At 32.9% G+C, this 61,928-nt stretch overlaps 10 protein-coding genes, 1 long non-coding RNA gene and 1 pseudogene across 20 annotated transcripts; 6 read left to right on the top strand and 6 right to left on the bottom strand.

Annotated features, from left to right (window-relative positions):
- Positions 1-2,500: 2,500 nt before the first annotated feature.
- Positions 2,501-4,602, top strand: LOC107010789 (cytochrome P450 724B1). Its single transcript, XM_015210067.2, has 9 exons — positions 2,501-2,592; positions 2,678-3,005; positions 3,075-3,227; positions 3,302-3,544; positions 3,619-3,705; positions 3,817-3,895; positions 4,002-4,108; positions 4,206-4,324; positions 4,485-4,602. Exons 1-9 carry the CDS (start codon positions 2,501-2,503, stop codon positions 4,585-4,587), a joined length of 1,311 nt encoding a protein of 436 aa, XP_015065553.2. The 3' UTR covers positions 4,588-4,602.
- A 1,462-nt stretch (positions 4,603-6,064) lies between these two features.
- On the top strand, positions 6,065-10,870 carry LOC107012001 (ras-related protein RABB1b). Its single transcript, XM_015211704.1, has 6 exons — positions 6,065-6,319; positions 6,425-6,564; positions 8,454-8,536; positions 9,836-10,040; positions 10,143-10,211; positions 10,558-10,870. Exons 1-6 carry the CDS (start codon positions 6,274-6,276, stop codon positions 10,648-10,650), a joined length of 636 nt encoding a protein of 211 aa, XP_015067190.1. The 5' UTR covers positions 6,065-6,273; the 3' UTR covers positions 10,651-10,870.
- A 472-nt stretch (positions 10,871-11,342) lies between these two features.
- LOC114076032 lies at positions 11,343-11,832 on the top strand. Its single transcript, XR_003576298.1, has 2 exons — positions 11,343-11,502; positions 11,607-11,832. It is a non-coding gene; the product is annotated as an uncharacterized LOC114076032 (long non-coding RNA).
- A 1,116-nt stretch (positions 11,833-12,948) lies between these two features.
- LOC107009395 lies at positions 12,949-14,022 on the bottom strand. Its single transcript, XM_015208726.2, has one exon. It carries the CDS (start codon positions 13,514-13,516, stop codon positions 13,034-13,036), a length of 483 nt encoding a protein of 160 aa, XP_015064212.1. The 5' UTR covers positions 13,517-14,022; the 3' UTR covers positions 12,949-13,033.
- A 1,158-nt stretch (positions 14,023-15,180) lies between these two features.
- Positions 15,181-19,692, bottom strand: LOC107011625 (E3 ubiquitin-protein ligase RGLG2-like). Of its 4 annotated transcripts, none has more exons than XM_027914640.1 (12): positions 19,471-19,692; positions 18,581-18,918; positions 17,620-17,704; positions 17,392-17,532; positions 17,177-17,290; positions 16,993-17,090; positions 16,724-16,803; positions 16,512-16,641; positions 16,291-16,418; positions 15,910-16,174; positions 15,728-15,784; positions 15,181-15,635 (listed from the first exon to the last, which is right to left on the bottom strand). In XM_027914640.1, the coding sequence occupies exons 2-12, from the start codon at positions 18,902-18,904 to the stop codon at positions 15,555-15,557; spliced, it is 1,503 nt and encodes a 500-aa protein (XP_027770441.1). In that variant the 5' UTR covers positions 18,905-18,918; positions 19,471-19,692; the 3' UTR covers positions 15,181-15,554. The 4 variants fall into 4 exon arrangements, with proteins under 4 accessions (XP_027770441.1, XP_027770440.1, XP_015066695.1 ...); XM_027914639.1 differs by having other exon boundaries at positions 18,581-18,999; positions 19,471-19,691; XM_015211209.2 differs by having other exon boundaries at positions 16,512-16,617; positions 18,581-18,999; positions 19,471-19,690.
- A 4,585-nt stretch (positions 19,693-24,277) lies between these two features.
- Positions 24,278-27,273, bottom strand: LOC107011515 (surfeit locus protein 2). Its single transcript, XM_015211046.2, has 5 exons — positions 26,850-27,273; positions 26,135-26,232; positions 25,709-26,017; positions 24,703-24,751; positions 24,278-24,562 (listed from the first exon to the last, which is right to left on the bottom strand). Exons 1-5 carry the CDS (start codon positions 27,104-27,106, stop codon positions 24,484-24,486), a joined length of 792 nt encoding a protein of 263 aa, XP_015066532.1. The 5' UTR covers positions 27,107-27,273; the 3' UTR covers positions 24,278-24,483.
- A 2,938-nt stretch (positions 27,274-30,211) lies between these two features.
- On the bottom strand, positions 30,212-33,284 carry LOC107010207 (annotated as a pseudogene).
- LOC107011513 (GDSL esterase/lipase At5g14450) lies at positions 33,194-34,854 on the top strand. The gene is made up of 5 exons (XM_015211040.2): positions 33,194-33,532; positions 33,620-33,829; positions 33,898-34,055; positions 34,125-34,398; positions 34,519-34,854. The coding sequence occupies exons 1-5, from the start codon at positions 33,295-33,297 to the stop codon at positions 34,773-34,775; spliced, it is 1,137 nt and encodes a 378-aa protein (XP_015066526.1). The 5' UTR covers positions 33,194-33,294; the 3' UTR covers positions 34,776-34,854.
- A 75-nt stretch (positions 34,855-34,929) lies between these two features.
- On the bottom strand, positions 34,930-39,247 carry LOC107011514 (SAGA-associated factor 29 homolog A). 4 transcript variants are annotated; one of them, XM_015211045.2, is made up of 9 exons: positions 38,888-39,247; positions 38,058-38,151; positions 37,728-37,804; positions 37,052-37,158; positions 36,880-36,965; positions 36,732-36,785; positions 35,709-35,859; positions 35,553-35,566; positions 34,930-35,307 (listed from the first exon to the last, which is right to left on the bottom strand). In XM_015211045.2, the coding sequence occupies exons 1-9, from the start codon at positions 39,003-39,005 to the stop codon at positions 35,205-35,207; spliced, it is 804 nt and encodes a 267-aa protein (XP_015066531.1). In that variant the 5' UTR covers positions 39,006-39,247; the 3' UTR covers positions 34,930-35,204. The 4 variants fall into 4 exon arrangements, with proteins under 4 accessions (XP_015066531.1, XP_015066530.1, XP_015066528.1 ...); XM_015211044.2 differs by having other exon boundaries at positions 37,052-37,161; XM_015211042.2 differs by having other exon boundaries at positions 38,013-38,151; positions 38,888-39,224.
- Positions 39,248-42,696: 3,449 nt separating this feature from the next.
- On the top strand, positions 42,697-48,466 carry LOC107011512. 3 transcript variants are annotated; one of them, XM_015211039.2, is made up of 16 exons: positions 42,697-42,862; positions 43,018-43,159; positions 43,251-43,365; positions 43,618-43,770; positions 43,968-44,072; positions 44,824-44,907; positions 45,695-45,810; positions 45,895-45,996; positions 46,083-46,196; positions 46,296-46,352; positions 46,442-46,508; positions 46,717-46,770; positions 46,859-46,933; positions 47,010-47,045; positions 47,383-47,499; positions 48,209-48,466. In XM_015211039.2, the coding sequence occupies exons 2-15, from the start codon at positions 43,140-43,142 to the stop codon at positions 47,497-47,499; spliced, it is 1,215 nt and encodes a 404-aa protein (XP_015066525.1). In that variant the 5' UTR covers positions 42,697-42,862; positions 43,018-43,139; the 3' UTR covers positions 48,209-48,466. The 3 variants fall into 3 exon arrangements, with proteins under 3 accessions (XP_015066525.1, XP_027770681.1, XP_027770682.1); XM_027914880.1 differs by having other exon boundaries at positions 43,254-43,365; XM_027914881.1 differs by lacking the exon at positions 48,209-48,466 and having other exon boundaries at positions 47,325-47,454.
- Positions 48,467-49,463: 997 nt separating this feature from the next.
- On the top strand, positions 49,464-53,893 carry LOC107011180. Of its 2 annotated transcripts, none has more exons than XM_015210570.2 (15): positions 49,464-49,571; positions 49,964-50,066; positions 50,175-50,286; positions 50,402-50,542; positions 50,707-50,811; positions 51,320-51,403; positions 51,978-52,093; positions 52,182-52,283; positions 52,364-52,477; positions 52,558-52,614; positions 52,738-52,804; positions 52,958-53,011; positions 53,095-53,169; positions 53,259-53,294; positions 53,626-53,893. In XM_015210570.2, the coding sequence occupies exons 2-15, from the start codon at positions 50,044-50,046 to the stop codon at positions 53,737-53,739; spliced, it is 1,200 nt and encodes a 399-aa protein (XP_015066056.1). In that variant the 5' UTR covers positions 49,464-49,571; positions 49,964-50,043; the 3' UTR covers positions 53,740-53,893. The 2 variants fall into 2 exon arrangements, with proteins under 2 accessions (XP_015066056.1, XP_027770200.1); XM_027914399.1 differs by having other exon boundaries at positions 49,478-49,700.
- Positions 53,894-53,942: 49 nt separating this feature from the next.
- Positions 53,943-59,605, bottom strand: LOC107011179. The gene is made up of 9 exons (XM_015210568.2): positions 58,343-59,605; positions 57,668-57,723; positions 56,786-56,868; positions 56,553-56,631; positions 56,190-56,300; positions 55,547-55,656; positions 54,958-55,041; positions 54,763-54,800; positions 53,943-54,437 (listed from the first exon to the last, which is right to left on the bottom strand). The coding sequence occupies exons 1-9, from the start codon at positions 59,328-59,330 to the stop codon at positions 54,367-54,369; spliced, it is 1,620 nt and encodes a 539-aa protein (XP_015066054.1). The 5' UTR covers positions 59,331-59,605; the 3' UTR covers positions 53,943-54,366.
- Positions 59,606-61,928: the final 2,323 nt, after the last annotated feature.

The following is a 61,928-nucleotide window of genomic DNA, read 5'->3' on the forward strand; positions in this document are numbered from 1 at the left end:
TGTGGTGAGTAGAGGCTCGTAGCAGGATCGCATCCACAATGAAACAAATACTAAAAAAAATAACTGTTTTAATGAGGTAATGTTATTGAAAGGAAAATTAAGTGATGTGGAGAAACTGAGCATTGTACTAGACCTTCTTTTTGCAGGTTTTGAAACAACCTCTGGACTTTTGTTCGATGCATCTCTAATATACATATGTATGTGTATGTATATTAGATGGAAAATACTGCCTATATTTTCTTCGATGCATCTCGATCGATCGTTGCATGAAAATCAATCGGAATTTAACCCTTGGAGATGAACCATAAGTTTACCTTTTTCTGGTGATGCATATTAATTTCCGATATATAAATTAAGGGTGAATTTTTTTTGAAAAAAATATATTCTTTACTAACACAATTTATTTTTCTGAAATTCAGGATGCAGCCACAAGCAAAAAGGTAATCCCATTTGGTGGTGGAGTGAGGATGTGTCGTGGATCGGAGCTTGCCAAATTAGAAGCAGCTTTTTTTCTACGCCATCTTGTCCTCAATTATAGGTAGTATATATTTAAAGATAGTTATATAGAATGACAAATTAATAATATAAAATAATTTTTTTTTATGTCATCTTGTCCTCAATTATAGATAGTATATATTAAAAGATAATTGTATAGAATGACAAATTAATAATATAAAATAAATATAGTAATTGCTTTTGATTTATTTGTGTTTCATAACAAATTGTTTGTCAGTCCCTCTCTCCGTCATATTCTTGCTCGCCACTCTTCCTCTCTCGCTCGCCTCTCTCGCTTTATACAATTGTGTTTCTAATTGTATAAAGTGAGAGAAAATTGTATAAACGCATGCAAATACATATCTTCGTCCTATACACTTATAATTATACAATACAAATATTTTCCTGCCCAAGTCTCTTTTGCCTTTCTCGTTTTATACAAATTCAAATTGTATATAATTTCTCTATTTCTCGTTTTATACAATTCAATTCAATTGTATATTCTTTGCATAAGTGTCTGTTTGCCTTTCTCTCTTTCTCGTTTTATACAAATTCAAATTGTATATAATTTCTCTCTTTCTCGTTTTATACAATTCATTTCTGCCTTTCTCACTTTCTCGTTTTATACGATTCAAATTGTATATAATTTCTCTCTTTCTCTCATTTTATACAATTTGCTTCAATTGTATATGTACAATGAATTATACATATACAAGTTTGTTATGGAGCGCAATTATGCAGATTTTGATATAACATACAAATATTAATTTCATGTTTGCTTTATATGAAAGCTGCCCTATTTAATACGTAAAAGACTCAAATGTATCTATTTATTGTTTAAATATATACAACTCGTTATACTATCATTTTCGTTTGCCTTTTATCTTTTTGTAAATTCTGATAATTTTTTAATTATACATTAAATCTTATGATAAAAACATTTAATTGTGTAGGTGGACAATGAAAGAAGATGAATATCCAGTGTTGTGCCCATACATTGACTTCCCGAAAGGACTGATAATAGCTTTGGAGGCAGAAACAACTGATCTTTAAGAACTGATGAATTTGTATAAATGTAAAGTTGTTGAATAGGAATTAATATTGATAACTAATCTTTTAATCTTATAAATTAAATAAAACAAATGTTGCAATGCTAATTTGAACTTTTGATTTTTATTCGCCTTTCCTACTTTTTTTTCAAAAAGTCATGAGCATACTATGTGTACATTTTTAAAAATGACATTTTGTATGATGATAATCAACTAATTGTGAGATATTCAATTAAAATGACATTTTGTACTAAGTAATCAATTTTCTATTTTTATTTTATTATTTTATTAAAATTATAAAAAATTTTCATGAGAATCATCACTAAAGGGTGTAATAATAGCATTTAATCATTTTTAGGAGGGTATTATAATTCTTGCAAAGGTTAAATAAATGTATGTGACAGAAAAATTTAATCAAAGTTGAAAGATTTTTTAAAATGTGAATAGGAGATTATGTGTATAAATATGAATCTTGAATATTCTACAACTATAAAATAAAATGTCATAATTATTTAGAGTATAGGATTAAAAAGGGAAAAAAATAATTATATTAAATTAAATGATTATAAAAGGTCTATATTTAATGATGTATATTATAATGTGAATATATAATAATATTCCAAGCTTTTTTGGTAAAACGATAATTGTTTCCATAGATAGAGTTAAGTCAATGTATTTTTGTAACTAAAAAAAGTCAAGATGTATTACAATTTTGGCAATATAATCATATAATTTATTCTCCAACTATATATATAAATGATTTAGAGGGCATGATAACTCCACATTCTAAAATAAATTGGTAGTACTAAATATTTCTTGTTTATCATATCATCATGATTTTACTCCTTCCCGTGATGTTATCTTTCTTATTTGGTACTGTAATTTTTGTATTCATGTTTCACCATTTATTTTTCCGTGTTTATAAACATGATACTAAAATTTTACCTGGTGGGAACATGGGGTTTCCCTTCGTTGGAGAGGCATTTGGCTTTTTTACCCCTCATAAATCGTTCTCCATTGGTAACTTCTTGCAACAACGTTGGTCTAGGTATATTTACTTTTGCCCTAAATTTTCACTTTGATTCGTACTTGACATGTTTTGACCCATATGTTTTTTCTTGTTTGCATTTCAGATATGGAAAAGTGTTTAAATCGTATATATTTGGGTCTCCAACTATAATTTCGTGTGACTTAGAGCTCAACAAATTTATCCTTCAAAAAGAAGGAAAATTGTTCCAAAGCAGCTACCCTAAACCAATTAGAGACATTCTTGGTAATCACTCTTTGATGATTGTCACTGATGTTGAACGTCACAAAAAGTTGCGACGTATTGAAGTTGGCCTCATCAACAAATTCAGTTCCACATCCAATTTTCTCTGTGAAATTGATAAATTATGTGTCTCGTTAATGGAATCGTGGAGAGGAAATCAACTTATTCTCTTCTCAAAACAAGCTAAACAGGTCTGTATAATCAAAAATATAACTTTCGTCTGGATAACATTATTATTAATGTGTAATTTGTATTTGCAGTTTAGCTTTAATTTGATGTTGATGAATTTGTTGGACATGCAACCGGGAGAGCCACTTGGTTTGCAGTTATTACAAGATTTCCTCACATTTATGGAAGGATTTGTCTCTATTCCAATTAACCTTCCCTGGACACCCTATGCCAAGGCGGTCAAGGTAACCATCGTTAATCAGAGATTTCGAAAAAAATCCTTGATAATAATTGTTTAACGATTCTTTTTGGGTAGCAGGCTCGTAGGAGGATTTCATCGACGTTGAAACAAATACTAAATGAAAGGAAAAATAGAAAAGACGTGCAAGGAAAAGGAGACCCTTTTGATGATATTTTAATGAAAGAGGACTTAATTAGTGATGTGGAGAAAGTAAGCATTTTACTGGACCTTTTATTGGCAGGTTATGAAACAACCTCAGGACTTTTATCCCTACTCGTCTATTTTCTTGCCCAATCACCACAAGCTCTTCAAACTTTGAAGGTAAAAACAAATACTACTCTTTTTATAATTCTCTTCTACATTATATAAAACTTCTATTTATCATATGATATCAGGATGAACATCTCGCAATAAGGAGAAAGAAAAAGGAAGGGGAACCCCTAAATTGGGAAGATTATAAGCAAATGGAATTCACCACTATGGTAAATTCTTCAATCTTCTATTCTTTTCAGTTCAACCTACATTTTCATTTGATTAACCAATTAACTTCCTCTTATCTATGGTTTCTAATATCGTCTATCATTATAATTCAGGTAATAAATGAAACTCTACGTTGTGGCAACTTGGTGAAGTTTGTTCATAGAGAAGCTATCAAGGATGTAAAATTCAAAGGTTTGCAAACAAGAAAGCATTAAAGAGAATATATTATTCTTTAGTGTAGATTCAACATACATAAATACAAAATTTTCTTTTTTTAATCATTGTGCTTGGGTTCCAGGATATCATATTCCAGCAGGCTGGAAAGTGCTTCCTATTTTGTCTGCAGTACATCTTGAACCGTCGCTGCATGAAAATCCATCGGAGTTTAATCCTTGGAGATGGACGGTAAGTTTTCCTCATTTTGTTCACAGGTAAATTTTTCTAAAGCAATATAATATAGACTTTCAGTAACGTCTACTAAGCCAAGTAAAAAGAATTTCAGGATCCAGCTACAAGCAAAAATGTGGTCCCATTCGGAGGTGGATCCCGATTGTGTCCTGGATCCGAGCTTGGTAAATTAGAAGCATCTTTCTTCCTACACTATCTTCTCCTCAATTACAGGTATTTACTATGGCAATCAGTTAGAAATAAATAAATACCATTTTACTAATTTTAAGTGTTATTTAAATGTATTTCTTGTTATACTATTCATCTTCATTTTTTGCCTTTTCAAAAAAATATATTAAATCATCTGATAAAATAATCATCATCTATTTTGTAGGTGGACAATGAAAGAAGAAGAATATCCAATGTTATACCCATATATGGACTTCCCAAAAGGATTGCTAATAGCTTTGGAGACGGAAACAAAAAATGTTATTTAAGTATATTGTTTGTTTAAGGAAAAAGTTGTTGAATTAGTTACATTATTTAAATTTAACTAAAACATTTATGATATTCATTTCATCAATTGTTTGACAACTCTATGGAATCCTTTTCTAGCATAACGTTTGGTTACCATATTACTCTCTCTCTCTCTCTCCATATATTTAATTGTCAAATTGTATTTTTTCAAAAGTTAATTTGACTAATTTTCAAAGTTAAACTAGATTACAGTAATTTGATATTTTAAAATTATATGAAAAGTACTATAAATTTTAATTATTTTATATCATAAAATGTTAGTCAAATTTATTATCGTTTAACTCGAAAAAAAACTATAAAAATTAAAAGTAGACGAAAATGATAAATGATATACATACTCTATCGCCCCACGCTTTTTCTTACCTTAAAAGTAATAGTAGAAAGATGAGACATAAATATCTTTATAGGTGTATTTGTTCTTTTTTACAAAGTCTGTAGGCCATACAACATCAATTTCCAATGTGCGTTACTAGCAATTAAATTAGAATTTTAATTCATAAGAAAAATAATTACAAGGTGAGAAATCAAATTTTAATAAAAATGAAGGTTTAAATAGTTAACTAATTGATTTACGATAATTCTCTTTGTTAAAAGAGTGTGTGAGTCGCCGAGGAAGGAACAAAACAAAAGAAGACATGGCCCTAGCGCTATGATCACTGATAGAAAACATAATTACAATTAGTATTTCCACTATTATAAGAGAAATTATATAGTATTGCATAATATATCCAGGGTAGAAATGAATTTGTAAGTTACTTGCAAAATTATTTAGATGTTAAAAATGATAATAATATAAATAAGTTTCTCATGTACGAAATATTTTAATTTTTATCATACTTTATACTTTAGTCATTCACCCTTATGACTGATATTATTTTAAATTTATCTTTAATTTGAAAAATTTCTAACCGCAATAAAATAGATGATAATTATAAAGTCATAAATCATAGTACATTTAAACTTTTTCTGCAAAATACTTTTACACAGATCTACTTACTTTAACATTAGAAATAAATACAAAAGAATTTACTAAACGTAATAAAAGTATGAATAAAATGTTGAATAGACTATATTTAAATATTCAAACATTTGATCTTACAAAAATGTTATACAAAGAGTAAATCAATTACTCCCTTCGTTTCAAAAAAGAAAGAAGTCTTTCAAATTTTGTGATTCTAAATTAAAATTATGTTAAATATACTAATATGCCTTTTAATCTTATGGTCTTAAACTGAAAATTAAAGTTAAATTGATGACAAAAAATTTTTTTTTGAAAAGAAATAAAAATGAAATATGATTATTATTTTTAAAATGAAAATAATATAATTAATCATTAAATTTCATATAAATAGGTATATTTACTTATTTAATGTAAATATCAAGTGTCAATTTTATGCGAGGAAAAGGGAACGGGGATGTTCCGGAAAGATGCTTTGCTTATATACGTCTCCTTATAAAATCTCTATACAAAATTTGGACGTCACCTCTTACATTACATTACATTACTTTATTTTAGTGTTATCCGTTTCCCCCTCTCTGTAGTCTTTGCTTTCTTCATACTTACGTTGCTCATCTTTGACTCTTTTCCAACTGTCTTAACTTCTCCGACTGCATAAATCTGCTCCGGCGCTTCTCTTCATCGGAAAATGTCTTATGACTATCTCTTCAAGTACATAATCATCGGAGATACAGGTTAAACTCTCTTTCATCTCTTCATTTTCTTTTTTGTGTAGTTTACTCTGCTTTTTGTCTATTTTGAAACCCTAATTGACCGTACGGATTACTTTATTTTAACAGGAGTCGGAAAATCGTGTCTGCTGCTGCAATTCACAGACAAGAGGTTTCAGCCAGTGCATGATCTCACCATTGGAGTCGAGTTTGGGGCTCGTATGGTCACCATTGACGGCAAGCCTATTAAACTTCAAATTTGGGACACTGTAATAGATTTTTCCGCTTGTTCTCTCACCAGTTAGCTTTAAATTTTGACTGTTTGATCTCGCATTGAATACTTGGTCGCCGTACTCGTATCTATAATTAGAAATCATACGTCATTAAGTACGGTAACATTTGAGAAAAGTACACACTCATCAGAAGTCTCTATTTAACTTGCTGCTGCTCTGGTTACTGTTCTTCGGCTCTTGTTCTCCTCTGTGATCTCCACAGATCGGATTGCTATCAGTTTTCCTATTTTTTGCCTCAAAGTAAATAGACAAAGGGAAAACTAAGTATATATTAAACGTCAATGCTTTTAGGAAAATCCTATAGCTGTGTAAAGTGAACTAGGTACAGTCTTTTTGAGTCCTCTAACAATAGGATTAGCAAACTTGCTGACCATGTCTCTTGGTCTCTATGAGTAGAACTTTGACATCAACTCTCTCTGTCTTTGCTCCCGGTCAAACTTAGTGAAAACTGCACCATCATTGACACTTTAATGCCAAAGTTTTAAGGATAAAAAATTTGAACTATCATACATATCTGAAGAAATGGAACGGTAGGTGCTAGGTGATGCAGGATTGCACGAGTGCCGGTCTCTGCACTCAACTGGGACATGATGCTGGTACAAACATTTTAAGGTTGAATGGTAAATTTGCAATTGAGTATTATTTTTAAGAAAAATTGGAGTTTAAGTTTTTAATTTCCTACGTTTAATTTGTGTTCATCAATGAATAGTTGTTGGATCATCTTATGTAGAGTTAATTACATTTCCTTGATTCAATCCAAACTTGAGTACCTATGGCCTAGTCCTGCATAGTTTTAGGGGGAAGTGCTAGGTAAAGTTCTCAGGCTGTTTGGTCGCTTTTCATTACGAGTAGAAAGACATGTTCCGAGATGGTTGTTTGTTTGTGACCTAGTTTTTATTTCACATGTCCATAGCATTTTTTTGATAAGGACGTGGCCATAGTGTTTCATGCATTCTGTATAGGTGATATACAGTTAGAAGCCATACAACTTACTCATGATCTTAAATAAGTTGCACAGTCAGACCAAGGAGGGGGGACTCTCCATCTGCGAATATTGGGTTGGGGTTTGAGTCACCAAGGGTACAAAGTGGCATTGGTACTCGCGGGTTGGAATTTATTTTTTGGAGTAGGGGAGAGTTGGGGGTAGGGGTGTGGGCGTTTTTACCATGTCAACTATGTGTGCGTGATCAAATTTAAGTATGATGCTACACATTTCCTGTCTAACCCTTGGTTGTTCGTTCTTCAAACAATCAACTTAACATAAACTGATGTTAAACTGACGGCTATCTCTATGTTAAAAGACAACCTATTTGATGCTTGAACTTCTATCCTTTTTCACTTTTTGATGGTCAAGTTGATGACCCAAGGGTCTACGGGGAACAACCTCTCTACCCCCACAAAGGTTGTGAATTATGATAAGGGTTAGGTCTACATACACTCCACCCTACTTGTGAGATGACACCGGGTTGTTGATGGTCAAGTTGATCAACATTTGGACTTAAATTGTATATAAGCTAATCTTCACTTAATTTGGATTTGAAGAAACTACATGCATGTGTTATGAGGTGTTTTGCTTTAAACTGCTGTCATATTACATTAAATCTAAGAAACTACATGTATGTATTATGAGGTGTTTCGCTTTAAACTGCTGTCATATTACATTAACTCTTGGTCAAATATTGCATTTTCCAACCCTTGGATTGTGGAAGAAGGGACAAAAGCTATGCAATGAGGGGATATACATGTACTTAATAATTGTGGATCACTCAGTATCTTTTTTATTCAAATTAATTTCTTATTCTATCAGCATTTCAATTACAGTGATATATAACTCTCCATCCCTCCATGGACCTTTCTTTCTCTAGGCTGGGCAGGAATCTTTCAGATCCATCACCAGGTCATATTACAGAGGAGCAGCTGGCGCACTTCTGGTTTATGACATCACCAGGTATAATCCCAGTGCTGTTTGTTGTACACATAAACCTATGATAGCTCACACGTAAACTTGCATTTGCTTCTTTGAAAAATCTGATTATTGTCAGCGGAGAATCTTGTTGTAGGAGAAGATTTTACTTTTTCCCTTTTTATATTTTCTTTTGGGGGGCTTTTGCCTTTTCAATTGACAAATCCTCTTGCACAGAAGCCCTGCTTTACGGTAGAGACAAAAATTCTTGAGATGTCAAGCATATCTCTGATCGTATGAAACACTAATTGAGGATTCCTGTAGACATTCCACTTCCCTTCAAGTCATTAATATGCAGAAATAAGATATTTAAAACTTTAACTTGGGATGTGTTTGGTATGGAGGAAAATATTTTCTATTTAGGGAACTTTTTTTCCTAGAGACGTGTTATCTAAAAACATTGACCAACCCTCCATTGCAAACGCAGCGAAAATGTTTTTTTTGTTTCAATTTTCCATGTTTGGTTGGTCGAAGTTTTGGAAAATTTTCTCTAGGAAACAAATTCTTCAAAAATGAGGAAAATGACTTCCATGATGGAAGTGGCATACCACACTTATTGCATCCTCCCACCCTCCAACAGGCCCCACCCCCATAGTCCCTCATCCCCTGCCCCTCTACCCCAACCTCCTTTAGTATTTTCCTAGATAATATACCAAATGCTTTTGGATAATATTTTTTTTGCATATATACCAAATGGAAGATAATAAGTATAGAACCTCACGTATTTTCTATGGAAAACATCCCCTCCCTACCAAACACACCATCTTGTGGACTAAATGGACAATACTTTTGTTGTTGCAACATTGATTTGATGAACTTTACTAATCATTCCAATTGCTGTAGTTCACCGTAAGTGACACAAGTAACTTTAAAATTTTTGGCTGGACATGGAAATTATAAGTAGGTAGCATATTAATTGTATGAACTAATGAAGTGTGTGCATTATTGGTGTATCATGTACATATTCTAGCAGATTGTAATTGTAATAAGAGAAGTATGTTCGGGATTTCACATACTGAATATTGGATTCTTGGAGTAAAATTATACCGACAAGTTGAATAAATGGAAACTGGTAACTTGACAGGGATATTTTCCATCAGATTAGTTAAGTCCGTGTGATGATTCTAGCAGAGCACTAGCTCAGTTGTATCAGTACTTATATGATCACATTTACACATCTTGCGGAATGATTGTCTCCGATGGTTCTAGTATTTAATTCTGATTTTCATTTCTTGCATGATTTTTCATCACTTTGTTAAAGCTAGTAATTGTTCTGTTGTCTAGGAGAGAGACATTTAATCACCTAGCCAGCTGGCTTGAAGATGCTAGGCAGCATGCAAATCCAAATATGACTATAATGCTGGTAGGAAATAAGAGTGATCTGTCTCATCGAAGAGCTGTCAGTAAAGAGGAGGGAGAACAATTTGCAAAAGAAAATGGGCTTTTGTTTCTTGAGGCGTCTGCTAGAACTGCTCAAAGTGTTGAGGAGGTATACATATTAGCCAGTGCCCATGGCATCTCTTATCTACAATGTCACTTTTATCAAATTCCATTGAAGCTAATTTCTTAAACTAATGCAATGTTATCACAGGCCTTTATACAGACTGCTGCCAAGATACTTCAAAAGATCCAAGAAGGTGTTTTTGATGTCTCCAACGAGGTAAACAGTTAGTTTTCCGCGTAAATGTATGACGAGGCATTTTCATCATTGCTAATTGTACTGCTTGCATGAGCATCTCGTTTTAGAATCTGTATGAGTAACTAAAATAGGATAAGATCTTTTGTTTGCAAGCTCTGGATATGGGCAACTTAGATGGGTGAAATCGTTGTTTAGTTGGTTGTTAACTTCCTATAAATGGAGGGGTAAGTTTTAGTGGGCCTGAAATTGGGGTGTCCCAACCAAGGAGTTGTTTCGGATCTGTACAAAGTTATACTTTTTTTATCCCCTTGGAATGAACGTTATCATTGATAAATTTTCTGACATACCTCACTTGCTACTGTTGTAGTCATCTGGAATCAAGGTTGGTTATGGGCGTACGCAAGGTCCAGCTGGTCCAAGGGATGGAACAGTTGCTCAAAGAGGTGGATGCTGCAGCTAGTGTATAGGGTTCCAAATTGTAATGATACTCATGAACTTACTTGCTTTGGTCCCTCACTAGACTTGTACAGCTCAAATTCAGTTGACTCAATTTACTCATATTATTCAGAGTAAAATAGGTTCTTAAGGAGCTGTTAATTCCAGTACATGTGGTGTTTGAGTTGCATTCAATGTTAATATAGTACATGGATTGTTGTTTTGATAAGAGCCTCTTATCTCCATTTCACATTGCTATTAACTTATTGACAACTTCTCTTCTACAAATTTATCATTTGTAGAGTTAAAGATTAATGTTACCAAACACCAGAAGATTAAATGCAGAGTGTAATGATCTTGCTATTTATTACTCGTATCTGAGAGGGAGGCAGAGCTTATAATATGGTTATTTCATAAGGATGGTAGAAATAATTCCGTCTGGTAGTCTCGACAACTCGTGGCCAACAATTCCTTTTTATTGTTTAATTCTGATCCTCTGATATCATAAAATTTATTGACTTAACTAATTCAAATTTGCATCATAAAAAATCACTATAGGTGCTCAGAGGAAGAAAAAGATAAACATAAAAATATCTATAAATTTATATTTTGAAAATGACTTTTTTTTTTTTCGCGAGAGAGTATTAAATGCATGATGCATACATGTAGACTGTGATTTATTTTGTTATTATAATTATTTGTTTATTCTGGCTTTAGTTTGCTGCTTATTCAAAACTATGTTTTCCACTCATTTTTTTTGTGGTTTGACACATTCAGATTATCACTTCATATTGAAGTTGACCTATATGCCTATTTGCTAAGTTCGATGACAACAAATGAAAATGATCAAAGAATAATGAAGTTAGTACGTTTTGAGGTATGAAAGATCACTATCTTTCAAATTGAGTACGTCTCTTATAAGTTATTCTTGTATCTTTCAAACTGAATATTTCTTCTTTTGAGTTATTCTCATATTTATAGATTTTCCGAAAAGGAGCAAGTTAGGCAGTCTGATATTCAAGTCATCAGAGTTTTATTGATGTCACAGCAGTTTGCAAATCTTAAATCCTTGTCTGTACACAGTACTGCACGTAATTACTTTTGCCAACCCCCAACACCTACCTATCTGTGGTCTGTAATCATCAAATCCAAAAACTTGTAATCACCATTAACATTTGGCATGTCATAATCGTTTAGTATCTGCTTTCGATTTATCCTAATTAATTTGAAATCAAGTATTTTGACACGTGGAGTTCACCCAATTTATGATGAAGTTCCATTAAAATCAATAACAAATACAAAACCATTACCTAACAATGAGAATGTAAATGACTTCAAATTGTAACAGAGGGTGAAAATTTATATTTTTGTGTAGTAGAGATCGAAAACAATACCTTAAGGGGTCGTTTGGTACAAACATTGATAGTGCAGGGATTAGTAATGCAGGGATTATTTTTTGTCAAGTGTTTGGTTCACTACTTTCCACTTAATTTTATGTTTAATTTATAATTCTACAAAAAAATTCTTTCCTATTATACCCTTGTGTTATTATGAGTGTTTATTTCATGTAACTAAGTCAAGGTAGATAACTACCGGACCGGATAATTTTTTTTTAAAATTATTTATTCTATTTAATTAGTTAAATTAAATACATATATATAAAATTGTTATTAATTTTAAGGTATGATGTACCACTAAGAAGATCAGTGATGGCACAATGTATTTCTAATTTTTTATGGGTTAAGTATATATCTTAAACTTAACATAGATTTAAGACTACTTAAATTGTTAATACCTAAAGCTTATTTTTATTTTTAAAACAATAGTTCAAGTGGGTAATTGACAAATTATCTTGAATATAAAAAAAAATCAAGAAAAAATGGAGAAAAAAATATTAGTAAAATCATTAAATTACACCAAATAAATTTGGAGGATTAAAAAAGAACATTTATAACCACTCTAATATAAATAAAAAGGAAATTAAGTTACAAAAGAAATTTTTTTTAAAAAAAGAATAAAGGGTTAGTTTAGTCATTTAGGGATCTTATCCAAGGTTTAACAAACCTTGGATTAGTTATCCCTCCATTTTCAAGGGATAAGATAATACCACCTATGATGGATAAGCAATCCATGGATTAAATTAAATTAAGTAACTAAACAATGTATTAGCTGGATTAAATTTTAATCCATGGATTATTCTACCTAATACCGCCTACCAAACAGGTCCTAAGAGTTAAAAAGATTTCAGCATACATACTATCTTCTCAGACTCCACGTATCAGATTCTTTAAATTACACTGGGTTTGTTTGTTATTGTAGTAGAGATCAGGCAAATGCGAAGCTTTTATCATAAACTTCAAATATTCAAAGATACTTATAGAACACAATGAAATTAATGGATGCTAAAACTAATCATAATACCTAGCGGAACCTACTGATGAGAATCTATTAAGCAGGTAATCAGCTCTCAAATGGGGAGATTTGGGATTTTGGGCACAAATTTTCAATGGAGTGGGAGAGACGTGCATAAACATGTAATTTCCAGCAAAAAGATCCCCAAAATGTGACTGGCTTTCCTTCAACCTCTTCAAAATTTTATCCAGTGCGGCCACGATTATTCTAGATTTTCTCCTTAAGAATTTCTTCAAGCTGGGTACCTTAATCCTCAATCGCTTCCTCAGATGCACTTTTCTGAACGAAGAGGGCTTTCTCCTAAGTTGCCCAATTACCTTTTCTCTCAGGTTTATTAAATCAATATCTTCATCTTCCAAGTAGCTGCTATCTTCTTTGAGTTTCTGGTACGGAATTCGATGGACAGCGGTGTATGGCATTTCCGATTGATGAGCTGAAACAAACAGAGTACTGAAAAGGTTAGAAGAAAGTGTATCCATCAACTCATTCTCTTTAATAACAAGTTAAAATATACTCACATACTTAACTAGAAATCTCAAATTGAGCTTCTTCCAAGAGAGATTGTTTCGAGTCTTGCTTGACGCAAAGCTCTGTAAATGGAAAAAACTCAAGCGATTTTCCTTTCACTATGCGCTTGTGAGCAATTATATGGAGAAAAATGTTAACGATAGTAAAAGAAAATTATTTACGCTGTCAATGTCATTGGTGATTGAGTAAATATATGGTGTATGTATGTCATTAACGCACAACTACATTGTGGGGTTGTAGGCATGCAGTTTGTTGCGTGCATTAAATGCAATTGAAACACCACCTAAAACGGAGCTTGTGGATAAGTAAGTGGCACTGGAAGATAACTGTTCACGTCATTAGAGAGGCACAATCAAAATTTGAACGCAATATATTGTTTAATTTATAGTATCTTTTTTGAGTTAGCACTTGTGGGGCTAACATTCTTTTGTTTGTTTTACAACTATAAATGTATGATTATTCGTCTTTTTAAGTCACATTATGGTTGGGTTTGATTGCATCATCCTTCAGAAACGGTGAGTAGTAATTCTTTTAATATCAATCATAAAATGTGACGCAAATCACAAACCTACGAAAAGAATCAAGAAAATCTAATCTAATTTAAATTTTGAAAAGAAGTTGTGGGAAGAGATTTAAGTAATGGAAGAATTGTTGAAAGGGAAATTTTCTTTCTTAAAATCTATACCAGAAAAAACAGATGATATACAGTTGTTAGTTTGTAGTACTTGTGAATATAATATAAGTATTTTTTATATGGACCATGCTCCATTTTTCTTGTTACCCACTACCATTTAGTGCAAATTAAATATTTATTGTGCAGTGCACACACAAAGAATCTGTATATATTTTACCTTTCAAATTTTACTTATACAATCAAATATGTTGTAGTGAATCGTGATGCACACACATATAGGGCCACATTTGTAATAAAAAGCAAAAGAGTCGACTTCATAGATTATTCTAATCATTCAACTGTATTTAATTGCTTCTGTTCCAAATTGTGAATTTCATTATTTTATTTTATAATAGCAGCTTTTAGCCTCTAGACGTTGTTGTAGCAAGGAGAGTGCCTACACTTTGTTTAGGCATGTGGGGATGTAAATAATTGAGATGGTACGGAAGGGTAAAGCTATCAAATAGTCATATTCACAGAGTAATTTGAAAACTGATAATTTAAGTGAATAAAATGCGTCAAAATTAAATAAGAAGCCTTGTAATATTCTATCTATTTCGACAACAAAAGAAATTCTACTTGAACAACATCCAAATCATTTGGTTAATATTAGACTTATTTCCAATTTCATTTCTCTTTCTTATATCTTTCTATATATATCATATAGTGTCTGACCAACTTGCTTGCTAATGATATATCCACTTAAACTAGAACAAAATGAGAAAAAAATCAATACATACTACTTTTGTTTCCGCTGAGGTGTAAACCTCAAAACTCGCTATTCTCCTCACTTCATCGATCACTAGACCCTCCCTTATATGCGGATAATTCCACTGAATATATGCTTACCACTCATAAGCAACATATACCAAATAATCGTATCCACCAAAACTTAAACAGGTGGAAAGATATCACCTTCTCGCTCGCTCTTATTATATATTCTTGTTCCTGAATCACATTCTTCTTTGTTTGCACATTCTCTGGTGGGAAATAGTCGATACATATTGACAAATGACAATGTATTAGGTCTAGTAGCAGCACAACTCTCTTAAGGACACTGCACAATAAACAGTTGATTTACAGACAATTTGAATCTAGGGATCTTATGCTTCTATAGTTGGAAGTAAAGTAATTTGGCAAAAGCAAAACACAAACAAGAACCAAGCCATGTACAGAAGGAAATTTGCATTAGCACAAGGCCAAAGCCATATCCAACAAATAAAAAAATCAGCTTCATCACCATGGTTTCACATCCAAACTGATCAAAAAGCATTGCAGGTTGGAATAGCAAAAGGAATCAGGGCAAAACAAGTAGCTCAATAGAGCTTTATTCTGGTTTGAATTGAACTTCGACATATTGGGCAATTCTCAAGCGCTCTCCCACACTCACAACATGTCTGCATCAGCAACACGACAGTGTTAAGTCACAACAAGGTTTAATTTCCTCAAAACATCAGGCCTGCTTAATGGGAGGGGGGAAAAAAGGTACCTGATGCCCACAGCCAAAGGCCATGTCTTTTGGGTTAGTAAGACAAATGGGGCAAACCTGCACAATGATGGAAAACATTCATTCCAGAGAACACGCACAGTTTATTTGTAAAACCAGCAACAGAAGATTAAAAGAAATTGAAAAATGCAGCATTATAAAGCAAATGTGAGTTTATGGTTTACCTGATTGTCATAGGTAGAACTGGGAGCAGTGTAGGGAGAACTCGGAGCAGATGGAGCATTGTCAACTGGGCGAGCACTGTCGTAGTAAGAACTTGAAGTCGGCTGAAAATGTGGTGCTGCATCTGCAGGGCTTCCATAACCATAATACGAGCTTGCAGGCTGCTGAAAACTTGGTGCACGTGAGGTCTTTGAACCACCGACAGAACTTGCCCCATACATAGGAGGAGGAAGAGCTACCCTATTGACAGATTTTCCACTTTGTCCACTGCAATTAAGAAATTAGAATGTCATCACCTATAACTTGACAGGGGAGGTCAGGAGAGACGTATAGCAGAATGAAAACAAAGAATACATGCATAAATAGGCAGAGTGGAATCTGACCCCAGTAAGTTAAGTTCCATCGTCGCTTTGTATTGTGAAGGGATTTCCATCAATGCTGAAAGCGCAAACTCCGTCTCCTTTCGAGATTGAGGCACATTTTTGGCCATTATCTCCGTGAAATTGACGAACTAGCAAAATAAATTAGCAATTAAACCACATAAAAGGAAAATGTTCCTAGACAAGCAATAAGAGACACCACAATCTAGACCACCACCACCAACCTGGAAATTATCGAAGTCCCTAGCAGGAATATTATCATCAAATTCCTTCATCATATCCCACGGTCCATCGCCAACCCCAACCAGTATAATTGACAAGGGAAACTTGCTGCACGAAATAAGACAATGCACTCTGGAATTTGAGCATAAGTATGAAAAAGCAGCATGTAACAGAACTAAAAGATTTTACAAATACGAATGCCAGTGGCAAGTACCTTGCTTGTACGATTGCATCCACCGTTTTCTGCTCCTGCGGACTTAATTGTCCACGGCCAGTATCAACACTTCTAGTTACCTGAACAGATACAGAAATGCCAGTTATAATATACAGTTGTAACACACTCGAATATGACAACCAAAAAGAAAATCCAACTAACTCATGCACTATGCAACTAAAGTTAAAGTTGATCTGTGCCAGTGTGCTATTCGTTATTGTTCTTGTCTTGAATTCGGACAGAGATGTAGATTGATAAAAACATATTACCTGCCCATCTGCAATGATTAATAGAACATGGTACTGGCCTCCACTCTGCTCAACTATTGTCATGGCCATTTCAATGACCGGGGCGAATGATGTTGGTCCTGTAACAAAAATGAGAAGGAATCTAAGTAAACTGGACCAATTACTGAGTCTAAAGCAGTAGAATTGGTTGTAGTAGAATTTAAACCTGCAAGCTTCAGCTGGGGGACAATTTCTCTGTAACGAGACAGAACTTCCTCAAAACCATTACAAAATCTTTCATCGGGAAAGAAACTGAATACATCTTGATCATGAGTTGATGCTGTCAAAAAATTATCCACATGAACAAAACATTAATCTCGTACTGAGCATATCCGAAGAAAAGTTCTATTTGGATTAAAAAGAGAAGGCTCATAGAGTTACCATCTCCGAATCCAAAACAAGGAATCAAGTTATCCTCATCAAATGCCGCTAAGGTTTTTCCAATTATGGAAATGGCTTGCTCATATGGGTTCAAATTCTGCCCAATGTGATGTAGACTCCGATTGCCAAAAGACCTCTTACCTAAAAAGCATATGCCCACTTTAGACTATTGAAAAACATAGCATGCAACTAATCAAAGAGGCACGAAACAGAAGAACAAAACTTAACCTGTCCATTCATTACTCTTGGTGAAATCAATACCCACAATAAGATTCGAAGACTCCAAACCAGCTCGTGCAAGGGCTTCAGTCACCTGATTAAAAATAAAATTGCATCTTTGTCATACATAGTGTTTTCATTATAAAAAATTATCATATATAAAAGGTGAAAAATCATGAGCCAATGTCCTTAAAAGGGGGTCATTACAATTTAAAAATTCTATGGTTCTTATAGCGTCCACTTCTCTTGATCTGTTAAGTAAAGCATCTGATATTAAGATCAACAATAATCAAAATTACACCTCTATGGAAGTAGGACAGATTAAAAAAGTAAAGCTTTTCAGAGGAAGCATCTTCCTGCAGTTATCTGGTCCATCATCATTCACCCCCTTACCCCCTTCTATTTCCATATGCAGTCTTATTTCCAGCATCCCTTGAAAATAGTGTCTATGATGTTTTAGTGCTTGCACACACGTAGAAAATTAAGATGATAAAAACTTCATGCATCCCATATTTGTAACCCTACTCCTAAATAGCTTTTCCTAATTCAGTTGTCAGACATACCTTAATAACATTAATGGGTGAATTGCAACTGCATACAACATAATATGTAGGCATTAGAAGTAGTACTACAACAATAATATATTCCGTGTAATCCCACAAGTGGGTCTAGATAGGTAGAGAGTGTAAGCAAACGTTACTCTACCACGCGCTATTTCCTTGAGACCCTCAACTGAAGTAGCACATCTCAAAGCAGTTTTAAAAGGGGAATATGGTAATGAAAGCAGTAGCTAAAGAAAACATAATATGATAACTGAAGAAATGAAAACAACATGCGCTAGAAGTACCAAATTCTGAATTATGATGGAGTGAATCACAATGCTAACAGTAAAGTCTAAAAGGCTGGCAAAAAAATAATAGAGAACTGCTGAAAACATCCAAATTGCTTCATACTTATCTCTAATCCATACCTCATCCAGGGAATTATAATTGTCTGCAATCCTCGAGTATCTCCGATCAAGCCTTGGTCGTGGAGCATGAGCATGAGGCCGAGATTCATGTTCATGAGAAGCATAATTCTGTTGGGGTTGTGAAGAATAATTGTGTTGGGGCTGTGGGGGATAATTCTGTTGGGATGGTGGTGGTGGTGCATAAGAAGGAACAGCCGTCTGCTGTGAGTAACTGTAACTATCTTGAGGATAAGCAGTTTGAGGATAATCGTATTGATTCCAAGAAGAAGATCGAGTCGACGAAGCTTGCCTCCAACTATCCTCTCTTGAACTCTTGCCACCCATCAAAGTCAACTTATCTACAAAATTCCCAACTCCCTTAAGCCAAAAAAAAGGACAAGTTTTTTGTTTTGTTCCACAATGCAATCAATCAAAAAGGCCTGTCAAAATCAATCAAAAAAGAAAACCCAATTGATACACCAATAATCTGAATCTGTTATCAAGAATGGTTTTTTATATTTACAAACAACTGAAGTTTCTGGATAGGTTGTGAATCTTGAATATTACTTCACGCGGCAGGGGCAGGTTAAGAAGAGAAAGGCGGCTATCAAATTGAGACTTGTAATCATTCAAAACCGACTCAATATAGACTTTGGCTCTTCTACATTATCCTTTTACAAGCTAGGCAATTACGCCAGCAGGATAACATTAAGAAACAAGAGAGAAGACACGTAAAAACTAAAATAATACAAACCCAAGACGTAAAATCAACCACTAACTTCCATGGGAAGTTTTCTAAAAAAACCCAGAAAATGATAGTCAATTTAAGCAACGGGTTTCACATTATTCAATCGAAAGACCGCAAAAATTGAACAGTCAAAAGGGTAAATAGAGAGGGACAAACCACATACCTTAAAAACAGAGGATGTGCAGCAATTGGAGTTGTGGGGTTTAAAAACTTGTTATTATTGGATTCTAATGGTGGATCGAATCGAATCTGTTTGAAAAAAACTGCAGTATCAGAAAGGGAATACACTTTTTTTTTTCTATATAATTAAAACAGTATGTGAGTTAAAGTTTTGTGTAGGCACATGGAAGTTTCGTCGTTAGGTCACGGGTGAATATTTTTTATCAGTGGAAAAAATGATTAAAAAGTTGGGTCACTTTACTTTCTTTAAATACCATCATATTATCAATTAGATAGGGTCCAATGCCTCTACCACCGCTTATTTTAGTTCCCATGCTTTACTTTTGTTTTTCTTGTGCCGTCTCATCCTATTTTTCATATAGAATTACTCATATAATTCCTTGTTTATTAATTTTATTTAGTATCAATATTTTAAAAAATGGGTATTTTACTTAGTATAGGGTGAGACATAAGGTTTGAGACGTGGGACGTAAGTCGTATAAATCTTTAAATTTTTAATTTATAATATAGTATAATAATATAATAACACAAAATTATAAAAATACATCAATAGTTTGAAATAATTACAAAATATGATTAAAGAAATTCATACAAAATAAAACTTTTAACATGATTATATAAGTATAAATAATCTAACATCTTAACTTTCAAATAATAATAAAATCATTATTTCTAAAAAATTATTTCGATCATACTATACATTTTACCCTCATAAAAGAGAATAATCAATAAAACTTACTAGTGTAATAAAAACATCACCCCATCATGAATATAAATAAAATTACTTTCAAATAGCTAAATAAAATGTGATAATTTTGAGACATATGATACAACCATGAAGACCAATCATATATAATGAAAAAAAAAATCGCTACGTACTTTTAGAAGAAATGTTACTTAATAAATAATCACCTTCACAATGTTATGAAATAGTAATGATGCGATACTACAACTTGTTATTTAGTTACTCTCAATCTTCTTTTCTCTATAGATTAAAAACTTATTAAGCTTCGTTCATTTATCCAACAATTATGAAGGTCAATATAATATTAACTAATGATTTTAATACATAATTGTGCAAGATCTGTTAGGCGAGTCCCAAACGTTAAGCGTTGTGCGTGCTTAAGGCGTATAATCAGGCGCTTAGGGCATAGGTCTTATAGAACTAAGTCTCACATTTCAGTATTAGGGATTTTGCTAGAGCTCTGCCCCAGGGCGAGTCCTAATAGAGTCTTTAAAACATTGTTTAGTACTATTTTATATATTAATATTTTGTTATAGATTTTTTATTTAAATTGAAGGTCTACCAAAAATAATTTAGGAAAAAAATTTACTTGGATGAGTATCTTTTTAATAAATAATTAATTATTTTAGAGATACTTTTTATTTGTTACCATTTATAGCAATACTATGAAAAAATTGTAATATGTATCAAAAGTAAATTTTGTATACAATATATATGTATTATAATAGTTTTAAAATATATTATGCTTGTTTGTTAAGAAATTGATACATTATATTAAAACGTGTGATAAATATATTATCCAGTAATAAAACATGTATTATATGTGTTTTATAAATCATTCCATAAAGGTATTAAAAGAGATAAGTAAAAAAAATAAATTTAATACTATGAATGATAATTTTTTTCTTAATATAGTATATGTATTAGTATCTTATACTCCCTCGATCTCATTTTATGTGTCATCTCTTTCTATAAATAGGTGGACCACAATACTTGTCGTTTTATAAAATTTATGCATAAAATATCATATTTTGCTTATTATACTCATCATAAAATAGTTAATTAATCTTGAAAACATATTCACCATTTATTATAAAATTGACTTAAAAAATATTAAATAAAAATAAAAAAATAAAATTACATTATTTCTTAATACAAATATAAATCGACATATAAAATCGAACAAAAAAAAATAACTTTTATATAAATTCATTCTAAATTTTCACTTATAAAATTACACGGTATACCTTGATTGTTGTTGTTGTCCCGTCTAATCATGAATGGCGGACTACTTGTGGGGAGAAATAGTTGAAAAATCATTAGATAGGGAATATATTAAATTATTGGGACTAAATAAATGCAAGAGTTAAGTAATTTATTGGTCAAACTAATCTTTAATGCAAAGATATTTCAAGAAAATAATTAGTGGTCAAAGTAATCTTAAATCCGAAAATATTGAAGGTGTGCCGTATTTAAAAGTCAAAACTTTTATTTTCCACGAAATGTTAATTAGTCTCCTTTTATTAATTACAATGTTGTTAATAGCAACCTTAATTAAAAATACTGATTTTTGTGTCAGTTTACATATACATTAATTATTTTTATCAAGTATATAATTTTTAAAGTATTTTAAACGCTGATTTTTAAATATTTCATTAATTTTATAGTAATTATTAGCCGCTCTTAAAAGTTACAGAGCATTAAGTTATTCATAAAGGAATCTTTCTTTTTAGCTCTTGGATGAGTTTGTTAGATGTTTTTATTCCTTTTTTAATTAATTTAAAGTTGCTTAAACTTTGTAAATAGTGGGAAAATTTAGTATAGAAAATGAAAAAGTAATTAAATTATGCAACTTAATTAAGTACATGTTGTTGCAACAACAAAAGGTAGTTCATCCTCCCCTGCCTTTCTTTTTGTCTTTATTCTTTAAAATATCCCGTGAATTGCTCCAACTACATTCATAAAGTAATCATCATGTAACTTTGAGAGATTTTTTTTAAAAAAAATTATTTTTTGGTAGATCATTTACACTTGTCTATTTTCATGATATATTCGTGAGAAAATAAATTGCGTAATGATGTATATAATTTAAATTGTCTAAAATTAAATTCATTAATAGTTCATTTTACGCTCATATTTCCTTTTATTGTTGTTTCGTGTTATTTCTTTTGTCGCATTTTTATATGTCATTATTTTCTATAAATAGTTGGTCTGTTATACTTGTTATTTCATAAAAATTAATGCATAAATTATCATATTGTTTTTTTTAATCCTTTGTGAGATATTAGCCTTAAAAATTATACATTTGACTAACTTAGAAAAACTAAGTAAATGATTCACGTTCATTGATTAAATTAATTAATTAAAATAAATTAATTCATATTCATTAATTGAAAACTTGAGTGTCAAAAAAAATAAATAAGGGTAAAAATATAAAAGTTATATCATTTCTTAATATAAGTGTAAAATAAAAATATGATACATAAAATGGGACAGATGAAGTATTTCGTTTGCAAGTCAATCTCAAAGATATGTGAAATAGAGCAGAAATTTGAGAACAAAAAACATAATTGAAGAAAATAATTGGTCAAAATTCAAAACTAATATTAAAATGCAAGTAAATGTGTAATGGTTGAAGTGTGAAAGTAATTGAAGTATGTTGTTATATCCTAGGTAACATAATGTTCTAATAAGTCATTTGCACCTTTATCCATAATGAGAAAAATAAATACAACAGCACTTAACTGACGTGACATTTGATTTTTCTTTTTAGATTTTTGTTATTTAGCATAGAAGAGAGTAGAGACCCTCGCTCACGCCATTTCCTTTCAAGTCCAAAAAATTGTAACTAAAATTAATTGTTAGGCAACAAGTATCCCGCTATACTATGATATTAAACGATTAATTTTTTTATATTAGCGATATTTATAAATTAAATTCTTATATTTTTTTAAGAGTAAATCTGGCAATAACAGGATATTGCTTATCTTTTTCCTACCCCATTTTTTTTGATTGCCTTTCCATATTTTTCTCCTTGCCAGTCAAATTAAAGAGAGAAAAAAAAGGAGAAAGATGCTTGATTATTATTCTACATGACTTTCGATCTCAAAGTTATGTGAAAAAGCAGACAAGTTAAACAGTTGTTTTTTATTCTCCCCAATCATTGCCTCTTTAGTCTTAAAATCCGGCAATATCCAAGGAATAAAAGTACCAAACGTTGTTAAGGTCCATCTTAATTCAGTATTTTTTTTTTACAAAATATAAGTACATATGTGAAGAGTAAATTAAAGACTCGTAATTTATAGTATAATTAGTTTAGTTATAAGAACCTTATAGGAAGAACTATTAATAACTCAAACTTTGAATCTTCTTTTTCCAAATTTTTATGAATAGGCAAGACCTTTCTGTTTATTCATATGATGAATAATTTCTACATGGTGTCATCCTTTCTACGACAATATCATGGTTTTGTTACGACTTTTTCAGAAAAAAAACATATTATATTATTTGTAATAATGACTTCAAAGTTTTGCAAAATATTCCATTTTCAATTGTAACTTGGTAGCTACGTCTCTCGTAATCTTGTAATTATAAAATGCATATTATCTTGCCGTGCACATGATACTAATAATATGTGATCTTTCAGAGAAGGTGCTAAGCACTAAATCAGATTCATTGTTTGGTTTGAACTTTGAATCAATCAAATAGACTGACTGACTGTATATATCAATTTGTCAAATACATAAATCAAACCGACATATTGAAGTAAATGTTGTTGGAAAAAAACATAATTTGTTATGTTTCATTTTTAAATTAGACCAGGCTACATTATTTTATTTTTGACAAAACTTATTCAAATCTACTAAATACCGGTGTTTGGATTCTCGTATGAGAAGACATGTGAATAAAGAAGCCATGCTAATGTCATCTGAACTGTTTTTCTGTGCTCTTCCTATTAAAGTTTCTTCTTTTTTGAGGACGATAATATCACGGTTATAGCATGACTCTCTCCAAAAGTCACACTACACATATTATTTTTCAAGTATTCTACAATGTTGCTACTTTTTTACTAATGGTTCTTTCAATGTCTCAAAATAATAGTCTGAAAAATAATCAATAAATGTGTTGACGCTCTAAATGTAAGAAATTTCTTCCTTCAGTAACACAATAATAAGGAAAATGAAGCAAGCAGTATACAACTAAACCCAAGAATGATAACAAAATTTGTAATGCTTTTTCGGAGGAAAAATATCATGTAGCATTGGTCTTCTTCTTTTTCTTCCTTGAGGCAAAGCTACAGGGTCCAATCTCAATGGACATGCGTTTTGCCCTGCCACAAAACAAAAATTTGATCTTCAAAAATGTTTACCCAGTTTCTGCATACAGTTTTTAAATATAGAGGGGAAGGGTATGGTGGTCAACACAAAACGTGTGGCAGGACGCATCAAAACTTTGACAGAGTAACCATACCGCTTAGAAAGCTCTCCGGCGTCATGGTTTTCCTCTTCAGTTCCTCCATCTGATCACAGAAAATGTAGTAGATTTTTCATGCATTCACCAAATCAAATTCAATAGGCACTTATACTGATAATTGACAAAGACACACCCAAGTCGCCTAGCTGTTAAGTGAAACCTCAATACCATATATATGCTTACTGAATTCAAAGAGCTCTATATCATATGCAGTATGGCCTTTATATATTTTGTTCTAACATTTCGCTTTAAAGAAGAAAACAGGATGACTTCTTCATGAAATATATATATGAGAAGGAGAAAAAGGAATGACTTTTCTCACATTGGAAGGCAAATATTTATCGAACACCTCTGGGAGTAGATAAAAGAGCTAGTGTTGAGCTCCATCAGATTTATGTTTATAATATTCAAGGAGCATGCATTGCAACTCACTAGCCATGAAGTATGAAACAAATATATTTAGCACAGAAAAAAAGCAGAGACAGATTACACATTCAATTCACAGGTTTGATTGTGCAATAACAGTGTTAAGCTTCTGCCCTACCGTCGCCAAATTTGCCTGCAGTGTAGGCATTAATGTATCAATCTTACATACAGCCTAAGGTAGGATAAGACTGTGTACGCACCACTCTCCAGACCCCAATTGTGGTATTATCTAGGCATGTAACAGAGGCGAATCTGAGATTTTTTCAAATATGGGTGCACCAAGAAAAATGTATTAAGTGGGAATTGATCTTCAGTCCTCAAGGTCAAAAGCTTAACACTTAACCATGTGGACCCACTAGACTTTTTCTAGTACGGGTGCCATAATATAATATTATACAAATTTTAGAAAATTTATACATAAAATATCTAATTTTACGAAGACACCACGGGCAATTTTTGCCTCTAAATTCGCCACTGAGTATGTTGTTGTTGTAACCTAACATACAAAGATATATGTGGGATTTTTGGCAATTTCCACCCTTGAAGTTAACGATTACTAATAAGTAATAACGCATACCTTGCCCAATAGCATCTTCTTCTTCTTCTTCTGATTCCGAACCAGATCCCCATCGATCACCTCCATCATCATTGTCCCAGCGAGCACCAACTGGAGGCATCCAAAACTCATCATCATCTTCAGAGCCACTGTTCTTTCCAGAAGAATCCCTTATTTCAGATATAACCTTGCTAGCATCTTCTATTTCTTTCTTTTTGTTTTTCTTTTTGTCCCGACGATTAGCTTTGCTGTCCGTCTTCTTAGCCGCTTCATTTTCTACTTGCTTTTCTAGCCCTCCATTTTCCATTTCAGTTTCAGTTTCCTTTTTCTCTGTTCAAAGTAGTGCATGTATCATAAGTGGTACTCAGTAGTCAGTAGAACGCGCAAGAACATAATATACATACACAAACATCCCAATAAACAAGTAACTGGGGACTCATAACAAACCTAACATTCTGAGAAAGCGCTTTCCACTCATGTGTTTCCATATGTGCTCCTCTGACTTATTAACTGTATCTCCTGTTAATTTACATATCAACTTTGACCTGCACGAATTGCGTAACAAATTACGCTAGAGATTAAATTAGCAGAAGAACAATAGGAAAATACACATATATCAGATTTTCCTCCATAATTTCCAACAAATTTTGCGCCTAGCATGCAACAAATCATCAATTTCTGTGTTGTACATCAAAAGTATTCCACTAGATTGCTACAATTCACAATTCAAACGAACATGTCATACGCTGTATATATGCTTTAAATTGAATTCCAATGTATATCCCATTATGATAATTAGAATGAACCTCATGATATATCCGGGTGGATTTTTCAGGCAAAAGGAAATAAAAGGGCAGCCTGGTGCACTAAACTCCAGTTGTCTTATTTTATATTTGTAAACTCTTCTCCCTTGATTGCTTGAGAGTGCAATGTATTGTTATAATGACAAAGGTTGAAACAACTATGGCTATTTGTAGTGCAATCTTATTCAATAGTTCCAATTTAACTATTTTTCCCTCTTTGTAGAGAGGCCAAATTCGGAGGATATAATACCTACTACAGTACTAGGCATATTTTTTTTAATGAACCAAAGGATCCATCGACTCTAGCAGTGATCAGCGTTTGCACATAAAACCCTAGTAGTAGAATTAAGGACTATTACCGATTGAGAGGATCTTGGTTAAACATATTGAGAGGAGGTTTATTCTTAGAAAGTGCAGCATCAATTAGACCCAAGCGGCAGTGCTTGCTGTGGGCATAAGAGTCCCTAGCGTGTTCCGGCAGCTCATGCCCTGTTTGAACGCATTTGAAGCGGCCATTCTCCAATTTTTTGAAAGTCGGATTGCCCAGAAGCTTGTAACCTTCTTTTCCAGTGGATCCATCTCCTCCTTCTCCTACTCCACTTGCTTTCTTCCCCATAGCTTTCTTAGCGGAAGCTCGCAGAGTTGAGTTGAGTTTCCGTTAGGGCAAAGCAGACGGTTTAACTATACCCAAATTTCTTTTTGAACCCCCACTAGAATAACAAATACGAAATACAGTACCTTTGCTTTTCCAAATTTTGTTTTAGTTCTTTCATATTTTTTGTTTTTGCATAGAAAAATAAGGAGATGACAATGTCTTTCTTTTTCTTTTGGCAACAAAAGCTTTATATATCAGTATTTTTTTTTAAAACAATATCCTCTCTCTATTATTAGGTGATTGAAAAGATTAATTATAGTGGAATATATTATTCTTAAATTTTAATGATATTTCTATTTGTCCGATGATGTTTTTATTTTTTACATAATACAGTTTTTAGTAATAAAGATTTTACTTCCAGACTATTTAAACATATTTCAATAAAGATAATGATTTCTCAATCATATTTCAATAAAAAAAAGTGAACATATGATGCTCCTTTAAAGATAAAATCAAATTTCTTGTAGTAGTAATTGCAAATGAGTAAATATGTATTGACATTAAAGAGATAGTGAGACTAGTCATAATTTCAAAATTAGGTTAACTTTTTTTTATTCTTGTTATGAAAAGTAATTTCAGTGATTCATTTCGCATCTTGCGGTATTTATACCTATCAAAGTTTTTTAAATTTGATCCGAAAATGTGTATAGAAAAGATTTATTGCGGCACATCAATTCTTCTATACCAACTTAGTTGTTTGACACTATTATTCACATGACAATCAACTATGTCTGCTCAACCAAATTTTGATCATATATTTATATGACAATAATATGACATGTTTAACGCAAAAGTGTTTTAAATTTATTTTTAACATGATATGCATATTTAGCTTTTGTATAAAAATAAAAGGCTTAAGTCATTTACAGCCCCTCAAAGTTGTCCGCATAATTCATTTAGACACCTCAATTAAGACTTGTACCAATTGAACACCTTTGCCCTCCCAAATTTGAACAATTTAAATATTTTTTTTGACAATAAGCTAAAAGTATAATGTGTATGAAATACACTCGCGATGACATGGCAATTTGATGAATTAAATACTGACATTTGGTATTTTGGAGTTCAAAAGATTTATTATAAAATATATTATAAAGTAAAAGAAAAAAGAAATTATTTTTATGTTAAAAATTAAAAAAGAAATCACATAAATCACCTACCCTTCTATTCCATGGAGTCCAAAACTCCTCTCCTTCTACAGTGCCCCACCTCCAACGGCAACCCTCCTCTGTAAATATTCTATTATTTTCGAATTTTCTTAGTTCATCTGCATCATAGAGTTCAAGCAAAAGGATTAAGATTAATTGCTATTTTTAATGAGTTACAGAAGAGTTGGCCATAGGAAAAAAATAAAATAAAATTTAACTGTCTTCCTCGTTTCATTTTTGACGAAAAGATGAACTTCGTCGGAAAATTAATCAGTTTCGATGAGTAGCGGATTTCTTTTTGAGTTCCAGAGGTAATTATATTTTTTCGATTGAAGAACACCCTTACAAAAATGTGAGCAAAATAAAAAATAAATAGGAAAGTCATTTAATAAAATTCACACAAATCTCCATCAATTTAACGCCAAAACACTACATTAACAACAAAGAAAAAAAAATCAAATTTCAAGCTCTCTATAAATTCAATGCCGATAATGATGGTGGTTGTCATGGCGGCAATGAAGGTACCACCAATCCTCCTAGCATGTATTAGGTTGTGGAGCCTGATTAATATTTGATGTACTGTCATATATTACTGTTTACGCGGTTTAACCTCCGCGGTGAGGTTGCCAGGGGGTTATGGGGGGCGGGAGCCCCATATCCGAAGGAGGGGTTCGGGGCAGCGCCCCTACCTAAATTTTAGGCTATACTATTTATTCTCCATTTATTCTCTGTAACCAAAAATACTCTGATTTATTAATATATATACCCCACCGCCGTTGAAGTTTACTCACGGGGTGTTACCACGAAATATTGGTTTCTCTCTTTCTCTCTCTAGATCTCTCATCTCTTTCTCTTGAAAGTTCTTGTGTTCTTCATTCATCAAGTGTGTGTGCGTGGATTCGATCCTAACAGTATGATGGTAATAGAAAAACAAAAAAAATGATGGAGGTAGAAGGCAATGGAGAAACAAAGAACAATGATGGAGGTAGAAGTGAAGTATCCGGAGAAAAAACGAGGAAGAAGATGGATGTATAATGGCGGCAATGATTGGTGTGGTGGAGGAAGTGATCGGTAAAGAGGGAGGAAGAAAAAGAACATTTTTTTTCCTAAAAAAAGCCTACCTAAAGACCTCTCACGCGCCTCTTTGGGGTGAATCACAAACAATGTGTCATGTAAGCAAAAAATATTCAGATGGTTCAAATTTGGGAGGGTAAAAGTGTTCAATAGATGAAAATCTTAGTTAAGGTGTCTAAGTGAATTATGCGGACAACTTTAAGGGGCTGCAGATGACTTAAGCCAAAATAAAATCATTATATATTAATATCATATCTAGTCAAATATATTAATCATATACTAAATGATCAAAGATAGAAGCTAGCGGATGTTGAATCCGTGAAATAGCTTTGCTATGAACATTTTTCTTGAAAGTTATCGACTTTTCTAGCTTGTTTGATCAAACATCTTATTTTGCAAAATATTTTTGGTGAGAAGCAGTTTATGTTTGACCAATAAATTTTAAATATACTTTTACACAATATTTAGTATTTGATCAAACTTTTAAAAAGTGATTTAATTGTATTTTTCAAAACAGTTCTTGTAGAAAAAAAAACATTTTTAGCTTCTGAAAAACGACTCTCAAGAATTCTTTCTCCCAAAATATTGGTTAAACATGCTAAAAAAAATTGAATCCATATGATGCCACATTACAGCGCGCAATCATATACTGAGTTGCTGGAGTAAAGTAAACACTTCAGCCAAAAAAAACCAAATAAAGATAGAAAAGATCAGATGATATGTGGCATGTATACTGGCATGTGACCATTGTCAAACATAGTTGTATATATCAGACCAAAAACAAAAAACTAGTTAACCTACATTAGCAATTTTTAAGCGTTGTCATTATAATTTAGCTGATTTTCTATGTTGATCCAAATTCTGAAAACCATTTCTGATGTCGTTCAATGTCCCCTGCAGAAACTGTGGGTTGTATCTTGTTTAAAGCTTCTACAAAGTCATCCATCGTAACTGGAATTTCCAAAATCTCAGCTTCAGACATGTTCTTAATCTCATCTGGATTTTTCCTGATATCCTACGTCTCATGCCATTTAAAGAAGCATCTCTGCAGATATTTGTTAGATCGTCTCTACTATAACTTTCTGTTCTTTGTGCCAATTTGTCAATATCCAGGTCAGGAGCTAACCACATTATTAGTATCAACAAAAATTCTCAAGGAGCATATAATATTTGACTTTGTAGAAGCAGATTTCATGGTTCACATTACATTCACCTCAAATGTTGTAGCAAAAGTTAGAAACAAAAACATTTGAGTAGAGACATATGATGTAATATTAGCAGATGAACTTCTTATTACAACACACTGAAGCACAGTACCTCCAAATTAAGATTCTAGTCGATGAGAGCTTACCGTGATTGATTTTAAGTTTATCTTCATAAGCTCCTTTCGGCTCTTAAAATCAGGAAGCGGGATGTAAATCCTCTTTTCTAGCCGCCTCCTACAGTAGTACAGCGAATCACCAATTAGCCAAGATCCAGAGATGAAACGCAAGATAATTCAGAGGGAAACAAAAGAAAGCAAATATTGACTGGGAAACTTAACCTTAGTGCCTCATCAAGATCCCAGGGAAAATTTGTTGCTGCCAAAACTGTCACTGATTTGCCTGCAGTGTTATTAGTGGAGTTGTTTAGCCCATCGATCTGAACTAGAAGTTCAGACTTCACTCTTCAGGACATGTCATTCTCTCCAGAAGCCCTAAGAAGAAGGTTCAGAGTTGATAAAACATTAATAGGAGACCTGATAAGATAATAACTAATATGCTATAGATATGATCTTAACAAATATCAGTTTAAAGTCACTGCGACCTCCAATCGCACTGCTCAGGTTATTGGAAGTCGAAAAACATATACATGCCAGTATGTATGGATGGCATCATCAGTTCATCAGTGCAGACTTGGCTGCTCAAATGAAACTAAAGTAGGATTCAGTTTTGATAAAACATACAGCCTCTAATTTTCTTCCTACTAGGTAAGGTTTCAAATTAATTTTAACCTTCTCTGCTCTCTGAAGCTCCTGTGTAAAGCTTTGAACTAGTAGAGACACATTACTCAGTAAAAAGCAAGAACGCCATGAAACTAATATACGGTTCATCTCCAATCAAATTCTAATAGATGATCAAAGTTTAGTTACAAGGACATGTAGACCCGTAACATATATCTATGCCTAGAAGCTTTAGCACATATAGTGATGAAAACAAACCTTACACAACAGGAAGACAATGAGAAATATCCTCAGCTGTCACGTGTATATGTAATCACTTTAGGAAGTAGCAGATTACTTACCCTCTGGCATTGCAGAGAGAATCAATTTCATCAATGAAAATTGTACTTGGAGCCCGAGCACGGGCAAGGTCAAACAAGCACCGTACCAATCGTTCACTCTCACCATACCATTTTGCACACAACGAATAACAAGTAACACTCAGAAATGTTGTCCCACACTCTGTAGCAACAGCTTTGGCCAAGAGAGTTTTTCCTGTGCCAGGAGGACCAAACATAAGAACTCCTCTCCAAGGTCTCCTGATTCCCTGCAAGTAACATCGAATATGTGAACTTTATAGCAGATTTAGGCATCCACTGCTTCCTGTAAAAGCTTCTTTGCCTTGGTTGAAGATGTAATATTACCAATATATTTTTATAGATAATTAGATATGTTAATGACTAAAATGTTATGGAAACATATATGTAATGTAAAGAGCATGTATTGAGTAATTTAATACATAATTATAAATATATAATTAAAAATACCAAATGAAGGGCTTATTTTGATGGTTCAAATTAATTTTTTTTAAGCAACCAATTTAATTTTTTAACTTTAGTTTATTTAGGCAGGAAACTTTTAATAAAGTTACAAATGGCTAATTTGAGTTTAAATAAAAATATATTTTGATCGATAATAATAGTATATAATTTTTCAAGTTTTAATTGACTCTTTTTTTTATATCCTATCAAAATTCAAGTGTCTTCTTCATCTATTTTAATTATAGAATAAAAATAATAATCTTGGTAGGGGGTCATGAAATAAAAAAATTTAATTTATATAGAAGGAAATTAAGAAATACCAAAAGATATTTTAAGGTTTTAGATTAAATATTTAGAGGTTACGAATATAAAAAGATGAGAGTTATGAATATCGAAAGTACAAAAATTAAATAGGTATGAGTTATGATTTATGATTTATGAATATGAATATTTAAAGCAAATAGTGTATATCTCTCCATTTTGCAGATTTGCACACTTTTAAATTATTAAATTTTTTATTTATCTTAAAGGATAATACTTTATTCACGTAAACTATATCTATATTATAGATTAGAGTCTAGAGATATTAAATTACATATTTTATTTAGGAATTAATCTAAAAAAGTGCAAAAGTCATTAGCATGTTAATTAAAATGATACAATTTAATATTTTAATTAAATAGTTAAATATTTTATGACATTTTATTTTATAGTAGGGACAAAATTATAATTCAACTTTTAACATTTTTTGTTTTCACTTACAGCAAATATATGATGATGATATGATATTTGGTTGGTATATACTTTTATTCAGAATTGAATCGCGATAATTTGATCAAATTGAACCAAACTTATTCAAGGGGTGAAATCTAGGCTTGGCTAACGAACAAACCAGACAATAATTTGTGGTTGAATTAAAATTAGAGAAGACTCAGCAATCAAAATTTTCGATATAATTACAGATGCTTAAAAAAAAAAGAAAAAAGAAGTCAATTCAATTAAAACAGGTTCTAAAATTATGGCTTTAGCCTAATGGTCCGGTTGTTTTTACTTGGAAAAGCATTTCATCACGGCTTTTTCTAGTTTGAATAAGTTACAATAGAAAACAACTGTAACTAGATAATTTCCCCTGCTTACTTCAAAAATACACCAACATTTTCAATTTCAGTGTCCATTTGAGCAATAATGGAATGTGCAACAGTAATAGTATCACTAGTGTTACTGTTGGCCCCCTTGAAGAAGATCACTGGTATTGCAATAGCACCCTGCGAATTTCCGGCAATTTACAATTTCGGGGACTCAAATTCGGACACCGGAGGTATCTCTGCTGCATTTGAACCCATACAAGCACCTTATGGTGAGAGTTTCTTCCGGGGACCTGCCGGAAGGTTTTCAGATGGTAGACTTCTCATTGACTTCATCGGTAACGTAACATCCATCCAAATCAATATCATTACTCATTATGAAATCAATTGATTGATTGATTGTGGATGTTAACTCTTTTCTGCAGCTGAGCTCATGAGATTACCTTACTTGGGTGCCTATCTAGATTCCATTGGCTCGAATTTCAGGCACGGAGCTAATTTTGCTACAGGAGGATCCACCATTAGGAGACAGAACGAGACTATATTCCAAAGTGGTATAAGCCCCTTTTCCCTGGACGTTCAAATCCTGCAATTTCATCGTTTCCAATCCAGAACTGAAGAGCTCTATAGACAGGGTAAACATAACGAACCTCTATGTTCCAGTTTCTATCGTTTTAAGCTGATTTGACACTAAATGTCTCAGAGAAGAACAAACTCCCAAGACCTCGCGAATTTTCAAAATCTCTCTACACAATTGACATAGGCCAAACTGATTTAGCTGTTGGCTTCCGCCAGATGAGTAATATGCAACTTCGGACAGCCATACCAGACATAATAAACCAGTTTTCTGCAGCAGTAACGGTAGTATACGACAACTTTCAACAATTTTATCATGAGTTTAAAAAGGTTAACGGTAATTTTGTTTGGCAGCATCTATATCAACAAGGAGCAAGGGCATTCTGGATACACAACACGGGTCCAATCGGTTGCTTACCAGTATCCACATTATACCTCAGAAATCCGAAACAAGGTGTTCTTGATAACTATGGATGCTTAAAGAGACATAATGAATTGGCCTTCGAGTTCAATAGACAGCTGAAAGCCAGGATAAGAAAATTGAGAGCAGAGCTTGGGCATGCTGCTATAACATATGTAGATGTCTATGCTGCCAAGTATGAACTGATCAGCAATGCCAAGAGCCAAGGTATATGTTAATACACAAACACATACCAATAATTTTACCATACACTTGTTGTTTCGTACCAAGGCTTAAACAGATTGAAAAGAAATCATCTAACTCTACGGGCTTTAAAATTTTGAACAGATTTCATGGAACCCCAGAAAATATGCTGTGGGTTACACGAGGGGAACACACATGTATGGTGTGGGCAGAAAGGAATAGTGAGAGGTGCAGTAGTTTTTGGAGGAGCTTGTGTCAACCCTTCAGATTATATAAGCTGGGATGGAATACATTACTCACAAGCTGCTAATCAATGGATTGCAAATCACATACTAAATGGCAATTTCTCTGATCCTCCCATTCCCATCACTCATGCTTGTCATAAACATCTTCACTATTAGGAATCTTGCATTATAAATATGCATCTTAACTAGCAGTTTTCATATCTATGTCAAGTAAAATCTTGATCTTTTATCCAAACTTTATATAAACAGAAACTCGCAACTTTCCAGTATAAGGTCGAAGGGAGAGAGATTCCAGATAAACTCAGAGACCTTAATAAACACAATACAAATTTACAACTCAAAATACTAGGATTTTATTTTTCATGTCCAATTACTGTACACCAAGAACACTAGAAAATCGTACAGCAAAGATTTTCTTTGATAAATACATTGCACGACAAAGATAATATTTTCTTTTTCTGGATAAGTAACAATGCTACGAACTAAATGTGAATAGGTTCACAGCTCACCCTTATAAGACTACTAGATACATACAGTAGATTGTCCAAATTTAGTGACTCTGGACGTGTAAAGAGTAACTATATTTCACTGGCGATGTCCATCTGGAAGAGCAACAACCTGGTTACAGGGCACCATGCGTTGAGGTAGAGACCCATCTTCCTCATCATCATCAAACTCTAATGTGTAACTGCAAAAGGGGAAACAAAATGCATTAAATCCGTGAAAAATAATCATTGATTCTTTGGTCAAAAATTTGGAACTTAACAGTCAATTTCAAGAAAGAAGAAATATTGAGCTAGATGACTGCAACAGATTATAATAATTGATTCCAGATTTCCTTTCAATCAGAATCATTGCTCAATTACTGAGTACTATAGAATAATAAGCCCATCAAGAGGCCTGGTAAGGGAATGAAAAGGAAAAATCACTTACTCGTCACTCTTCCTCTGGAAATCGATATAACATTTGGACCATCACATGCAAATGTAAGTCGAAAATCAATCAGTTCCTCAATACTTATGATATTTTGAATAGCTCATTAAAGAAAATCCAGACAAACTACGACAATAGGAAACTAGATAGTGATACCTTGCGGGCCTGGACTACTGTGGCTTTGTACAAGGCTGTCGTTCCTGGGTAAACTGCCAAAACTTGTTTTCCAGGAGGGAATTCTGGAGCGGTTGCAAGATCACTCATCTTGGGAAAAGGTATAATATGTGACCAGGGTAGCTTGTACTTTCTGTAATTGGCAAAAGAATAGAACCAGTAAGTCTAGTAAGAAGGCGAATAATCATTTAGTAAGCAAATCCGTAGCTGAAAAAAATCAACATAGATATCAATGAACAAGCAGCCTCTCAAAGTACAAAGAGTGAAAAACCACATATAATCAGCTATCAGTCATCAAATTCTTCAGTAGCAATATTAAGCTTAGAGGAAATGAAATGTGGCAGAATCTTAATCACAAATATCCACAAGAAGGTGCCGAGAACAGATTATTGTACAGCGACTTGCAAGACAGCTGAGAGTAATGTATGGACTACTTACTTGAGGATACCAGCTAACAACAATCACCAACAAGTCGCAAAAAAGGACAAAACTCAAAGTACTAAAAGATGGAAAAATAAGTCACCAAAGATCCTTAATTAGTTGTTTAAAGCTGGAAGCTCAAAAAGTGAGGCAAGTTTTTGTGTAAGGAGGTCACTTCATCAGACAATATATTACCTTTTTGATTTCTAATTTCCTCCAATTGATGTACATGATTTGTTAGTCTCATGGGAAACTACAATAGAGTTTTAGCAAGGTCCTAGAAGGAGCGGGAAAATTGATTTGTTAAGTGTCCCTCATTCTTTTACCTTATATTCCCTAGTCTCTGTAATTCTTGCGCAGCTTCTTAGTTATGGAAAGCATTCAATAACACTTGCACAAAAGATTCTCAAGTAAAATTGTTGTCACTTAGATCCAAGGAAGTTCCTGAAGTCGCTTCATCGCTATTTCTCTCCCATACCCACACCCCCAAGATAAAATGCACAAACAATCAAAAGGAAAGTACACAAGCAATATGTAAATAGGCAAAAACAATCAACAAATGTCCAAAGATCAATTGTAGGCTACCTCTGACCACCACCTTCCTCGTCATCTCCCGGCTCCTCATCTAAAACTTCAAATCTGCCCAGAGGAGATGCAATGTTAATGCAAAATATATGTAAATGAAACCAGTCTAGATCACTTTTTCAACTTGAAGCTATGTCACAGAACTTACTCCTTTGATTCTTTGTCATAATGAGTAACTTTGACAATAACCCACTCATCCTTTTCACCATCTTCTTGCGCAACTCTAGCAGCCACCTAGTGGTAAAAAGTTATTTACTTTTGTTGAACGATATTATGAAAATTGAAGAGGAGTAATTTACTTTCATAAAATCGATCCATACTTGTTCTCCCTTCAAGCTAGCAAAGAACTCCTGCTGATTTCGCATGGAAGGAGAGAGCCTAGGAATGTCAGGATCACCTTTCATCCTCTTCTTTTTCTGCTCGTTGCCTTCTGTCATCCATGCAAGTCCAAATGCATTAACCAAGGTGAAGCAATTAAAATTGAAGATCAAAAATATAATTGCGTCTAGTAGTAATAGTTTAAGCAATAAGTCTCTTTTTGTTTAATTTCATAAAATAGATATTTGATGCATTAGCCTCAAAGATAATTTTACTTTCCGACATTTTCCTTACCCTTTGCCTGAGTTTTGGAACCATGTCTTGCCTTGAAAGGAAAAGAAGACAAAAGGCTCCTTCATCAAATTAGCAGCCAAGATAAATTTTTTGTATTTTCTCCAATATCCCAAATTATTCTGCGTCTGTTGTCCTTTCTAAGCTCAATTCTATGAGAATTGATACCTCAAGTTAAGGGTACTCAAGTTAACGTATAACTACTATTCAAGTTCTTTAGAGGAAACAGACACATATACAACTTAAAAGTATACACGGGTGAGGTAAGAATCAATAACCAACCTCCAGATTTCAAATAATATATTGTAAGCCAGGAATTAATTTAAACTTTAAAGAACATAACACTAGAAATTCAATGATTGTTAAGTTAATCAATTGTACACACACCTATCCTTCTTCGTTGTTGGCCAGCACCTCCAGCAGGAATCATTGCATCCAGCTGGCCCAACAACTGGTTGGAGATACTACAATCAAAGGGCAAGGAAGGAGAAATAAATTAATTTCATTGAAAATGAAAATACAACAAGTATCACTATTAAACATGACTTATAAGAACAAACATTTTAGAGCTTCCAAGTCTGAATTGTCAAATAAAGAGTTGCATAAAACTAACACCACGTAGCTCCATTTGTTAAAAATAGAAAGTTGTGAGTCAATAATCACCAGACCTACCCCTTAACCATCCTCCAAGCAAGGAAACAGTGCAAAGATAAGTACCTCATCTCACTCTCGGAAAGCTCTTTGGCTTGAGTGTATAACATCTTAAGTTTTGACAGGGAATTGTCACCTGGTTTCTCAACGGCTTCTGGAGCTGCAGAAGGAACGGGAAAGTGGCCAAATGTTAAGTGCCATAATACTTACACTATAAGTCTAGGTAGATACATGGCACATGCAAGTTTTCTACTTCAAACAGGTCAATGATCTTCGCCAATAAAAGTAGCGCTTAATTTTAATATCTTATTACCTACTTTTTTGATTTTTGGGAGATCACACTATTCAAATCTGTAAGAACTTTCCAAATCTTTGGATTCAATCATGAAAAGCACTAGAATCTGTCAAATTCACATTACGGTTAATATTGGTGATTGCGATTACTTCGAACAAGAGAGGAACTTGAACTTATCAGAGAGAAGGTGTAAAATTCAATGAATTATGTAGATTCCTAATACCAAAAAAACTGTCTAAAGGGGATTCACAGATGACAACATTACTTAGTAAACAAAAACCAGTGGCATTAGAACCTCGATCTACCATAATGTGTTGTACACAGCCTACCCTATTAGTAGTTGCTTCCACTATTTGAACCCATGACCTAAAAAAACTACAAATACACATCAAAATTCACAAAGTAGGGTAAATACAAAGGATTTTAGCAGGTCATTAATTACTGTTTCTCATAGAATTTGCTTGAATTGATTTCATAACTATTTTTTTTTTAGTGCATTCAACTTCTAACGACTTTTTCACTAACTCTAATTTAGGCAGCCACAAATATAATTTGTCATCAAACTGAGTATAAATAATAAATTTAGAGTTGAAATACTAACTGTTTTGAAGCTTTTTGTGCATCTTATTGATTTCAAGGAGTACCTCCTCTTGCTCTTTCCTTAAACGATCAAGCTCCTTCGATTTTTCCAACATTTCAGTAATATCCGGAGACGCCATTTTACTTTCTTTTCCGATGGGATCGGAAATTCCACAAGTTCCGATACCTAACCCCAAAAGAAGGAGAGATTATTAAAATTAGAGCTCCAGCTAAATCATCGTCGTCGTAGGTTGTCGGGGAAATCCGCACTCAACTGCTAATTGGGAGATAAACTTCGCCTGAGAGTTGCGTCAAAAGTCCTCTTTGCCCCTTTGATATTTTGCTTTCCATTCACTATTACTACTTAAACGTAACAATAGCACAAAACATGTGACGGAATATTCTTCCTCTTACAAATACTTAGGGATCGTTTGCTTACAAATTGATATCAGAGTAAAAATACTTTTGCAATTATTTATTTGATTCAAATAGGATCATAATTAAGGATAAATTTAGGCTACTTATAATATATTAAGACAATAAACGAATTAAGATTCGATTCAATTCAAATTTAGTTGGGTATAATTAATTAAGTAATTGATTATAAACGGATTAAGACCATATCAATTTTACTAAGTATTAATTATTTTATTTATTTTTAAAATTATTTAATATCTAAAAAAATTGTTGGGTTATTTTTAATATGGATATATAACATATCAAATTAAATAATTAAATTTAATTTTTTTTTTAGAAGATCTCTCATCTATTGATAGCTAACAATATAAATTATATAATAATTAATAATATGAAATCATAAAAATATTTGATAATCACATAATTCATTATTTTTATTCATGTAAAAATTGATTGGAGGAATGAAGGTCATTTTAACGAGGAAGAATACAATAGTTGGACTTTTGTAAGGTACTAATATAATTTAGTGCAACTTTCACGTATAGTAAATAAAAAATCTATATTTGTGTACTATAACAAAGTTTGTATAATTGCGCTCTATAGCAAATATAGAAATTGTATAAATCGATATACATATATAGTTGAAGCAAATTGTATAAAACGAAGTGTATAAAACAAGAAAGAGAAAGATTCTTGGGCAGAGAACTGTATGAAAACAAAGTGTATAAAACGAATTGTATTATTATAAGTGTACAGAATGATTATATACAATTTGAATTTGTATAAAATGAGAAAGAGAGAGACAAAAGAGACTTGACAAGGAATATACAATTGAATCGAATTGTATAAAACGAGAAAGAGAGAAATTATATACAATTTGAAAATTGTATAAAACGAGAAAGAGAGAAAGGCAAAAGAAACTGGGCAGGGGAGTATTTTTATTGTATAATTATAAGTGTATAGGACGAAAATATATGTACTTGCATGTGTATATATATTTTTCTCACGCTTTATACAAACAGAAACGCAATAGCGAGGGCGGCGAGCGAGATTTGGGAGAGTGACAAGCGAGATCTGGAAGAGGGGAACAAAAATATATGTATTTATACAATTTTCTCTGCTTTATACAATTAGAAACAATTATTATACACTTGTGTTTGTATAAAAAGTGAGGAAGCGAGCGAGAGATTGGAGAAGAGTGGCGAGCGAGATATTTGGGAGAGACGCGCCTGACAATTTTTTGCAAACGTTTGCTATAAAGCACAATTAAATCAAATCCTAGCTACTTCATTTATTTTAGGTTATTAATTTGCTATTATATACAATTTCCCCTGTAATTTAATATGTCCAAACAAAATATCACAATTTAAATAATTAAAAATTAATTTATCCACATATGAGATAATATGATCTTAGCTATTACTCATATGAGATATCATAATCTAAAACGATTAGGAATAACATTACTTGCGCATTACACGAATACATTTACTTATTGCATCTATAAATTAATCCTCAAAAAATGATTTGTAAGCTTCTTTTAAAAAATTTTAACCAAAGCTATTTGCTTAGAATATTTTAATTGGGAGTAAAAAAATTATCATAACACTAACAAAATATTACAAATGACTTGAGGCTTTTTTTTTTTTTTTGTACTAATACGCTAATAGATTTTTCAGGAATAATTTTCCATCCAGAAGAAACGTTTATGATTTTATCTTTTAAAAAAGAAAAAGAAAAAGAAAAAGAAAAAAAGAAAGGCGATATCTTAAAACTTTCACAAAGATTAGGAGGTTTGCTTATTTAAAAGCCATTTCAAATTTAATTGAACATATTAATATCAAATACAGATGGGAAAGAAAAATCAGAAAGTATCTGCCTCGGGGCCTCAAGAGTGTGTTATGGCTATAGGGAAAGTGTTAACCCTCTGTCATATTAAGTGAAAGGTAAATTTAAATTAAATGTTATAATCATAATTTATTTTATTCATAATTTGCAGTATATATTTCTTTTTTTTTTTGCCATCTGATTTGATACTATATAATTAGTCATTTTCGGTATATAATTAATCATTCGGTATAAAAATATATACAATGTGTTTGTATTTGTATAAAGTAGGAGAAAATGTATATACAAATACAAATACATATGTCTTCATTCTGTACACTTATATTATACAGCAAATCTTATTATACAAATTACAATGGGTAAATGGATTTATACAAAACTAGACAATTTGTATAAAATTGAATGTATTAGTGAATTATACAAATCAAAAGCTCCACAGTAAATATAAAATTTGTTATGAATCACAATTATGCAAATTATAGTTTTTTATATTTGTTATATGTGAAAGTTGTTCGTAAAAGATGTGACGGTAACTTTCAAATAATGCAAATAATGCTATCACGTCATTGATAACTATAGTTTGCATAATTGTACTCCATAACAAACATAATTATATACATTTTGCTAAACATATATAAAAGAAAATCGGTTGAATAATCTCTATGTTTCGGTATACATATACAAAAGATCAACTATATAATTACTGTTTGTATAAAGCGAGAAAGAGAGAGAGAGGTAGAAGAGAACTGGGCAGGAGAGTATTTGTATTCTATAATTATAAGTGTGTAGGACGAAGATATATGTATTTGCATGTGTATATACAATTTTCTCACGCTTTATACAAACAGAAACACAATTTATATATTTATGTTTGTATAAGCGAGAAAGGCGAGGGAAAGACTGACGAGCGAGATCCGAAAAAAGAGGAGGGGAAATATATATATATATATATATATATATATATATATATATATAATTTTCTCTCGCTTTATACAAACACATTTTATATATTTGCATTTATACAAAAGCAAAAGAGGCGATGGAGAGAACAAAAGTGGCGATCGAGATTCACCATGAAAGAGACGAAATAACAACAGTTTGTTATGGAGTACAATCAAATCAAACTATAGTTATAATGTTTAATTTGAATTGATAATTTAATATTATATATAATTTTTTCCTAAATTATATGTAGGGAAGGAAATTATTTTAATTCAGATAGTGTATTTTAAGATCTATTTTTGAGGACAGTATCTTTTTGATCTTTTATGTTTTCATTAAACTAAAAAACATCATATTTGTTTTTGTACTAATTACATATAAGCTATACTATTCTAAAAATATATTTGAGTAAAAAGGAGATATTTATCCTACGATAATAAATTCGTTTCATCTTTATTTTTTTTATATGGAGCCTATGTGATATATTTTTATTTTTCCCCCTCAATTAAATCTATTGAGCATATTAATTACCTTTTTTTTTTATTTATAAATCCCAGTTAATTTGGGAATACAATTTAAATTTCCCGCTTATAAGACGTGCTGAAGCATGGCACCGACAAGGGTTGACTTGGCACTAATTTTTACGAAGAACAATTCAAACGCTATATTTTCACCTATAAATTACCTAAATTAATTACATTGATTGATTGATGATCATATAGGATTGAGTTTTTTCTGATAGCTCTGCAAATCTTTGGCTTCCCTTCATTTTCCGGATTAGCCCCTTCAGGTATATTTATGGAAAATTTACAAATATCTGCATAATTTCTAAGGCATTTTTCCGACATATAATTGTAATAATGTGAAATTTGAATTGATTTGTGTGGTGTAAGTAATCTAATTTTTGGGATAAGGGAACTGAAAAATTGATTTGTAACTGTACAGGAATCATTTTGATGTTTTAGGGTTGACTATAATGCAATACTGTTTTGGCATTTCTGTTGTGGATCACTGAAGTCAACTGTTTGCGGCTTCTCCTTTTTGTGATTCTGAAATCTCCGAGGAGAATGGGTTCACCTACGCGCAGGTTTTTAGTTTTAAAATGGGTCCTTTATTGCCTTTTATTGAGAGACGTGGAAGAAGGTTATCAAGTTTTTGACTTAGACCTTCTGTGACAGCAGCTCTAACACTAGAAGAGGAAATGAAATGATGAGGCTTCTTGTGACAACCATTGTCGGAGTTGTGATTGGTATTTTCTTAGGCGTGTCGTTTCCTACTCTTTCATTGACCAAGGCAAGGGAGTTACTTTGCCTTTTGAATTTAATAAGATACATAAATATTTAATCAGGGTGGATCTTTAAGATGTAGAATCCATGTCTGTTCTGAATTCTAACTGTATTTGAAGAGTAAATGCACACACACGCGCGCGAAAAAACACACTCACTGCTTAGTGCTCCCCTGATTTAATGCCTCATTGTTCTCTTTTAAGTGACCATTTGTATAAGAGCTGATAAGATGATCTGCTTGTGTATTTCAATGTTGCAGCTGAACTTACCTTCTAATCTTTTTGGGTTAATTAATCTCACTTACATTGAGGAGAAGTATTCAGGCCTCTCAACACAAGATCTATTAAATGTCTTGTCTTCCCTTAAGAGATACAGAGGCCATTCACACGGCCACAAGCATTCCGACACAAAGGTAATAACATTTGCCTCTTATACAGGCTCCAAGCAGCTTCTCTTGAGACTTTGGTGCTACAATTTTATTGTTTCCATTTTATTATTACATTCAGATATTGAGGGTCAACTTTAGTTATATAGAGATAAGATTGTACCAAGTCTCTTGGAAATTTATGCCGCCTTCCAAGACTTACGCTATTTGCACAAATATTGCAGATTTGGGTTCCATCAAACCCTCGAGGTGCTGAGAGGCTACCAGCGGATATCGTTGCATCTGAGTCTGATCTTTATGCTCGAAGATTGTGGGGCCTACCCCATGAGGTCCGTGTTTTTCAGCCTTGATGCCTATCTAAAGTAGTCAATAGTGTGAGGTTTAGAAAGGAAACATCCATGTTTTAGCCCATTGCTAGAAAGGCCTTTTCTATAAATGATATGCTCAGTTCACGGTACTAACATGTCTTGAAGTTGATTTTAGGGGGAGGTTTAGAATGCAAGAAAATGATCCATGCGTTAACACATTAGCAAAAGGGCTTCTTTTCATAAATAATGACATGCTCAGTTCACATACTAACATGTCTTGAAGTTGATTTCAGGGATATTGGTTGAGTGTCTATAAGTCAAAGAAATTGCATGGAGTTCATATAAAACTAATAATTGCTTGTGATACACCCTTTTAACTTTATTGCCTTACTAACTATCTTTGAAGTAGTTTGCTTAAAGATCTTTGGATGGATAGGAAACTAAGAAAGCCTGATTGGAAGTAACTTACTTGGTCAAGTGGGATATATACATGCTTGCCTCCTCCTGATTTTGTTGGGCTATGAAGAAACATTATGCCTTAGCTGTCAATATAGTTTTCGACATTGAACTTTCTATAATCTACTGTGATGACTGATGACTGACGAAAATCGTGTATAGCTAGCTGAAACATGAGTTTTAGTATACAATTATGAGTTAACACCCTCAATGATGCTTCTCTCTCACTTGCTTTCCTTTTTTTTTTGGAATAGAGAACATAATGAGCACACATTATATCAGTCTATCTGAGTCTGTTTCATCAATTGATCTGCAGGACTTGATTATCAAACCTAGGTATCTTGTTTGCTTTACAGTTGGCTACGAGCAGAAAAATAACATAGACGTGGCAGTGAAAAAGGTTAGGTTCAACCGTTCTCTAGCTCTATTCCCTTCTATTCACTTGTTTAGGCCCTGTTCTTTCAGGGGATCATTTAATTGTGAATAAGGGACTAGTTAAGCCCTAACCTAAGTTTTGTTTGCAACATAATTTAACAGATACAGTTGCCTGCAACTGCAATCATGTTTTACGTTTCCAAATGCTTTAGAAAAGTGATGTTGGAGATTCAAAACTGTACTCATAATTCTTAAATGGGACAGAAATAACTAGTTGTGGAAGGCAAAATGTTTTCGGAAACACTGATCTTTTGACAAAAGGAAACGTTAAGATTTTCCATTTTCTAATATTTGTTTTTTGAGTTGATTGTTTGACTATTTTCTACTCAATTTTACTTCTGTACAATGAATAAAAGCAACAAAATATTTGGCTTTTAATGCTAAACTGAAGCATTAACTGTTTTGACTGATTCCAAATTTGTTTGCATGTTTGTCGATACAAGTCACTAACAAAACCTTGTTTAGTGTTTCTTTATCTTCACCAAGGAGATATTATATCATCTTTTTCTCTTATGGAGTTTATGTTGCTTGATTTGTGTACACTTAATTTCTCTCGTGATTATCGATATTTTCAATATTTGTGATGTTTCTTTCCTATGATTATATCCTGTATGTGCCCCTAAATAAGACACTTCCTGCAATAGTCCCAGCATGTTCCTCAGTGGGATTATAGTTTCCCATAATTTTGTCCACAGACTAAACATACCTTCGTCTCTTGTGGCTGTGCATGCTTACAGTTGCATCTTTAACAGTTTTCACAGAATTTTACCTTCATGTTGTTTCACTATGATGGTCGAACAAGTGAATGGGATGACCTTGAGTGGTCAAAGCGAGCTATCCATGTTAGTACACGAAAGCAAACTAAATGGTAACTGTTTTTGCAACTTCCTTTGTTCCTAAGTGTTTCAGTACATTTTGGTGCCCTTGTAAAAGTTTTTTCATGTGTTGAAAGGTGGTATGCAAAACGCTTTCTGCATCCGGACATTATAGCACCTTATGACTATATATTTATCTGGGATGAAGACTTGGGGCTTGAGAATTTTGACGCAGAGGAGTACGAATGATTTTTCAACACATTCTTCTGAATCAGATATGTTGAATTTTATGAACTCTAATGTTTCATTACAATTGCAACTTCAGATATATAAAGTTGGTGAAGCAACATGGGTTGGATATTTCACAGCCTGGTGTAGCATCAAATAGTGAGTTGTCATGGTGGATGACAAAAAGACGAAATGACACTGACGTCCACAAGTAGGGTCACTTGCATTACTATCTGTAACTGCAGACTAAAGCATCCCATGCACACATATCACTGATCTCATATTCAGTCTATTTTTTTTATGCTTGCAGGGAAACAGAGGAAAGACCTGGCTGGTGCACTGATCCACACTTGCCACCATGTTCAGGGTATGTTAATGCATGATATTTTTTCTATGAACTACCTTCTCGCTTGATGGTCGGTATCAGTAGTTTTTCATTTTGCTATCTGCAATCAGATTTGTGGAGATCATGGCACCTGTTTTCTCTAGAGATGCATGGCGGTGTGTTTGGTATATGATCCAGGTATAAATTATGTTACATCTTTTTTGACATTTATTGCAGCTAACCGCCTCCCCTCTTCAGGCCCCTCCTACAATCTGGAAAAATAACCCTACAAAAGTGGAAAATATAGAGTAAAATGAAAATGAATATTGCGCATAAGAGGAGGCAGGGTTGGAGGATAAGTAACCATTTCGTGAATGCAAATATGAGTTGTTATTTGTTATTGCAGAATGATTTGGTCCATGGATGGGGTCTCGATTTAGCTCTCAGGAAATGTGTAGAAGTAAGTAATCCACCTTATGCAGTGGAGTAAAATTCTCCTGTATTCTTATTCAACTGGCCTTATTTTAATAATGCTTTTGGATGAGCAGCCAGCCCACGAAAAGATAGGAGTGGTAGATTCTCAGTGGATTGTTCATCAAACTGTCCCTTCACTCGGGAACCAGGTATACCCCGTCTCAGCCTTGTCTTTTTTCATACTAGGTTATAAGTTTGAAAGTAATGGTTAGCTTCTTTCAACAGGGACAAGCAGAGAAGGGCAAAGCACCATGGCAAGGGGTATATCGCAATATCTGATCCTCCATTAAATTGAAACTTGAGAATATGAAAAAGCAACAACCAAAAAAACAATATAATCACATTTTGAATTTGCACAATGAACTTGTAGATTGAGTTCAAATTATTTTGGTTCATGAATGAAATTATGCTTGTCCTTTTCATTTTATCACGCAATATTAATTGTTCTATCTGAACTATGCATTATTTGGAGAAACCTTCTCCATGAATTTTTTATCTCACACATTTAATTGAAGAAGTGTTTTCTTGATCTTGTTACAGAGAAATATGATGATCATTGATTATATTGTGTAAGTTCAGTTTTCATTCTGGCTTATAGGTAAGAGCAAGGTGTGAGAGAGAGTGGGCACTGTTCAAGGAGCGTATGTCTGGTGCAGAGAAAGATTATTACTACAAAGCAAAGGGAATCGATCCCCCTAATTCTACATCTCATTAGGTAAAATTTCATATGATTAGGATGTCAACACTTCTTTTTTTAATTGAAAGTTATATACTTCAGTTTTTTTACACCATCAATAGTACTAGTTAGTTACCAACCACATAGATTTACTTGTAATTACCTACAAGTTCTGATTTACTGAATATTTTTTGCCCTGTCAATGCAAGTAAGTTAACAATTATCTGTTGACTAACTTACACAAGAGAAAGGTTTTCTTTTTTTGTTTTGTTAAAAGTAATATTTCATAATTTTTATCATCCTAATCACTTGGTGCAATATTTGATGTTAGAAAAACAAGTTTAGGACATTATTTTTTCTTTGTTTCAACTGTTGCTCTCCATTTGTTTCTTCCTCATGCATTTCTGGCATTGCTGCCGTCTGAGTTTAGACAAATTTGTCTCCAATGTTGTATAATTTCTTAGTTAATGTCAATTTGACCTTTGTGTCATAAAATATTTAATGGTAATCTCTCTTGATGAATAGTCAATGTTTGGTATTAACGGGGTTGAAAATCATTTGCACTTAATAGCCCACAAGATAAGGACAAGGTATGCGTATCCCTCAAATTTCAAGTGTGGGATCACGAAATATGGTATTGTTAATGTTATTGTTATTGTAGCTTCAAAAAGTAGGTCGCATACCCTTGTCTCTAAATAAACTATAGTAGGTGTTATTTAACCATTCTCTTCTAAATTTATCTGTCCAGGTGCCATCCCGTTGCTGGACAATATTATACTAGATACAATTGAGTGAGCTGTTGAAAATACATTATCATGCAACAGTGATTTTGTGACGGAAGATTTAATTTCGTAATATTTTACAAATTTGATATAAGTTTATAGGAGATTTTAATTTTTTCACATATAAAAGATATGAAAAATATTATTTTCTTCTATATAATTTGTAAATAACTATACCTTTGTAACAGTCTAAAAACAATGAATAAATTAACAAGGTCATTACCTTCTTTGATTTTATAATTTTGGTGTTTTAGCTAAACTTATTAGCCTACTCTTGTTAGATTCATACAACAAGGTTTGGTTTCAACAATTTCAAATATAGCTAATTTGACAAAATTATGCATGATTATTTATTAGTATATAAATGGGTCCGTCGCTAATTTTGCTTTTGGCGTAAACGAAGGTTTCCAAATCTGTAGCCACATAAATTCAAACGGAAGAGCCAAATCCCATGTTCTCTGAGTTGTAACAATATAGTTAGTAATTAATATTTTAAGAATTTAACTAATATCTACTCATGATTCTATAAATTTACCAGTTTTGCTTTATTTGTCATAGCATATAATTATTTTATTTTAAGGTTATAAACTTATTTTCAAGAGACTATTTATAGGTATTTTTTAGGTAACTTAATAGAGTAAACATTTAGATAAACTCTTACTTTTAATATTGATATGATTTCAATTTAAATCACAATTTTTTTTAGAAAAATATCTCCAAAAGTTATATATCGAGATTAGAATGATAAAAAAAATCTTTTATTAAAGTAATTTGTTTTCACTACTACTAGCATATATATGAATAACAAATATTTTTGAATCTTGATATTCAAGATTTACATTCACTTTATTGGTTTTCATATACCCGTTCTATTAATATCAATATCCATTTTTATTATTTAGTATTTTCTAGGTTTATCAATAGTTATTTTCTATAATATTTTGAGATGTTCAATAATATTTATTTATTTTATAAAATTAATTTATAATTGTATATTTAATTCATAATTTATTCTTATCATTAATTATAATTATTTTTTATTATATTTTTTAAAACGATATATTTATAATATTTAAAAGGTAATATAATAAAATTATCGATTTATTTATAATTTTTTTAAGAAATGTAATAATCAGTAGTGAGTAGTGGACAAGTATTTATTGCATCGGGTGAATACTAGTATATGGAACTTTTAAATACATAAACTTTTTTTTTTAAAAAAAAAAAGAAAAAGTGAAGAAAAGAGGACTGGTCTTCATGTGTTTGGATTTTGAGTTTACTTGCAACGACATCTCGACAAAGAATACATATCCTTTTGACAATTCCAAGGTTGGATATTTTCCTATATTAAAGATTCCGATGAAACATTGAAAACTTAACAACATCCCAAATTTTGATTTTGGTTGAAGCATAGATTCTTACTTTACTAATCTTTCAGATCAGCTACTTCAACTTCAGGTTCGATTCCATTCAAGATTCAAGATTTCAACTTCAAACACTTCAAGAAAATTTGTTGCTTCTTTTTTAGGCTAATATTTGACTACTGTTTGTCCAAGATTGCAATTATTTGTCTTTTAGTAATATTTGAACTTACTAGCAATAGACCAAGTTAAGTAGTAATTAATAAATCTTTGAGATATAATGAATGGGAAAATGGGAACTTTACTCAAAAGTGTTCAGTAATTGCAAAGTACTGATCTTTTTTTGCTTTCTGGTTTTAGGAATCTCCCAACTCATAATTGGGCTAAGCAGATGTTAGTCCTTTTCTGATTCTGAAAAGGATTGTGAGCTTGTGACTAAGATGGGGACGCCTATGAAACGCAGGTTCTTGATTTGACACAAATTTATTCATATAAGCATCCCAACTGGTTCAGGATTGAGGCGTAATTGATTGGTTGATCCATTTATTTATTTACTGCTGAATTTCCACAGCTCAAACTCGAGAAGACGGAATGAAAAGATGAGGCTTTTTGTGACTACTTTTATTGGAGTTGTATTCGGGTTTTTCCTAGGTGTAACTTTTCCTACAATTTCATTGTCCAAGGCAAGGGGAACTACTTTCAATTTTAATCTTAATATAAACATATTTGATGGGGACATTTTATTTTTAAGTCTCAGTTGAATAAGAGCTAATAAGGTAATGTGCTTCAATTTTGCAGCTGCCCTTACCTACGAATCTTATCCCATCAATTGATCTACCTGACATGGAAAAGTCGGGCCTCTCAACTCAAGCTCTATTAAATGTTTTGAATTCCTTGAAGGATCGTGTTGGCAGTTCACACAAGAATAAGGCCGCGAAGGTATTTTACTTGTCTTTCCTGTAGGTTCCATCAGCTTCTTGTTACTTGTCACTGTTTGTTATAGCAGACACTCCTAAAAGATTGCACCTCCATGATTTCATCTTTTGGAAGTGTTTGTATACCAATTGATGTTCAATATTTATGCTATTTGGGAGATCTTGCAGATTTGGGTTCCATCAAATCCCAGAGGCGCCGAGAGGCTACCCCCGGGTATTGTAGCATCTGAGTCTGATCTTTATACTCGAAGGCTGTGGGGACTGCCAAGTGAGGTCTGTCAATTCTGCATGTATGCCTATTGAAGTACTCTATTGATTCTTCTCATTACTTGTCAGCAATTACTAGTTCATGTTATGTGAATTGATGGCAATATTTTGTGGCTTAAAATGAAAAAAAAAAAAATCATCCATGGCATTATGTTAATTGGAGGGACGGTTTTCATACAAGCAAAATTGGAAGGAGGGTGTTCATATCAGACACATGTTAGATGAATATGGAAAGAGTATCTGAATAAGATATATTGAGGGAACTGCTGAAGTGGACTGATAGATACATACTTGCGTGCTTCTGGTTTCTAGTGCTCAAAAAAACATTCTATAATGATTGGTGAGAACAGGTTCAACGGCAGCTAAAATGTGATTTTAGAATGTCATTGTGCGTTAAAAGTGAACGATGTCCATGTCTCTCTCTCCTTTCCTTACCTTTATTTTTGGAATGAGAAAACATAATGATTGTGTATGGTGTCCCTCTAGCATAATCAGCTCCATTAATGATATGCAGGACTTGATCATCAAGCCAAGGTACCTTGTGACCTTCACAGTTGGCCTCAAGCAGAAGAGTAACATTGATGCAGCAGTGAAAAAGGTTGTGCTCGAGTCTCTTTATCTCATTTTCCTTGAAATCGCTCTTTTGAGCACTACTCTGTGCTTTTGGAGGTTATTTTCTTCATGTATAAGGGCCAGAAGCGTAACTAATTTTTTTCTTTTCTTGAGCATGTCTCTTGCGTTGTTTTATGTGCAATACCTTGGCTGTTCTTATCTATAATGTTTCCCTTAGTTCCTGTTGCATGTATGTAAATTTATTGATGAATCTCTGAAAATCATTAAGAATCAATCTTATTGTCAATCCCACATTTAATCTCATCACAGAATTAGAATTACCAGAGACGGGCACTCATTTTAGGGTGGCTAGCACCATACATAGAGGTCTCATTTGCCTATTGCCCAGTATTGGCTCTTGCTACCCATATAAGTCTTGGTTTCTTGTTCCTTTGAAAATTTTAAGCTTTCTGTTATTATCAAGGCCCACCATTGGTTGTTGGATGAGTGCTAAGTTGGATTGTTTGCCACTCATGATTTACATTTCAAATGGAACACAAAAACGTAGGTTAAAGGTGGACTGTTGTATCATTACATTCTTATTCTTGTATTGTAAACAGTTCTCAGAGAACTTTACCATTATGCTGTTTCACTATGATGGCCGAACAACTGAATGGGATGACCTTGAGTGGTCAGCACGGGCTATCCATGTCAGTACACCGAAACAGACTAAATGGTACCATTCTTGTAAATTCTTTCTATCCTCAATTCTTCAACATATTTGATGGATATGTAAGTGCAGTGTTTATTCATTTTGTTGAAAGGTGGTATGCAAAACGTTTTCTACATCCTGACATTGTAGCACCATATGACTATATATTCATCTGGGATGAAGACTTGGGGCTTGAAAATTTTAACGCGGAGGAGTAAGTGATTATAATTAGAGCCATGTGAATCAACAAATATATTGAATTATGTGGAGTCTTAAGGCTTAATGCAAATGCAGATATATAAAGTTGGTGACGAAACATGGTTTGGATATTTCACAGCCTGGTTTAGAACCAAACAGTGGGTTGACATGGCAGATGACAAAAGGGAGAAATGACACTGAAGTTCACAAGTAGGGAACACAGTACTTTAATTTACCTATCATGTACACAAAGCTTGATCTCATATACAGTTTATTGCTTCTGCTAACAGGGAAACAGAGGAAAGGCCAGGCTGGTGCGCCGATCCACATTTGCCACCTTGTGCAGCGTACGTAATGCTTAATATTTAACAATAACAACTGTCACTTAATGTTTGTATCTCAGTATTATTAATCAAAAATGAAAAAGGAGGGTTCGTGTCTATGTTAACTATTGTTTTGTTTGCAATCAGATTTGTTGAGATCATGGCACCGGTTTTCTCTCGAGAGGCGTGGCGGTGTGTTTGGCATATGATCCAGGTATAAATTATTAAAGATCTTTCATGTTTTTCCATTCATTGCAACAGCTTCCCCCAGGCACCCCTGGACCCTCTCACACAAACTTCAAAGTAAGAGCCGGCAAAGAAAGAAAAGTAGAGTAAAAAGAAAAGCAATATTGATTCTTTTTTGCAGAATGACTTGGTCCATGGATGGGGTCTTGATTTTGCGCTTAGGAGATGTGTGGAGGTTAGTAGTTGTGTTGTGCGGACAAATTCTCATATGTTCCATTTGACATGACCTTTTTCCTAATAGTACTTTTTGATGAGCAGCCCGCTCATGAAAAGATAGGAGTTGTAGATGCACAGTGGATTGTACATCAAACTGTTCCATCTCTTGGAAGCCAGGTTTGTCCAACTTTCAGATGTAGTTAGAGTATATCAGACTAGCATAAATGTTGGCTATAACAAATTATTTTCTTTTCTTATTTCTACAGGGTAAATCGGAGAATGGCAAGGCACCATGGGAAGGGGTATGTTAGCTATATTTCATTCTCCTGTATGGTGAAATTTGGCCATGAATGACAGATGATTAGGGGAAAAAATGAATTAATAGTCACAATTTGATCACCTTTTGAATTTGCATATGAATATGTCAAACCACGTTAAAACTTTTGTGCTGGTAGATGAAACTTAAGATGCTTGTTCTTTTCATTATATCACGCAAGATCTCTCTGTTACTGTATGGTGAACTCAAACCCATACTTCTGATGATGCATATGATTCTGCAACTGTTTGAGTAAATCGGAGTATGTTGATATCTGATTATCTGTCTAAGGTCCAACACTTTCAATTTTGGTTCAGGTAAGAGAAAGGTGTCGAAGAGAATGGACAATGTTTCAGGATCGCATGGCTACTGCAGAAATGGCCTATTACAAGGCAATGGGAATGGATCCCCCTAATTCCACAACTAATTAGGTGACTCACTAGTCTAGAATGCTTGTAGAATTTCAGATTTTCTTTGTGTGCAAATATCTGGTACTAATTTAGAGTTCCCAAGTGTGAGTGGAACAAAATATATGTATTCATTCTCCCTATACTAATATATAATTCATCTTTTGTTTTGTGTCAACCTCCTGTCTCTATGTTCTATGCTTGCTTTTGAGTTAACAGAAGTGATCTAATAAAAGATAAAAATATGTATTTTTCATGGCACTTGACACTTTGAATTGTGCCATAGTAAAGATTTTAATTGACGAGTCTAGTTGGTACCAGCAATGACTGAAAGACAGATATATTACAATTCTTCCTAATCTACATGTTATGAAGGTTCCATCACAACACTTTCGCCCACAGGGAAAGAGGTAATGTGGAGGAGAAGGTGAAAATACTACTGTCCCTTTGTTGAAGTAGCTAGACAGAAGATAAGTATGTATAGATCTCCAATTGCCACCAAAAATGTGGAATTTCCAACAACTGTTTCTTCTTCAATGGTGGTGTGCAAACCAGCTTGTCGGCACCCAGACTATTCCGCTGATACCTGCAGCTTCTTACCAGCACAGACATGTACTGGATAACTCTGTCCCATGGAACCTCAAAAAAATCTTACAAATATCCTTTGGTGATTGCCTCTTCCAATTCTTTAAATTCCCAAGCATCATCCGCTGTATTCTCTCCTGTGAGGTAAAGAGAGCACAGTGAGCTACTGAACAAGTACTTGAAGGAATCAGGATTCAAGACTACTTCAGATAAAAGGCATATAATGGTGTTCTCGCCATGTTATTAGGTGCAAGATTCAGGCAACATTCTCTAATACTACAATAACATTGTTATAAACCCTGACTATGATCTGCTCACAGGCAGCAATGCAGACCTCTCGTATCTCTTGATGTTCTACATAAAGAAAACCCCTTCCACAACTATTTTCAGATGTAAACACGACAAGCTATACTTTCAGGACTAACTATAAAAATATCCGAATTCAAAATAACAGTGTCTTACCAATTGAATCTCGTCGCAGAGCTGTCAAGTGAGCACAACTGCAAGATAAAATTTCAGCTTGGGTTTGAATCCACTTATAAGAACATTAAGAATTAAAAAGGAATTATGCATCACCCAGAGATTTGTCATTTCTCATCATCTACCACAAAAGGAGAACCTTTAAGTATTAAAACAAATATTATCTTTATATGGTACCTGCCAAGAGCTTTCCCGAAGTCTGCACAAAGTGATCGGACATAGGTACCTTTTGAGCATCTTACTCGGAAAATCACATTCTGTCTGCCAATTCAAAAAGAAGGGGAAAAGAAGTATCTTCAATATGATTTCACGAAGTGATAAGCCAACTATAGTGGAGTGACAACCTTCAGCAACAAAAGTACTTGCTCACATCAAGACATGTAAATTATACGCATTTCTGTCCCAATATGTATTATACTGCTTCACATGAAAGAATGTCTGACATATAGATATTCATGAGCTTCAAGAAATACTCAGATTCCCTCGAGAGTAACTGGATGGGATATAACATGCTTCACATGAAAGTGCGTCTCAAATATAAACATGCTTCAGTGTACAACTAGCACTAAAGTATTCAATGCAGTATAGAGCGATGGTAAGACACTTTGGGAGCACCCAAGGAATGTTAGACACTTGAGAGAACCTTTGCTAGAGCTTTTAACTCACACACAGTTACACACACACACTACTCACATAGATATGAGTTCTCAAGAGTTGAGCATCCATATGGTACAAGATTAGTACAAGAAGATCTTAACAAGATAACCTGTCATCTAAACTCCGCTTCACGTCAAATTCGAAAATTGAAATCCTTCTCGGTGCAAGTTCGATGCTTTCTCCTCTTCTTGCTTTATCATACATCTTTTCACCACCAACCTATCATAAGTAGACAGGAGTCTAATAAGTAGAAGTGTAAAACACTATACTGAATCCCATTCATAACTTGGTCACCCAAGAGAAATTCTGATGAGGCTGACAAAAATTGGAAGAGCTTAAGAACCTATAAAAGAAAAGATAAAATACCACTCAAGCGATTACAGACTACAGAAGTAGCACCTAGCTTTTCTAAATCAGCATGCTCTTCGATTTAAGCTTATGTCCAATCACAATTAGTATCAGCAGCAATAATCTCTGCATTACATGGACTTGAGATATAGCTAAGTTGATTCAACACGCTTTCTTTTCATGAGATCGATAAACAACATGACTTCAATAAAATTAAGCATGTTGAAAACACTAAGAATGAATTGTTTGAGGAAGTGTTAATTTGGTATCACTAATTCCATTCTCCAGGGTAAGGAAGTGATGTAATAATTCGGTACATTATCAAAATATGCAGAGGCACACTTTATGTTCAGCAAAATAAAAAAATTGGATGATCGGAAGTGCTGCAACAAAAATAAACTTACTTTGATTGCTGAGAACATCGGAGGGACTTGCCATATCTCTCCAAAAAAGGATGCTGCCGTTTTCTTTATGTCTTCATCCTTGATATGCTCCCATGGCTCTCGTTGAATAACCTGAACATTGCAAAATCCAAAATTCATAGGTAAGATGAAACCTGGGGTAAACAAATAACTAGATCCTGTTTATTTAACATCAACTAGTGTGAGTGTGTAGACTTTATTCATGATGGCTTTATCACGAAATTTCTCATCTTTCCATCTTAATTTGTGTTGCTGATGATTAAATGAGACTTTCGTGTGTGTGAAATAAGCCACACGTTCCAGATTTATCTGAAGAAATATAACTTCAAAAAAACAACTAAATACCGGGGAATCTGCATCCCAGGTAGAGGTGGCTTCTCCCAAACGGAAGATCCCACTGTAGCCCTTAGTCATACCCTGATAGCTGCCAAGAACAATTCAACTTAAGTTATTACATAACTTCCCATAGACATGGATAAGTTCTCTTAAGACAGAGGGAAATTAGCAGGAAGAAAGTCTCATGAAATTTTAGGAACCCCTGAAATCTCCCTCAGTTTAATCATCTAAAACCTTATTACCTGTCAACGATCTTTGTAGATTTACCAACACATACAATCAATAATCCAGTTGCCATAGGATCAAGTGTTCCAGCATGGCCAACCTGCAAAAGATTACATTGAAGGAGAAGCTGATAAGCATGAAATGCCTCAGTGCAGTTTGTATTCAGTCAGAAAGTGAAAAATGCCCCCAACCACGTGAACATAAGCATAAAAACCCCAATCAAATCAAATGAATAAGACATAAAAACCAGCCCCCACCTGATAGAGTGGCACAATTTTTTTAGAAACAGAAGTTTGTTTGAAGGTCTTCAATTTAAAATAAAAATTTGGTGGAGGAGGTAACAAAATGCTTAGAAATGTACCCTAATTCCCCAAAATTTGCTAGATACTCTTTTTTCTATATGCCCTGCATCTTCTTCAGCCCATACTCCACAGCTCTAACTTTACTGAACAAAGTCTTCTGGCTAGCAGACTAGATCTAATGGAGGGTCCAACACCAAAAAGAATAAAGAAAACTTGATGAAGGGAATTGATACTCATGTTAGAATTCTAAGATTTCACAGTATTTTACATTAGGAATGGATATCTTAGAAGAAAATCAAAATAGTAAATCTACAGACAAAAATCAAAACTTTATTCAAGCTCCTACTTTTTAATGTAAGAGTTCTATTAATCAGCATGGATATAACCAAAGTACAGACTCAAAGTTTAAGTGAAAACATTCATCCAAATAATCTTTTGACTTGCATTCTTCTTGCTAAGACTGACGTGCTAATGCACCTTCAAATACAAAAGATTACCATAAAAAGCTTATCCTGAGATATTTTTAAAGCGAGTTTGCATACTGCTTCTCCAAGACCATATCAAATAGTCCCTAGATTGTTCTTAGGAAAGATATACCTTTTTCACTTTTGTTAAGCGACGCAACTTTCCACAAACAGTAAAAGAAGTCCAACCTGTAAGGCAATTCAGACACTAGTTACAAAAGAAAGAAGGAAACCAAGCTTTTATAACAAAATTCATGCAAGAGTGTCCAAATCATTGTTTGAATTTACAATGTTAGATAATAAAAGGCAATCACCACAACAACAACATACCCAATGTAATCCTAATTCACAAGTAATATTTATAGCATTCCATACTAATTCTGTTTTTATGCGAATGTATTTTTGCCTAAGAACGTAAAAGTCCTTTATGAGCTTTGTGATGCACAACACTATAACATATGAGTTGCTTGAGCAGTTTTCATTAATTAGCCATACACTGGCTGCATTCATTATGTACACTCCCAAACAAATTTAATTTATTTCTGACTCTAAGACTCCCCGAGTGTACACCTCTCATTTTAAAAATTAAACAACCAAATGTACTCAAACTTCTAAAGCAAGAATTGCATTCAGCATCTCTACTTGTAATGCTTCTTGTTCAGTTAGAAACTCAAAACACCTAACTTTGACTTCACATGAGAACTTAACACACTTACTTTAATTGTTCAGAATCACGTCAACATCTAAAATATGAACATCTTTTGCAAGATAAATCCAAGTGTTATACCAATTAGGATCTCAAACTCACCTTTTGGTTTGTTTACTAATACAACTGTCCCACCCGGACTATCCCATTTAGGAGGAAGCCCTGTACTCCTTGTCGCTAGAAATGGCTCAGCACTAACAACACCATTTTCCTTATTTGGAACTTTCTTCAAACACTTGAAGAACTCTTCCACTTTCTTTTCCGATACATCAACTTTAGCTTCCTTCTTAGTTTCAGAGCTGACGCTTTTTTCTTCCTCTTCGAAAAAGATCAAACTTTTACCATCCCCACCATCAGTATCTTTTTCTATTATATTTTCCTTCTTCCCCGATTTCTTTTTACTCCTGTTTACATTCTCATTTGACTGCCCAGGATCAAGAAAAGCCTTATCAAAACCCTGATCAGGAAAAAACTTCTTCTCCAATTGATATACCATCTTATAATGCTTATCCTTCTCCCAAGGATAAGCAAAATTGTCATAAAAGTACAACTCTTCTTCCTTCTTGTGTAGTGTAGGTAGCTCCACAACTTCCTGCTTCAACTCAACAAGCTCATTATCCTTGTCCCTGTTATTCTCATCCTCTGAATCCGACCCACCAAACATTCTTTTCCTTCTCTTATTGTAATATTTCCTTTTCCCTTTATCCATTTTCATAATACCCGAATTGGGTTCTTCAGGCTGCGGTTCGGCTTGTGGAGAAGAAGATTTCGAATTCAATTTTCTGTCGACCCAATCGTCGAACCCAAGTTCTGAACCGGGTAAGGGTTCTGAATCGTTAGGTTTTGAATTGGGAAGGAAGCGTTGTCGGCGAGATTTTAGGGTAGGTGAAGGTGGGTTTGCAGGGCGGGAGATTATCATTTCGTATTGAAGTGGGTATGGGGTTGAAGTTGTAGAGAAGAAGTGAAGTGAATGGGATTTGAGCAAAAGGGAATTGAGCATTGAGGGAAAGAAGACGGTGCGTGGCTGAGAGATGGATTTGGAGCGGAGGAAGATGAGAGACATGCGAGGAATTACTACTGACTTCGCCATTTTTGCGACTTGCGGTGACAGTATCGTTCCTCTTTCTAGGTAAAAACCTTCAACCCACACCACTAAAACATACTACTTCTCGAGGTATAATATGTAACGGAATCTTCAAACCTTAAAAACAAAATTTTTTCGTTCGTGGTTAGATCGATTACGTTGTATTGACTGATTAAGAATTTCTGGAATGATTTGGCAGATAATGTTGTATGAGTAAAGATTTGGTTCGTTAGAGAAATTTCATGTTTAAAAGACAAGGTTCTGGCAAATAAGTCTGGTGATGTGATGTATGAGCCTATTTGATGAGATAAAATTAAAAATGGAAAAACGAAATTTTTTAAAATGTTAATATTTTAACATTTAACAGGGTTTTTAGCAATATTTTTAATATTTAGTAAAAATGTTCAATTTTAGTTTGTTATGTATTTTATTTATGTTTTTATTATTTATTTTTATTTAAATAATATAATTATTTAATAACAAAAGGGAGAAAATCAAAGGAGAGAATATTTTTTTAAAAAAAGTAAGAATCACTTAATTTTCTTATTACTTACATTTTCAAATAAAATTTAAATTTTGTTTTTTTCTTCCTCTAAAATTTTTACTAGTTTAAAATTATATTCATTCCACAATATATTCTATTTATATTTATTATAGTATTTTATTAGTTTGTATTTATTCCTATAGGTATGTCAAATATATTTGTATAGTCATTAAGAAATATATTTGCATTCATATATTTTTTTCTCTATATAATTATTTTTTCCTTCAAAAATCTTGTATGTATTCATTTCAATATGTATTTTATTTGTATAACTATTTATTCTAGTTTCTATTTAGAATTTTGTATAATAATATATAAAATACAAAAATTAGTATGATGAAAAAGTGAATGAAATATAAAATTGAAAATAAATAATTGAATATTTGGTGTACTCATTCTTAAATAAAATACATAACTAGTTGACATACCTTTAGAATAAATACAAATTAGAAAAAAATGTCAAATTCAGAAACAATGCAATATAATTTTTGAATTTATACAACTATTAATTGTAAAAATACATACTGACTAAAACAGTATCAAAATTCAATATATACTTTCAAATTTAAAATACAAAAAATAATAAAACTATGAAATACAAAAATAAATACTAACTGTGGTACATTGACATAACTATCACAAAAAAAAACAGAATACAAAATGAACTAAATATATGAAATATAATTTTAAATCTATTGATACAAAATACAATAAAACAATGAAAACAAAATACATACTGACTAAAACAACAACAAAATTCAATATATACATTCAAATCTATGAATAAAAAAACATTAAAACTATGAAAAATACACAATCAAACTTATATAATGTGTTACATTGACATAACTAACACAAAGAAAAAACAGAACACAATACAATAAATATATTAAATACCAAAATAAATACTAACTATAACATAATAAAAATTTCATATACACTTCCAAACGCATTGTAACATGAATTTTTTTTAATCTTAAAAATTACTAAACAAATTAAACTAAACATGCAAGACACAGAACATGCAAAAAAAAAAACCTCTTCTCCAACAAATTGGTCTTTTTCAACTTCATGGTTATGAATTTGTGTGGAATTTTGCACATCGACGAATTCAGGCATTTTCCCCCGTCATATATCCTCCTTAGATTCAGAAGCGGAGCCTAAATTGTTGTTTATTCTTGAGTGAAAAAAAAATTAAATGATGAGAAATCGGAAGAACTTTGATTATTTTGTCCAATACCTCTAGTAACTCTCTTGAAAACGTCCATTGAAGAGAGATTTATGTAGTCTCAAACCCTAAAAATTGTTTTAAGAACAACAACAAAACAAAAAAAATTTAAAAAAAAACACTAAAAAAATCAATAAGTAAATAAATAAGGAATCTGAAAAACATATAAATCAATGTTAATCTTCAAATCAAATCTTGCAACGAAATTAAATGAGAATAATAGAAAATATTAATATATTGAATTGAAAATCTGTGGAATTAATTTGAAAGAATGTTAGAGAGAGAAATTGAAAAGAAGAGTAAGAAAAGAGACTGTCACGATCGGAATCTAGACCCCAGACGAGACCGGCGTCGTTGACCTCTCAGAGGTCGCAGACAAGCCTACTTACGTCATTCTTACTTTACATAGATTAATTTTAGCGGAAAATTTGAAATTTTTGATTCTTTAATCATACTTGCTAAACATTCTTAACATTTCGTAATCGTTCATCATCAACCATCTAACATTTAAGAGATAGGCAACTGAAAGAAATAATTCATTAAGTATTAATTGTATATCGGCCAAAATAGCACCAATACAAAGTCTGAACCAAAACAGGAAAGAAACGCTAGCGGAACATGCTCCACTAGCTCAACTCTAAAACTACGCTAGAATGTAAAACAGTAGCATCCTCGAAAGCATGAGGACCTACCAAACTCCGGATGAATACTGACGTCCGGATAGCTGCAACAACGAACCGGTAGCTCTAGCGTCCACCTGTGCCTGCACCTAAAAGTAGATGTTCGTATGGAATTAGTACACACTTGTACTAAGTATGGGTATATGCAAGCA

This window comes from Solanum pennellii, chromosome 2 (genome assembly GCF_001406875.1).
Source record: "Solanum pennellii chromosome 2, SPENNV200".
Lineage (NCBI taxonomy): Eukaryota > Viridiplantae > Streptophyta > Magnoliopsida > Solanales > Solanaceae > Solanum > Solanum pennellii.

What these genes read in the sequence shown, in the direction of transcription:
- LOC107010789 (XM_015210067.2), top strand. Translation starts at nt 2,501, where the DNA reads ATGGGGTTTCCCTTCGTTGGAGAGGCATTTGGCTTTTTTACCCCTCAT. An exon ending in AAGCTCTTCAAACTTTGAAG is followed by an intron (nt 3,545 to 3,618) that starts GTAAAAACAAAT and finishes ATATGATATCAG; the next exon opens with GATGAACATCTCGCAATAAG. An exon ending in CAAGGATGTAAAATTCAAAG is followed by an intron (nt 3,896 to 4,001) that starts GTTTGCAAACAA and finishes CTTGGGTTCCAG; the next exon opens with GATATCATATTCCAGCAGGC.
- LOC107012001 (XM_015211704.1), top strand. Translation starts at nt 6,274, where the DNA reads ATGTCTTATGACTATCTCTTCAAGTACATAATCATCGGAGATACAG. An exon ending in CATAATCATCGGAGATACAG is followed by an intron (nt 6,320 to 6,424) that starts GTTAAACTCTCT and finishes TTATTTTAACAG; the next exon opens with GAGTCGGAAAATCGTGTCTG. An exon ending in CTGGTTTATGACATCACCAG is followed by an intron (nt 8,537 to 9,835) that starts GTATAATCCCAG and finishes TCTGTTGTCTAG; the next exon opens with GAGAGAGACATTTAATCACC.
- LOC107009395 (XM_015208726.2), bottom strand. Translation starts at nt 13,516, where the DNA reads ATGGATACACTTTCTTCTAACCTTTTCAGTACTCTGTTTGTTTCAGCT.
- LOC107011625 (XM_027914640.1), bottom strand. Translation starts at nt 18,904, where the DNA reads ATGGGTGGCAAGAGTTCAAGAGAGGATAGTTGGAGGCAAGCTTCGTCG. An exon ending in GGGACTTCGATAATTTCCAG is followed by an intron (nt 16,419 to 16,511) that starts GTTGGTGGTGGT and finishes TTATTTTGCTAG; the next exon opens with TTCGTCAATTTCACGGAGAT. An exon ending in GTTCTACCTATGACAATCAG is followed by an intron (nt 15,785 to 15,909) that starts GTAAACCATAAA and finishes ATCATTGTGCAG; the next exon opens with GTTTGCCCCATTTGTCTTAC.
- LOC107011515 (XM_015211046.2), bottom strand. Translation starts at nt 27,106, where the DNA reads ATGGGGAAGAAAGCAAGTGGAGTAGGAGAAGGAGGAGATGGATCCACT. An exon ending in AACCAAGATCCTCTCAATCG is followed by an intron (nt 26,233 to 26,849) that starts GTAATAGTCCTT and finishes CAATTCGTGCAG; the next exon opens with GTCAAAGTTGATATGTAAAT. An exon ending in GCGCTTTCTCAGAATGTTAG is followed by an intron (nt 26,018 to 26,134) that starts GTTTGTTATGAG and finishes TACTTTGAACAG; the next exon opens with AGAAAAAGGAAACTGAAACT.
- LOC107011513 (XM_015211040.2), top strand. Translation starts at nt 33,295, where the DNA reads ATGGAATGTGCAACAGTAATAGTATCACTAGTGTTACTGTTGGCCCCC. An exon ending in TGAAGAGCTCTATAGACAGG is followed by an intron (nt 33,830 to 33,897) that starts GTAAACATAACG and finishes TAAATGTCTCAG; the next exon opens with AGAAGAACAAACTCCCAAGA. An exon ending in CAGCAATGCCAAGAGCCAAG is followed by an intron (nt 34,399 to 34,518) that starts GTATATGTTAAT and finishes AATTTTGAACAG; the next exon opens with ATTTCATGGAACCCCAGAAA.
- LOC107011514 (XM_015211041.2), bottom strand. Translation starts at nt 39,005, where the DNA reads ATGGCGTCTCCGGATATTACTGAAATGTTGGAAAAATCGAAGGAGCTT. An exon ending in CCAACAACGAAGAAGGATAG is followed by an intron (nt 37,162 to 37,727) that starts GTGTGTGTACAA and finishes CATGGATGACAG; the next exon opens with AAGGCAACGAGCAGAAAAAG. An exon ending in CTAGCTTGAAGGGAGAACAA is followed by an intron (nt 36,966 to 37,051) that starts GTATGGATCGAT and finishes TTTTACCACTAG; the next exon opens with GTGGCTGCTAGAGTTGCGCA.
- LOC107011512 (XM_015211039.2), top strand. Translation starts at nt 43,140, where the DNA reads ATGGGTTCACCTACGCGCAG. An exon ending in ATGGGTTCACCTACGCGCAG is followed by an intron (nt 43,160 to 43,250) that starts GTTTTTAGTTTT and finishes CTTCTGTGACAG; the next exon opens with CAGCTCTAACACTAGAAGAG. An exon ending in GTGTTTGGTATATGATCCAG is followed by an intron (nt 46,509 to 46,716) that starts GTATAAATTATG and finishes TTGTTATTGCAG; the next exon opens with AATGATTTGGTCCATGGATG.
- LOC107011180 (XM_015210570.2), top strand. Translation starts at nt 50,044, where the DNA reads ATGGGGACGCCTATGAAACGCAG. An exon ending in GGGACGCCTATGAAACGCAG is followed by an intron (nt 50,067 to 50,174) that starts GTTCTTGATTTG and finishes GAATTTCCACAG; the next exon opens with CTCAAACTCGAGAAGACGGA. An exon ending in ACAAGAATAAGGCCGCGAAG is followed by an intron (nt 50,543 to 50,706) that starts GTATTTTACTTG and finishes GAGATCTTGCAG; the next exon opens with ATTTGGGTTCCATCAAATCC.
- LOC107011179 (XM_015210568.2), bottom strand. Translation starts at nt 59,330, where the DNA reads ATGGCGAAGTCAGTAGTAATTCCTCGCATGTCTCTCATCTTCCTCCGC. An exon ending in GCTTAACAAAAGTGAAAAAG is followed by an intron (nt 56,869 to 57,667) that starts GTATATCTTTCC and finishes AATCTTTTGCAG; the next exon opens with GTTGGCCATGCTGGAACACT. An exon ending in AAGCGGAGTTTAGATGACAG is followed by an intron (nt 55,042 to 55,546) that starts GTTATCTTGTTA and finishes TTGAATTGGCAG; the next exon opens with ACAGAATGTGATTTTCCGAG.